The sequence below is a fragment of the Merops nubicus genome, unplaced genomic scaffold, assembly GCF_000691845.1.
Source record: "Merops nubicus isolate BGI_N331 unplaced genomic scaffold, ASM69184v1 scaffold1642, whole genome shotgun sequence".
NCBI classification, from domain to species: Eukaryota; Metazoa; Chordata; class Aves; order Coraciiformes; family Meropidae; genus Merops; species Merops nubicus.
The window spans coordinates 1-52,654 of record NW_008591335.1 but is presented as its reverse complement, the minus strand read 5'-3'; the positions used below and the strand labels follow the sequence as shown (position 1 = coordinate 52,654).

The following is a 52,654-nucleotide window of genomic DNA, read 5'->3' as shown; positions in this document are numbered from 1 at the left end:
ACCTCTAGAGGTCCCTTCCATCCTAAACCAGTCTATGACCCTATGCCCCGATGGCCACGGTTACCTGCAGTGGAGGGAGGCTCCGAGCGCTCCCTACTCCTGCCGCCTCTCCCGGCCCGCAGGCCGGCCGACTGGTCCTTGCTCCGCTCTCTCAGGCCGGGGCTGGAGCCGGACCGGTGGCCTGCAGAGTTTGCTCGGTACGAGGAGCCCTCGGTGGGGCTCTGAAGGGCGTGGCTGCTCTGGGACAACCACTCCACAGAGAAAGGGGCCTTAGTCATCCTGCCTTGTTTCGGAGATGCCAGGGAAGGAGGGTGTCGGAGACCACGGCTCCTACTTTATACAGCAGGTCCCGGAGGAAAACGTTGTTTGTGTAAATGCACATCAAAGGACCAGATAAGTATCATCTAATTGCCATCAGTCCTGCCCCCCAACAAAAGATACCGTTCACACATTGCCACAGCTCGCGGAGGCTCGGCTCCGCCGTGTCTGCCCCTAGAGGGGTTCACTCCGCCGCCAGTGATTTACAGCTCTTGTTACATCCTATCCCGATGCAAATGGCATTTATAGAGCTGAGCGGTCTCAAACGGCGCTGGGGAATGCACCCCCGGGGGAGCGCACAGGGACCAGCATCCCCGGGCGCGGGCACGAGAGAGGGCGCTGCTGCTCCCGATCCCTCTTCCCCTAGAGTTATCTTTTTCATTCCTTTTCAAACAGAAGATCCACTGTCTAAAGGGAACTTCTCAAACCTGCTCCTCTCTGGGCTGAGCACTGCGTTCCCGAGACAGCCAAGTGGATAAACTCACGCTTTGCATTCTCTTGGGACCGCAGCATCAGGTTGTAAACTGATGCACCCAGGCACAGGGTGATGGGGTTGGAGAAGAAGTCTGTGAAACAGGAAAAGGCAAAGGTTAAGGCTTTTCGATTGATACCATTCGACTGGCTTCTGGATGCTTATATAAAGTATGTTTTCTAGACTAAAGAAGCAGAAAAAGGCAATTATTGCCTTAGAATTACCATTCTGCTGAAGTTACAGAATTCATGTCTTTATCTTCCCTTTCAGATCTCTTGCAGCTGTGCAGGTCATACAGGTTTCTTTCTTATCTTACTTTCCCTGTCTTGTCTCTTATTACCTTATGCATGTCTTTCACAAGTGTTCCCATCGATCTTTGGGTTTTGTGTGCACCAGGAACACTTAGCTGCTGCAGTAATGCCTCCGTAGAATATCGATAAAAGGTTCCTGGGGCTTTATGGGCAGTTTTTCACTGCAGGGTAACCCTGCACTCCCTCCCCTTATCATCCTCTCCTCCTGTGTAAGAACAGAGCACGACTAATGTGCCATTGATAACTCCTATCACACCCCTGCTTGGTATCAGTCTGCCTCCAGAAATCACGACTGCATGTCTGATTTTTCTGTCCTTGTTCCTGCTTTTTGCTGGAACACACCTCTGACACCTGTACACAAACTCAGTGCTCTGCTGTTCATTTTTGCTACGACTTACTCTGTTATTCTGCCACTCTTGCTGGAGTTCTTAACCTTTACTTTCTCTGTGATGACAGTTAATGTAACCATGTTTTTGTCTTTCTTAGACTGTCATTGAGGCAGAAGCTTGAAGACTGAACCCCTCCTACTTAGTTTATATCTAAATCTTCCAACGTATTCAATTTTAATCTTATAAAGATATTTTTCTTCATATAAATGCAGTAAAAAGTTTTATTCAAATCTTCTTCATCTGTTTTCCTAAATCAACATTTATTTTCCTGTCCACTCAAAATATGGTTACTATATCCATCCATCATGAAATCCCACCATTTTCTGCTTATGAGAAAATTGTTTCATTGAGCTATGTTCAATTTTGACTTGTGAGCCCCTTCTAAGCTCTATTTCTCCTTGCTTGTTCATTCTTATGGCATAGTCTTTGAGTCCTCTGCTTTATCCGTGATGCCGCTTTTCAAGAGTTTAATTGTTTCTAACCGACCAAAATACAACCACTATTGTAATCCCTACTTAACGGTAGCTAATAACCAATACAGAACCACAACGGGGCATGATGGGAGCTCTCCTGTAGCCCTTTGTTTCTGGCCTGTGTAGGTAGGGATCGACATTTCAGTCTGCGGTGCAGCAGCAGCCTGAGCTCACTACACAAGCGTCCTGGAGGAAACTAAGATAACTGATGTAAAAATGTTTCAACAAACGTTCAAGCGTTAATGCCTCCTATACATCTGTCACCTACCTACAGAAGTCCATAACCATCTCTAGTATAGACAAAGCCTTGCAGGACATAAATATTTGAGTTTTGTTTTGTTTTCCTTTACTGTGTGAAAGCTTTTGATAACTGATTACTAAATCCATTTATTCTTCCCAAGCATTTTCTGATTAACAGTGGGAAGTTTAGAAAGTTTACTTGACCAAAATGTACAAGATTGGTTTTCAATTTCTTCTATTTTGTACAGAAATCCTACCCCCCTTTCCATGCCCCACTTTGAATATTCTAAGCACCGGTTCTTAACTATTCTTTTTGTTAGGTAAATGTGAAGACTACCCCCATTCACAAACATGAGGAATTATTTTAATATACCAGAACTTATGAGCATTAGCCAATTCTGGTAGCAATATATTTAATAGAGCACACCAAGCAAGCAGGAGATGGAAAGGAGACATACTCTGTTAACTGAGTTACTAAATGACAAGTCCCTTGAGTTAATGGTGTTTAACATGTGGCCTTGTAGCAGACTCTCCATTCAGAGCTGGGAATACTAGCACCATTGCCTGTTCAGAGAATCCTGCCAAGCCTCCTTTGCAGTCAGGCAAAATTACTTTCTTAAGGATTAAATTCTCATCAACATCAGAAAAAAAGGAAGTGTAACTTTCCTGCAAGCATCCTTATCAGTTTAAATCTCTCTCATTAATTTAACAGCATTCTGCACTGCAGATGTCCCTTGTGCCCAGAATAATTTCCATTCCTCATCCCTACATAATATTATATATAAATAATATACTTACATGCTACTTACATACTTTACATAACATATATACTTATATATCTATATACAAATATCTTTAAAAGTATAAAACAGATTATCCATATGACATTATTTTTTTTTCCAGCTTTGTTTCATGTCAGTGAATAAAAACTCTTGGCAAGCTGTTGAATAGGACAAAAAAAAAAAAACCAACAACAAAAAACTCATGACATATGATGATGGTCTAAAAAGTAGAAAATCTCGTGTTTTAGCATTCACTGATACATCTGCCACATAGTTGTTTTACAGATTTTTTAAAGCTATTTTCACCGAGTTGCAAATGACATCTTTATACACTGCTGTTTAATTAATTGCATTTTATTGAAGCAATCATGACAGCCAAAAGATGTCAAATGTTGAGCTCTCAGAGACACAAACTCATTGTGCTGTGACAAGGTTAAACCAAATCTCATTTCTATTATACATAAAAAGCATAAGTATCCTGGATAGATGGCAGATGACTTCTGAATGTAATGACTGCTACAATATTTAACAGCTGCTAGTTTAATTTTATCTAAAATTCTTAAGCTTCCTTCTTTCTGTTTCTATGTATTATTCATTAGGTGTTTTTTGAAAACCTCCTGTTAAACTGTGATTCAGAAATATCATGTTCAAAATCAAGTGATGTTGCTAAACAGATGAAAACTTGTTCTTGCTCAAGTCCTAAGGAATTTGTCAGTGTGAAACAGGAATAGATAGGTCCTTTCACTATGCTGCTACAAGAGGCTAAAAACAAAGAGCTCAGTCATACCAACACCACTGCCACTAGCAGAAGTCTTAAGATCCATTTACTTAAGATAACAACAATACTTGAAGAAGATGTTTGTGCAATACATAGTTGCTCTCTTTGGGGAGTCAGCACCTTTCCCATGAAAATAAGGGCCATAAGCTTCCTGAAGACCAAATGAGACAGAGGATCATAATGCCCAATGCCACTCCAGGCCAGGCCATTCTGTGGGAGGTAACGCAGAAGGGAACATTTCAGCATCCAAGGGAATTAAAGCAAGTTGAGATTTGTCACTTGACACAGATCTCCATGTTTCTTGTGAGAAGGAGCTGCATTCAAAGAGGCCAGGCAGTTACTGTATAGATGTCTGGCTGTGACAGGTAGGATAGGATCAAGATAATGGTGCTTATATGCAAGGCAGCTCTGCAGAAGCATATACATGCAACATTGGTCTCAGGCTGAGGAGGTTCTGCAGAACTAGCTAAACCAGTTTGGATGTCTACCAGGCGGTTGCTAACAGCTCAGCCTTTGAGAACTGATTTCTGCTCCACATCTTCCAACCCAAAGGCCAGCTCTGCCCTAGTCAGGCAGCTCAGAGCCCTGCAGAGAGACAGGATTGTGCTCCAATATATCCCCTTCCCACTGAAGCTTTGAAGGAAGGGAAGAGAAACTTAAGGACTGCCAGGTACCCCACAGATACTGCAGAAAACTGCCAGGACTTGGCCTTGGTGCAGTAGAGGCACATAGGAGGAAAGGAGGAGACTGTCATTTTGTAACAGCAGGTAACCCTTTCTCATAACAGTGGAGGATCCTGTAAGACTAGAGTGACCTTGTAGTCCTTAGGAGTAGTTAGGTGATAATGCAATTGAGAGAGAGAGAGAAAGGCAGCTTAGGACACACAGGAGGGTTTGTGTGCATCTGGGGACATACAGATTTCCTATGAAGTCTGCCCAGTGAAACAAGAGCTACTGGCATCTGCTATATAATTTATATGGTCTCTGCTCTGGCATGTTTATCCAACCATTGTAATTTCTGAGAAATTTCTCTTTGGGACTTCAAAGCATTCTAAATGGCCTCTAAACAACCTCTTTATTATCAATTACTATAATCTTTTCTCTTTGACAAAATAAGAGCTACTTTTCCATGAGGAATGAAAAGACCATATGTGGAGAAACACCAGGAGGGCCTGGGATAAAGAGAGTGAAAATGCATAGATGAAAATTAAATGTCTCATCATGTTTGGAATTGATCTAAATCAACACAGCACTCAAAATGCCAAGAGGTCCCATGGCTCCTTACCATAAAGCTGTTACCAGCAGCTAAGCAGAATCAGTGAAATGTTTTTAAAAGATATATATTCTGCAGAGAGATTCTGTAAATGTTAAGAAAGGAAACACTTTTGTTTTATGTTTTTAGCAGTTCCTTACCCAAATGTAAGCTTATTAAAAAATAAGTCAAAGCTGATATAAATCAAAATCACATTTAAAACATGTACCACTGTTTTTACAGAAGTAAGATTCACCAACAGATTCTTTATGTTTTTTTTGTCATTTGTTTGTTTTTAAATTGATGACCTATTATAGTTAGAAAACTACTCAAGTTTCAGGCATATAAATCCTTCAGGAGCCATTGCTGTCATGCTGTCATTGAGAGAGATCTCTGTGGGCACTGCTCAAAAAAGAAACCTGTTCAAAAGTCTGTATTTAGTTTAATTCTGTCTAGACTAGTAATTGGACTTTTAAAACTCTTAGTTGAAAGGAAGTAGTATGAAAAGGGGCTTTAGAAATTGTTTATTTTCCAAAGTAGATAGGGATTAATTGTTAGGTGCATAAGTATGCTTTAGGATCTTGGTCATGTTAAAAATATGAATTACCTGGTGATACGAGATGCACCTACAGAGAATAATATGCATATGCAACTTCACATAAATCCCACTGTTTTTAGCAATTGTTCAGATCATGTGGACTAGCAATCTGATCAGGACCACAAAATGTCACACTTAGACATCCTGAAATCTTTTCAAAACATAACAGAGAGGATTATTTCACATTTCAGATGAAGACCTTTTTCTGTCAGTTTTTGCTGAAAGATATTTTTTTTCATGATGGCTACTTCTAAAGCTATCTTTAAAAGTGTACTACACAAAACTAAGAAGGCATTAAATAAGAAACGTTCCATTGTTTTTACTTTTTGTGTCCCACAAATAGTTTCTACAGAAATTCAGCTATACTATGATTAAAACATCTATCATTCCTGAAAGCAACTTTTCACTTTCAGCTATTCAAGAATGAATTTTTTTCCCCTCTCTTGATTTTAGAGTTAGCATTTGAGCATGATGAGTCAGCAGGAGAATAAGCTATCACAGCTGGCAGCCCTGGGTCTATGCCATACTATGCTGCTTTGAAATGCATTGGTCACAGCAGTGAAAATATTTTACTGACTCTTCCTTAACCCAAACCTAACAGAAATCAGACCTTTGTTCTGCTTTAAAATCACCATGTTCAAATTAAATGGAAATAAATGTTACCTTTTCTTTCTCCCTTGACTCCAACTCTCTTCTCCTTTTCATGTTTCTACTTATTTCTCCTCCTCTTCTGTAATTCTTTGCTACATACTGTTTCTTCCCATTTTCTTTCTTCCAGGCACTTCTATCAAGCACCCTGCAAATGTTACCATTAGCTGAGGAAGAGAATAAAATTGGCAGGATATAGAGGTGCAGCAACAGAGAGCACAAATGACTGCATCTGTCTTCGCTGCACCCCAAAACAGGGAGTAGAGGTATATCCTGACTTCCCCTCTCATTTCACTGATAAGGGAAAAGCTGGGCTGACAGGTGAGGACAGGAACGTAGTTAGGTACGATACTTAACATGGTCCTTGCAACGTGCTATTCAGTATCTGTTTCCTCTAAGCAATGCAGCCTACTTCCTTTAGCAAGGAATACGTTACATGTCGAGAGAAGGTAACTGAGATTTAACATTACGAAGTTGTGTGTTCATGCATTTCTCTAAAAGGTTAAAGAGAGCAACAGAACGTAAACACATGCTCGTTTTAAAAATGGTTTCCTGTTTGCCTGTTTCTAATGGGCAGATTTTAGCCCCATCTTTTTTAACGATACCTTCGCTCATAGCGCATCATGTACACCTGAAAGGCTGCAAGGGTCTCTTGTGCCATCTCCTGGTTATACTAGGACTTCACAACCAGGAAAGTGCTACACAAACGAAGGGAAAAAGTTGCTTAAGTTTAGTGGAGGCGGCATTAGAATCATAGAATCATTTAGGTTCGAAAAGACCTTTAAGACCACCGAGTCCAACTGCGAACTCAGCACTGTCAAGTCATCCACTAAACCATGTCCTTATGCACCAAGTCTACACGTGCATAGGGACAGCTAAGATGACTACCAAGATTTGCTTTCCACCCTCCTCCAACACAGAGATGTGCATGGTGGGCTTCTACCCCTCTGCTGCTTTTAGAACAAAGTCACTTTTCCACTGCATTAGCATATGCATATAAGGAAAATTCAGTATCCCTCTATAATCTCTCTTAGGTAAGCTCTAACAGTACACCCTGGCAACACCTACTCTTTTGCTATGTGTCAGTGGAAAGATGTGAATAAAACCTTGAAAATTAAAGTGACTAGAATACAATGAAATTAATAACCAAATTAATAGCATTCCCTGATTGCAGGCAAGTATTTGAATTCGTGTTCAGTCTACTTTACTGAGAACACAGAGGAACTGAAGATCACTGCTGATCGCCACTGCTCAGGGACAGGACCAAGTGGGCCTGGGCACTTACAACAGCTTTATCTGATTTGTTCTTAGAATTTACAGGAAAGGGGATCCTACAGGTGTGTTACAGGTGAGTAACCTATTCCAGTGCTCCATATGAAGCTTTCCAAAGTAAAAAAAAAAAAAATAACACTGCCTAAGCTTCAGAGAGCATGGAGAAAATTCACTCTGTAGCTACTATAACTTTTTACAGCAACATTTCACACACACAGAGTCCTGCTCAATCTAGTCTTGTCTATGTAAGTCCAATGCTTTCAGTATTTCCCTGTTTATGTTTTCCAAATGTATTTTTATTTTTGCCCTCTATTCTTTTATTTTGCCCGTATGTATCTTAAGCGCAGTGGCTAAATGGTAAAATATTTCTGCTGATGCCGCACTAATGCCAACCAGAGCAAAATAGTTACCTTCTGTCATACACAGCTCTTCTACAGTACATTTCAGGTCTTCCTCTTTTTTCTTTTGAAAACTGAACACATGGATTCATACTTGATTTGTGATCCATTATGGTCCCCAGAGATCTTTTCTGAAGTTCTGCAGTTATTTTTCATTTCATATTTATCCTTCAAAAAATGTAAGAGAGCTTAAATTTAAACCATTATCATGATTATTGTGAGTTCTAATCTTGTATGTCGTGTACGTGTGCCTTCCATCCCGCTGTATTTCATTAGTAAAAACCCCAGGCAAGTGGATCCAGGCCTTACCTGTAATAATATGGTGTAGGGCACGAGAAGACTTTGTTATGGTAATCCAGGAGAGTTCACCTCTCTTGTTGGAATATTTAGAGTCCCAAGCATGTCTTATCTTGTAATCTGGAATAGTTTGCTTCTTCCCATCCAAGTATGTAGAGTCTCAAGCACATCTTACCTTGTTGTTCTGTGTCCTGGTTTGGGGCAAATAGAGCTGGTTCTGCTCAATGATTTTAGCTTTTTAGCTAAAGCTCTTCTAATTAACTGCTCTGTCTGAAGTTAGCAGCTTTTTCATAAACTATCTGGCTGTAGCAGTGATAAGACGTCATGTGTAGAGTTACTGCCAGGGGTTGGTGTGCAGACCAAGGCCGCTGCTAAGCTTGCATCCCACACAGAGGGGGGCAGAGATCCCCCCGCACCGGTGGGGAGGAGCGGACAGAATAACTGACCCCAAGAGTCACCAGTGGGGTGTTCCATCCCATATCTGTCATATCCAGTAGAAGCTGGAGGATCAGGAGGGACAAGCCCTTCCGTCACCCCTTCCGTTCTTCTCTTCTGTCTGCTGCTGCTGGGCTGCTGGCTGCTGCTGCTGCAGTGGACGGCATCTGAGGAGGACTTCATCCATCCTGCCTTTGAGTTCAGCTCCTGTGTTCCTGAACTGAGTTCCAGAACCCAGCTCCTGTACCCAGTCACCACCTGTGGCTGAGTCCAGCCTGGGACCCCCTCCCCGGGGGCTGCTCCCCAGCCGGGGGTGACGTTGACGTGTGGCCATCAGGAGGGAGTTGGGTTTGGTACTAACTTTGTATATATTTGTACATAGTCTATTTTATTATCATTATTACTAGTGGTAGTATTAAAGCTCTTTCCTAATGAACAAGTCTCTTTCTCTTATTCCCTTTCTCTTTCCCTTTTAGGGGTGGGGGGAGAGGGTTAACAGAGAACATTTGTTATGGTTCTGGGGGTTGCCCTGACCCCAAACTGCGGCATTCTGGTAAGCCAGGAGAGTTCACTTTCCCCCCTCCAACTGCATGGGCACCAAGATGAAGGCCAGCTGCAGACCTCAGAATTCAGACAACAGCACCTGCATTACATCAGTTCACAAGTGAGAAAACCGGGACATTGTGTATGTATGATATCTTAATCAGTACAGGGTCTATTACTCACCCTGTGGTGCTTTCCCTTGAGCTCCACTCCCAAGCAGAGCTTCACTGCATTAGGTCTTCACTTGATTAGTACTGGTGCCCCAGGATTCCCACCCTGATGAGGCTACACTTTTGAAAAAGCCAAGGCTTTCATTTACTGAGTATTGTACCTTGTCCCTGAGGGATCTGCACCTGCTTTTTGCTCCTAACATGCAGGTAGTCCTACCCCTACTACATCCCCCTCAATGTATCTTCACAATTTAACAAACACCGCTAATTACCCTTTCAGACGATGTATTAACTAGTTGTATATTCACCTTATGGATCACCTGGATCTTAGCAACCTAATATGTAATTAGGTCAGGTGGATCTGTTGTTAAGGGGTTTATTGACTTTATCATACAACATACGGTTTTGTTTCTACCTATTAGGACAGTTACTCTGTCAAAGGAGACCATTAGGTTAATTAAAAATTACTTTATAGACATATGCATGTTAGCCTTTTAAATTAGTCTCTGTGATTTCAGATTGCTTTTTCAGTAACTCTTCTGGTATCAAAGTTCACCTGGCTGATTCCCCAAGTAATTTTCTTTACCTCACCTTTCCCCTCATTCCTGTGCTCTTGCTCACTTTTGACAAGTAATATTATTTTCTGGTTCTCTGGGAACTCACTCATTCTTCCTCAGTCAAAAATAAACAATTTCAAGATCATTTCAGTTTTGCTTACTGTTACAGAACAAATTTAACCAGAATTTAATGTTCTAATACATTTAGGTAGCTTGATAGTCTCCCGTTATGATCTGCATTCCTGTTTCCTGGTTAACTTTAATCCTGATATACATTGTTTAGAGGGTAGGGCATGAAATAGCAGGCACTTCAGGCTTTTGCACCATCTGATATTTATTCATGTCCCCTGGTAAGCAGAGAACTGTTATAATATAATAGAGGATTATTTAAGAATACATTTTTATTGCTTTGCTTTTCCCTTGCTGGCAATAGCATTTTGTCAAGTTTTGTTCCTAACCTGCTGTGTAGTTCTTCTGTATTTGTTCTTGTCAATGCAACCCTCTTGTTCCTACTTTTTTTCAGTATTTTTTTTTCCAGGTTACTGATGAGCCAGTAATACAGCCACACTGTTCTATCAGTTTTTCTTTTGCATGAAGACAGACTGTTATAAAAATAGGGCCTGTTTTAGAAATCTCTTTTCAGAAACTCTCAGCTCTCAGAATTCCTTCCCCAGGACCTCATGTACCAATTCCTTGTGTTTATTGAAGTTCACTTTTTCAAAGCCCAGTTATTCTGCTTCTTTCATCCTTTTCTCTTCTTTGAATCATGAACTCTGTTGTCTCATGGTAACTGTCATTGCTGATTTCTTTCCACCTTTAGTTTTTCAACTAGTTTATCTCTATTACACAGTAAAATCTTACATAGTAGCCTGCCTGTACAAATCAAGTCTCCATACTCTTTCTGGCTGATGATCAGTTCCAGACCCCATCCCATGGCACCTAGCTCTTTTAATTTAAACACGGAAAAAACTATGTAGGCCTGCCTTTAGATTCTAAACCAATATTTTTATATCCATTTTTGACATAAATTTTAGTATTCTTTACTCTTGTCTTTCCTTCTTTCTATGTGCTTGTTCCCCCTGATACTTTGAAAAAACACTTTGTGTACTACAGGTCTAGCTTTTCCCCCGTTATTCCCCATGCTGCCAGCACTAGCTCAGACATCCAAAGATACACTTAAACTGCCTGCCAGGCTCAGACCAAAGCACATCCTGGCTACCATCAGAGAGATGAGCAGGTGGTACGGGTAGGGATGTGAAGCACAGTGTACTGCAATACATCCCATGCTCTGGACAAACAAGAAATGAGAGAGTATTTGTGACATTTCGAAAATCCCCTCCTTGCAATTTTAGATATTCAGTAATTGGTCAGTTATATCACCTTATGTGATTGGTGACCTATTGCAGTTCCCCGTATCTTTCAGGAATTATTTTTAGATTACTGGTCAATTATCTTTTATTTATATAAACCAATTTGGGGGATTTTGTATTTGTAACAACGGTCTTTAACAGATTTATCCAATCTTTAACCTGCAGTTTACCTTCATGGAGAAGAATTACTTCGACATCATAACAAGACCAACCTTAGCATTAGAATGAAGAATCTTACAGCTAAGACATGGGGCAGATTTAAAGACAGTAATTAAACTCCTGCCTTTTAGGCAAGTTACAAAAGCATAATTTATATTAGACCAAAAATGAATAAAGAGAATGATGCAGGTGTCCTGCCATACTTTTAGGTTGCTCACAAAGAACTTTCACCTAATAGCTAAAAGCCTTCTTCATACATTGCAATAGAAGAAACTAAAGGGAGAGAAGATTCTGAAAATCAAAGTTTTTAGTCTACAGGAGTTATCACTCACTGATAGTTTAAAAACAGGAACATAAAATGGTCCTTCCAACTTTTTGCTGCAGGAATTTTTAAGTAGAGATTGCAAAGGTGGAACTGCTCATTCTCACAAGTATTTTAGAAAGTCAGAGTATGAATCACAGAATAGTTTGGGCTGGAAGGGACCTTTAAACGCCATCTAGTTCAACTCCCCTGTAATGAGCAGGGACATATTCAACTAGATCAGGTTGCTCAGAGCTATGGTCAACCTGACTTTGAATATTTCCAGGACTAGGGCATCTACCACCTCTGGGTGACCTGGTCCTGCATTTCACCACCCTCACTGTAAAAAATCTTTTCCTTCTATCTTGTCTTAATCTATCCTCTTCTAGTTTAAAACCATAATCCCTTGTCCTGTCACAACAGGCCCTGCTAAATAGATTATCCCCATCTTTCTTATAAGCCCCTTTTAAGTATTGAAAGGATGCAGTAAGTTCTCTCCAGAGACATCTCTTCTCCAGGCTGAACAATGCCAACTCTCTGAGCCTGTCCTCACAGGAGAGGTGTTCTAGCCCTCTGATAATTTTTGTGGATATTCAGGTGTAACTCCACCTGCTAAGAGCTTGCATTGGAAAGCACTGTGCTGTGCTTCAAAGCCCTTAGGGCCAGAAGTTAGTGTCAGAGCACCCCTGGTGATGCCAGAAAAGCCTCTGCTTTCCTTAAGCAGTCTGACATGCTTAAAGGGAATATTATTATTTTGTCAGTCAAATACTGGGGCTCCAGCGAGAAGTATTTTCCATCTGCAAGGGGAAAAAAAGTCTGGATTCCAGCCAGCCTGCTCTGGTGGAGGGGAGTGATGTGAGGTGTCAGCTTTCCACATATGCAGACTTCCCCCTGCAATACCTGGAAGCAACATTAATAATCCGAGGTGCTGGACCTGCCCTTTGCCATGTGTGTGCTGAGCAAGTGAGGATGCTATGGCCAGGGCATGGAGGGGATGTGAAACAACTCTTCTGTTTTATTCACCCTTTCCTATGGAGTGCATTGGTTTTGACTCTGATGGGGCAGTAAATCTGTCCCTCTTTCTTATGCACTCCAACACTGCACACACAGAGGCTATATAGCTTACTGGAACTGTCTTGCCCAAATGTTTTTCATTAACATTTTAACATGAAAAAATATGCATATCAGCCACACAAGCAGGTGGTCTCACAATCCATTAAAACACTGATCACAAGAATTAACGTAACAACCCCTAGTGGTACCTTCCACCACAAGTAATTTATTAGTACTTAAATAATTACAAAATCTCTTGGGAAAGAACTTTTATAATGCAAATTGTAGTGGGGGCAGTTAAAGACTATATGAAAATATCTTACATTTATAATAACTAAATGAATACAAAAAAATATAGGTGAAGAATACCTGTTAGTAAGGCAAATTATAAGATAACCACTCTATTAAGCTTGATTTATGGGCTTTGAGTTCTCAAATACTGCTCTGACCTGCATTTTCAATGCTTTGAGACTCTTCCTAAAGCTCAACATGTATTTTAAAAGATTTATAAAACATACTGAGAAAGACGATTTTCTGGGAAAAAAAAAGAAAAATTCTAAAGAGAACACAACATGTAATTTAAATGAGGATATGCCTTGGATTGTATTTAAGCAAGTATGAGGGAGCAAAACAATTGATCTGTATTCTTTCCCTCCCTGTAATATCAAGGATTGTAACAATCAACCATGTATTTATCATTACATAAAGGAAGAATGTAGAAAGCCATAAAAGCAAAGTTCATAAGTGGTTGAAAAATTTTCAAGGAAAGACATTTGTTGGAATGATGAATCAGTGTTAATTCATGAAAGATTTTCCAGCTTCTTGGTTTGGACTTCTATGGATTAATTCATAGGATCCAACTGAATTAATCCCTGTTTGCTGGAGGCTTCTGGAGATGTTGATGCTGGAAATCTGTTTTCAAATGCAACCAGTGTAACTAGGACACAGTTCCAGCTCTCTAGCAGGAGAGCTGAATACCCCAGGGATCCTGGGGACAGCCACCTGCAAAGGGACACAGGCAAAGCACCAATGCACAGAGCAACTGGAAAGGCTACCCAGGAGCAGACTTAATTTCAGAAGCTCCATGGGTCACTGCTTGAAAAATAAACAACACAAAAACAAAATGAGGGAAGTTTGGGAAAAAATGAAGATGAACTAGGACAGCTGCTGGCAATTCTGGCTTAAAGAACAAACTCCATTTTTTTTCCCCCCAAACACTCTAATTCAATATAGGAATGAAAACATGGGGCCAGACTGCACAGTCATTTAGTTATGCAATACCATTACTGATGCCAATAATTTTTTCTGCCAACTAGATACAACTGAACTTGCATCTTTGACATGTTTTGTCATGTGTTTTCTTTTAAAAGGACATTCCTCACAAAGTGAGAAAACTTTAACACAACCCTTTCTGCTCATTCAAATCATAAACAAACAGAACAACTATATGCTAGATATAAGGTTATTCTGAGATCTGTGTCACACAAGATGTGAATACACCAGTGTTCATGGAAAAAAAGCAAACCAGTTTCCTTGTAAAAGTGCTTTTTTTTAATAGCTCTTTACATCTGCTGCTGTTGTGATGGGGTGGTGTTTGAATACAAAATCTTAAATATCTGATTGATGAAAACACCCCTATGCATTTTTAGCAATATAAGGTCCAACAAACTGAAGCATTTTATGGAAGACATGATTTTTAATTTCTTGTATAGCACCAGTTATTGTCATAGAGTAAAGAAAATATTTTCTAGATGTAGAAGTTGCTTTATATCCTGATAAAACTGTAGGAAATATATGAATTAATTATCGTAAGTGCAAAATATAAATGATAAGTAAATCCACAAAAGCAATTTCAACATTATAGCTGGCAGCTATGTAAAATGAATTTATTAAGATTATGTGATCAGCAAGTTTTGTGGTGTTCTTTACATAAGTAAAGCTTATGCTACTTTAAATTTTACTGTCTTTCAAAGGCAAGGCGTGGCATGAAGTGAATGGTAATTTTTAACTGAGAAAACCACATAACTACTAATAAAAGCAATTATTTAAAATAAATGCATATAGATCAAAGATGTGAAATGTATGTCTGGAGATAAGGTTTTGTTAACATTCTTAGATCACTGTATTATATAAAGATAGGAGGTAAAGATTAAATGTTTCCATATTTGGCAATTTTTAGAGAAACAGCAATGCCGTTTACTTCCTTAAGGGTAAGTCAGAATATTATAATTAATGACATGTTAAACCTACACATGATAAATAATAAATAAATCATCTTAAAAGTAGAAGAAATGCAAGAAAACACTGTTGGAGACAGTTCTCCAGTTTTTAAATCAATAAAAGCACGGAAGTCTGGTATTAATACATCAGTATGAAAAAAGTAGTTGAGGTATTTAATAGGAAGTATGGATATACCTTGTGTTTGAGGAAAATGAGAAGCCTGCAATGTATATATTGCCATTATTGAAAAGAGAAAAGAAGAAGCTTTCCTTTTAAATGCTGGAAAAAGCTACAATTTAACATGTGCACATGCATTTCAGTCAAATACAATAGCACAATTTGCAAAATACTAGACATGTGCACATTCCCATTTCCTCCATCACTAAAACATGCCAAGACAGTTAGTTCATATCTGCTCTTCATCTCTCTCAAAACTTTTTTTTTTTTTTTTAAAACAGAGTTCTAGGAAATCACTTTCAGGACAGAGCTCATTTTAGCTGTTTCTTGCCTTTCCCCACTTCTCTTCCAATACTACCATTATTCCCCTTGGTAGAATTACTTGTAACTTATTTGTAGCCTTAATATTTTAGCCTTGCATAAACTTGGGTAGCTCAACAAACTTTCTAGCAATAGCATCACATTTCATTGCCATTTAGAAGGTCTTGTAAAGAGAAGCTGTAGAAATAAGTCAGCACCAGAGTCTAACAAGCTGCCGATCCAAATTTCACACAGTTATTTTATATTTAATGCTGTTGGAGCACTGCAGTCCACAAAAGCAACCTCAGGAGCAAAAGCCATAATCAAATGTGCACACATACATACACACACAAATTGGCAAAGTGATTTTTGTGCCAAATACAGAAAAAGAAAAGCCATTTCATATTTACTGTTTCCATAGTGCCATGAGCAGAGCAACAAAGTGGTAATATTTAGATTTGGATCTTACTTTCATTTGAAAAGAGGTTAATTCAACGACACTAAGACCAAACCAAAAAAACAGCTGCAGCACGGCACTTCTCTCCTTCCTTACTCTTCTTGAAGAAAAAGATGGCCAATTACTTAAGTCAATTATAGCTTTCACAATATACAACGTAAAATCAAGACACACCAACAGTCAAAGGATACCAGAGGATCCGTGTCCCTGAATTATATGCACACTGTGACAGGATATAAGAGTATTATGTTTATATAAAAATATATTCAACATTTAATGAACTATACTTTGAACTTTCCTAGGCCAGCTCTGCAACAGAAGGCATAATTTTAACTTAATTTCACAGTATTTTTTAGATTTTTGTTTACAGACTAATTTTTTTTTATGCTAAAGTGACAAAATTAATAATCCTCTTCATCTATACTCTCTCTTAATACTTTTGTCTTTATTTTTACTCTTTTGATCTGTCATCCAGTTGCCAGGGATTCAAATCTCATTAGCCAGCATTTTATAATTCCATATTAAGTAATATAATATTTTCAACTTAAGACAGCATTTTAAGTCACTTTGCTTAAGTATTTGCTTGGGAATTGGTCCAGGAGATTAAGTCAGTATAGTTTTACAATCTACACTTGGAATAGAACAGATGAGATGTAAATAATTACTGAAATGTTGCCTTCACTCTGCGCAGTGCATTCTGAATTTTTCGAGAATGTTTTTCTGCTGGTATCTGATGGAAGTTGGCACAGTTGTCAGCTGCCAAGGCAGAAATGTCTGCATCTTTAAAATGAGTTATTCTTTGCCTGAGGTAAGACTGCAGCTTGAAATCTGCTGTATAGGTATAAGGATTCTCTTGGAATGCATGGACTTGGCTCACAACTTTTGCAATATTTCTAGAAAGAGAATATTGTAAGAAAAGATTAGTTTGTTTTGCTGGTGATTAAAAAAAATGCCACAACAAAACAAAAAACCCCAAAACTTTAAAGGACATTCAAAGGCATCAAGCATTCTCTTCTATAGTGTATATCCCTTCAGTTACATGTGAAAGTGACCAAGACTGTCTAAACTGCTAACTGTGAAATATTTCATTAGCTCTCATTACCACACTAGACAATATCCTATTTTTAAAAGTTAGGTGACATGCACACACAATTACAATAATTACCGAAGTTTAGCCCACTTGTGAGCTCCATTTGTCATCGTGAAGCCTCCCGTTTCAAGTTGTTGGACGTGCATAGCTAAAACGTGGGCTGATGGAATTGTTGGAAGTGTTTTGAACCTTTCTCCTTCCATTAAGCACAAGCTGTCACTTTTTAAAAACACCTAGTTTAAAAATGCACACAGATAAATCTAACGTTAAGTATCGTGGCAGCTTTTACAAGAAGTTCTCCACTTTATGCACTTAGCACCACACATTTCTTTGTTATGAACTTTAACTTTTGGCATTGAAGTTCAAGACAATTCTATGAATTAATGTGGTAGCAAACATTTTGAAGTACAGAAATAAAGTAACTTTAATCAAAATATCTTTCATACATATCTTTCATTTTAATTGTTCTAAATCAGAGCCGAAATTACATTTTAGAACTTCACTCTATGATTAAAAATTGGCTAGATCAGTAAGAGAATGCCTGTGATAAAACAAATACTTAAGATTTTTCAAAACAGATTACAGCCACAAAGCTCCTGCAGAAATAATGACTAGAAGTGTACCTAATGTCCTAGCTTACTTTGAAATTTCTTGATTTCTTTGAATTTTCTTGATTTTCAGTCACACGGGATACATTTCTCAGAAATACTAAGATGAAAATTAATGTAAACTCCCAGATTAGGAATCAAAGTTTTAAATTGAATTAAAATCTCTTTCATAATGCAACAGAATTATGGTGGCTTTCATCATGCAGAGGTACACATTTAAGCAGATCTTGCATCTTATCCAAACCCAAAAAAGTATTTTTACGTTACAGACTTTATACTATACCTCAACAGCCTTGAGATCCTCCATTATTTCAGCTACTTTTGCAGGTAGAATTTTCCAGGCCTTACAACGAAACAAAACATATTTTTGTTTTTCACATTAATGTCCGTCTTGGAACAAGATTATGTCAAGCAAAACAGTTACAGAATAGAGTCCCAAACTTACTGGTAACTGTCGTACAATAAGATTTTCCAAGCCTGCTAGGATTTGCATTGCAGTAGCAAAATTTCTTTGCTCATAGCAGCATTTTGCTATCAGAAGAAATTTTGATAACAAGCGCACCTGCAACTGAAAAAAAAAAAAAATCAGTATGTACTATGTATATATGAAACCCCCTAAGATACACTAAATTGATATAGTAAATCTACATAAATGTACATAAAAAAATAAAATCAGAAGGAAGGAAATTTCTTTCTGAATTTGTTATCAAAATTTTTGACTGTAATAAGATTTTTCTCCAACACAAAGTTTCCTCTTTTATGTCACTTAGGTGTCCTTCTTAAAGTCTGACATCTATTCTCCTCAGGCAACCTATTTCTTACATTCTGTTAGGTTTTGACACCTGCTACTACAAAACATCCAAGACTCCTTGTGACAGCAAACCAAATTGTTAACTGCCCACTCACAGATGTATTTCAGAATATTTCTTGCAGCTTTGCTACCTAAAAACTCATATACAATAGCAAATAATTTCATAATCAGAAATACAATAAAACAATGACAAACCTTAGACGTGTGACATGTTACAATTTCAGCAGCAACCCAGGTGCTGACACTGTCTGCATTTCTTAGTAATTGTAGAAGGTACTGGTCTTGTGTGCACTTTGACAGAAACAGATTACAGACTTTAAGTGAAACTGTCTCAGAAGAAACAGCTCTATGGAGAGGAAAAAAAAGGCAAAAATAATTCATGCTGACTTTGGATTTTCAAAAAAAATATTGATTGTGAAGATAACTTCTGAGTATTTAAAATTATTTTGCAGAGCTTGCAGGCTTGATTGTATAATCTTTTACAAAGTATGGAGTGAGCTATGTTACTTTTTCATAAGAAATTTAGAAGATAATTTATGTGATTACGAGATAGCCTTATGAAGTATACACGCAGTAATTCTGTACATAAAGACACCTTCACCACTTTTTACTGAATAAAACTGTCCAATCTGACACAAAATAACAGCCAGAAATCCAAATTCATTAAAAACTGCAGCCACATGATACCTAGTGGCACCAGTTGGCTTTCCATGCCTGAACCCAAATCACTATAAAAACCAGCTTATTTAGCCTCTATCATTTAACAATCTGTAAAAGGTAATCTGATTTAGGTGTTCATTCCCTGCCCTTAGACAGAATATTCTACTACATGTAATACAATTAATTAGAAGCTAGCTAAATCCACTGAGTACATATGAAGTAGACCATAATCAAATATAATTAGGTCCATGTGGCTGGATGAAAACATAAATTACCACCAAGCAAGTAATTTAAATAGGTTGATAGCCACTCTAATAACTATAGAAAAATTCTCTACATCTCTGTGAATACCGATACTTCATCTACTTAACCGTACGAAACCAGCACTGCACAGAGAGGCTGTGGAGACTCCACCCACATTCAGAACCCAGCTGCACATGATCTGGGCAACTTGCTCTAGCTGACCCTGTTCAAGGCAGGCAGATTGGACCACAAAATCTTGAGAGGACTTTTCCAAACTCATCTGTTCTTTAATTCTGTAATGATCTTTGAGATATTATATACTTTCATACAGGCATACTCAAATAACCTGTTTCAAAAACTAACATTTTTTTTCCTGACAGAAATAAAACCTCTAAAGCAACCCCTCTAACACAAGTCTTCAGAAATACTTTGGCCTGATCCACTTTAGATTTCAAAGAAAGCACCTTGAAAATGTGACCTACCACATACACATATGTGGATAGACACACATACACATGTATAACATCTCCTGGAATTAAAAAATGTATGTAAACAGACTCTCTGCCTCTTGAAAAGATATCAAGTATTTACAAGGTTTCTCTTTTCTTTGATGTATTGAAGGTGTAACACAGTAAGTTATTGTGCATAAACAGAATAGAACTTAAAGCACTTAAAGTAAGCAACTTACTTTTGGACCGCAACACATTTGTCTTTAACACCAAGTGCTCTTGAATTCAGAAAGTGTACTGGATGACATTTATGAAATACTTCCTAAACAAAAAGAGCAAGATACATCTGTTGTTAGATGTAGCAGCCACTCTAAAATGCTTAGGTGTAAAAATGAGAGATTACACCTCCCCTCCTTCAGCAAATTCAGAGGGATCACTGCCTAAGAATAGAGTTAGCTATTCTAAATTTTACTATAGATATTTCAAGAGCAAAATAGATTATTTGAATTCAAAGTCTTATGAAATGGTACAAAATAAGCTTGAAACAGGGTTGGTAAATGGTAGAGAAAGGAGGCTAAGTAAGAAGATAGGTATTATTTATACTTCGAAGTAAACCCAGTTCCTTTGTACCTGTTGCAGTAATGTCAGCTGACAACAAAGCTGTTGTGCACTGTATTCTGTCAGGAGATATAGTCCCACTTCATCTGATTTTGCAAAGGAGACTGGGAATTCTGTAAAACTGTTGTAGCAAGGCTTTGGCAAAATTGACAAACTGGTGTACAGTCGCTCTCTCTGATATTGTGCAATTGGTCCCATACCTTTGGAAAGTTTCCAGTTAAAACCCCAACATGTAAACCTACAGTTTCTCCAAAGCAAACATTGTGTCTCTCCTTGATTTAACTTTCTGGAATGGTTTGTTGCAGAAGCACCTTTGTGGATGCAGAACTCTTTAGCTAATCTTCAGGTTTAGCCCATACACTAACTGTTTATTTGACATTGCTGTTTTAAGCTAATGTAATACACACAACTGATGAGCCTGAGCAGGAGGTTAACAGATCTCAATCAACAATCAAAACTTCTGTGTATTCAACCTTGCTGCCAAACAATAGTTCGTATTATTAAGTTTTGTATTTTATGTTTTACTTCTTACTATCCTTTATTATTTCTTGTACACTTTTTGCTTAGGATCAAACAGTCCTTTCTAAAGAAATATTTGTTGTTCCATTCTTTTCCTTTCTTCTACCTTCCAGTATCATTACGATAAACTGACAATAAAATAGGTCCATGTTTCTCTGTTCTGCTTGCCCCTTATTGGCTGCATTCCCATTATACCCCATGGAATTCTGCACCTTTAACAACAGGCTGATTTTAAATTCAACTTGTACATTATTGATACATTTGACTTCCACATGTCATTTTGGTCACTCTGTAGAGAGGTCTTTCTTCAGGAAAAGCCTACATTATGATCCAGCTTCTGGGGTTCCTTTTCACTAGCACATTATATGAACTGGTAAATAGAGACAAATGTTCAGACAAACATTTGCTACAAGTTTTTTCTAGCAGGAAACACCTCACCCCACACTGTTTTCCTATATTTATAGACTTACAGAGATACATGCCTAATAAGAAGTATTAATATTTGACAAGAAGGAAAATGTTTCCTAGTAACTATGAGTCACATGCTAGCATCAAGGATGAAGAGTTCAACTCCTGTCAAAATTTTGATTATCTGACTATTATTACTGAAACAGCTGAGAAGGTGCAATTAAAGCTTAAAACAACTTCCACACTGTTTACACCTTAGATACTTTCAAAAGGAAATTTATAATGCAGGTATAAAAATTTTAGTGAATCAGGGTGTAAATCCTAAGCTGCATACAGTAGTTTTTGTTAGAAAATATCTGCTAGTGCACTCCATATACTGGACTCTGAAGAAACGACGTGCCTTTCTGGAAACATCTTCTGAGAGCTTTTTACATATAGAATGTAATGTTTTTCTGTCCTCCTTGCTGCCCTCTTGACATTTGTCCATGCTGGAACCCTGATGAGCACTCCCTCTTCCCCGGGCAGAAGCATCCTCAAGCAATGACAACAAACGCTCACCGTAGCCATTTAACGGAGCAACCTGTAAACGTGAAACATTAACAGAATATTGAACTCCATCTCCCAGAAATTATAAGCAATACACAATCTAGTTCTAAGACTCATGTCTGTCCAAGCCCAGGCATATTGGACACAGCTGTCAAAGACAGCATTATTTTTGTTCTACTTTAATCATAACTGGGACAGTATTTTTGTAATAACTATCTTATATATACTGTAACTGACTTAAATTGACTTTTGTTTTCTTAAACCTTCTACTGAAATATTGACTTACCTTGGAGGAAATAAATTCTTTTAGGGTACACAGAAGATCAGTATTTGTTGCAAAGTCTACACTGTAGCAGTCTTCAATCCAAGCCTGCAGGATGTAGAAACTGCGGTTACATATTTTGGTAAGTGATGTGGAAGGATCCAGGCTTGCACTGGTGAGAAGAAAAAGGCATTTATTTCACCAAAATTGATATTAAATTCCAATTTAAAAATAACTGTTGAATAAACACAAGTATTGTTTGGTATTGACTTCACTATCTTAAATTCTTAAGTTTAATTTCTGCAGAATCCATGGCTCTATTATGGTGATTGGAGTAAAATCTAGTCAGCAGCCAGTCACAAGTGGAGTTTCCCCAGGGTTTAGTATCAGGACTGGTTCACTTTAATATCTTTATTGATCATCTGGATGAGGGGATTGAGAGCATCGTCAGTAAGTTTGCAGATGACACCAAGCTCAACAGCAGTGTTGATCCTGCAGAGAGATCTGGACAGGTTGAATTGATGGTTCAAGGTCAGTTGTATGAGGTTCAACAAGGACAAGTACGAGGTCCTGCACTTGGGTCACACCAATCCCATGCAGTGCTACAGGCCTGGGGAGGAGTGGCTGGAAAGCTACCTGGCAGAAAAGGACCTGAGGATGTTGGTCAACAGCTGATTGAGCATGAGCCAGCAGTGTGGCCAGGTGGTTAAGGTGACCAACAGCATCCTGGCTTGAAATAGTGTGGCCAGCAGGACTGGGGAAGTGATTGTACCTCTGTACTCAGAACAGGTGAGGACATTCAAATACTGTGTTCAGTTTTGGGCCCCTCACTACAAGAAGAGCATTTTGGTGCTGAGGCGCATCCAAAGAAGGGCAAAGCTCTTGAGGGGTTTACAGCACAAGTCTCATCAGGAGCAGCTGAGGAAGCTTGGGTTGTTTAGCCTGGAGAAAAGAAGGCTCAGAGGAGACCTTATTGTTCCTTAAACTTACATGAAAGGAGGCTGTAGTAAGGTTTGGGTTACTCTCTTCTCCCAAGTTACAAGTGATAGGACAAGAGGAAATGGCCTCAAGCTGTGCCAGGGGAGATTTAGGTTGGATATTAGGAAAAATTTCTTCACCAAAAGGGTTATCAAGACCTGAAACAGGCTGTCCAGGGAAGTGGTGGAGTCACCATCCCTGGAGGGCTTTAAAAGATGTACAGATACAGTGCTGAGGGACATGGTTTAGTGGTGACCTGGCAGTGCTGGGTTAATGTTGGAGCTGATGATCTTAAAGGTACCTTCCAACCAAGGCAATTCTATGATTCTACTCTATGAAACAAAGCTGTGGTTGTACTTGAAACCCATCACTGAAAAACTGGCAAAAGTAAGACAGATTCAGAATTAAAAAAGAAGCAGACTGTCAGCTATAGACCTTGCTCTAGTTTCACTCTCACTTGTCAAGAGAGTTTTAGAAAAAACAAACATCAAAATTCAATTTAAGTAAGTAGTTCTTTTGAGAAACAGCTATTTGCCAGTAGGGGGAAGTCAGTTGTGCTTTGAAAATACTTTTCACATGAAATTACTGTACCTGGATAAAGTGCTGCTGATTCTATCAAGAAGAAACTGCAAAAATTCTTCTTGTGTGCAGAAATAGCGAAATGTGTAGAGAAACTGCTGTACATAACCTTCTAAAAATGCATTTCTGTGAAGTACAAGAAAAACTTCAAACAAGAACAACTTCTTCTTGTATTAGAATACAGCAACAGAAAAAAAGTCCTCAAAATATGAAGGGATTTTAGATTTTCATGCTGTATGCAAAACCTTGATTCCTTTTTATTTTATTTTAATACAAGAAATATTTTGATTGCTAACAAAGAAAGCATAATTTGGTTGAAAAAGTTTTTCTACTACCAATTTTGTGAACTACTTTGACATTTCTATTATTATCAAAACTTCTAAATAGTACGGATGAGCATACATGTCTTTTTTTCTATCCACTTGATATAATTTTAAAGTATTTTCATTAAAATAACAGCATAAAAAGTAGATACTTTAAGCAAGAAAATACTTCCTGTAGCTCTAATTAGAGTAGTTGCTTTAATAACAGAATATACTAATTAAACATACATTAAAAATGAGTGCATTTTATTTTTTTGTGACCACACACTTAAGGTCTTAACACAGGTTAATCAATGTGTTTCCCTGATGGCTTACACCTAACCATGAAAGTCTGGGCTTGATGAATATGGAAGCTCCAATTCGAAAACGGTTTGTTCACTTTGTGCAAAATATTAACTGCCAGGAAAAGCAGCATTCAGGATAAATAGCTGGGTCTCAAGAGTTTGGACGAGCTAGGAGAAGTAGCTGGGAGGCAGTTGCTCTGTCTAGAGTGGCACAAGTCTGATGGAGTCTCTTAGACAGTTTCCATCCTTCATGCTGTTACGGCTCAGGTACCTGAAAACAACACTACCCTCACCTAGTTGAGGGTTAAAGGACATCTTTGTCCTCATTTAAGCCCTGAGGTAAGCCGGCATCTCAATCAGTCCCAACTACTGAGGCATTAATCTGCAAAACAGAATCTACACATTTTCACATCCAGACCCTATTAGTAAGAATTACCAAATTCTATGTTCTGAAGAATATAGAAATACTGTTGGTAGTAACGTAAAGCCTTGGCAACTATCAGAACAAAACCTCAAATAAGTAAAGGATAAAAAAGTTTAAAAAATGCTCCAAGCTTTAATCAAATCCAAAGCTAGCAGCTTGGCTTATTTCTTATCAGACTGTCTTTTGCTTTTTTCACGTTCATTCCGTAAATAAGTGTTCACAGAAATAACATTAAATTTGATACAAGAAAGGACAATATATGCAATGTTGAGTAACTAGGATTTATCACTGAGACCTTTTTTTTTCCTGAATTAGCAACTATGCCTCAACCCACTCCCAGTTAAGGATGTGCAAAATATACTATACCTAGAATATAAATAAGCCATTAAACCAAGTGGTGTACCAGCCTGCAGAACTCTTACTCCACTTTGATTATTGCTTTGGTGTTTCTCCGTGTTATAGTAAAGAAGCAATGACAACTCATCCCTAGGTGCCACATCCATGGTGTCAGTTCTCTCGTTGTGAATGACTGTAGGCAGGACGCAGGATTCCACACCCCACTGCTCTGCATACATGATCTGCTCAGAGATGCAAAGCCATGAAAAAATAAGATGTAGGAAAATAAAGAGGAAAATCCACACCAAATGCAGTCAACTCAAAGCCAAATCACATTTCATTCAATTACTTTTTTTCTTTTTTAAACAATACTAGTAGCATCTACATTTTAATAATTCTTTTAGATCCTACTTAATCTGTCACTTTGACACAAAACATTTCACAGTTCATATACTGACTTGAGCAGCCAACCACACTGATGCAGTCATGAAATAACAAATAAAACAAGCAATAAGGTCTGACTTGCCTGCACATATTTCTTCACCAGTTCAAGAAACTGCACTTTTGATTTCATCTCCTGTAGCTGTCCTCTCAATTTGGGCAGCATAGATTTAGTTTCAGGACCTTTAGATTTAAATCACACAGCATAAGAATATCAATGATTCTTATTTACAGAGAAAAAAGAATCCTTAAAAGTGCTATGCACCCATTTCACTACTGGCAAGTTGCTATTGTCTCACCTTTGCTTCTTTCTTTCTGCCATAGTTTCTGGTAAAACTTTATGGTCTTTCTGTAACTTTTTGTCTCCATCATTAGCAATTGTTCTAGTTCCTATTTAAAGGGGAAAAATGATTCTGATCAGAATGGCAAATACAAGTTTCTAATAAGAAAGGGAAGTTTTATTTTGTATGAAAAAAATAGAACATCTAAACATACAAGAATATGACATGAACCAGGAAAAATGACCTTTCACACCTGTGCTTACAGAAGAATTACAGCAGGCACCACCTGTCCCCAGAAAAGCATTAGTTATGCTACAGTTCTACAGCTGAAGAACTGGAACTAGTTTGTGTATGAGGAGACCACATTCAAGTTTGTCTGAATCTGTTTATATAAATACATCTTCAGTATAGTTGCATTTATCTGGTTGTTTTCAGAAGCATTTTTAAAGTTATACTTAGAAGTCATCCAGATTTAAAAGTGATGGTTTCTGAAATCAGTGCCAATTCCAGAAACATTCTGTTAAGGGACTGACCTATATTTGCAGCAAGAACTGAATGTTTGATTGAAAGCAATGGTTTCTAAACAAGTAGAATTACATTATATTACACAACCAAGTCAGAAGGCAGACAGAAGAGCAGCTCTATAAATAAAGGACAAATGAATTTTGAAGTTCAGCTTGCACATTTTATATTTATGCATTTGAAATTATTGAAAAAATATATATTTCTATAGAAATTTAGTGTAACTTAAGCAAGGGATAGAAATGAAAGAATATTGGACTTTTCACAATAACTTAAAATTAAATGTGAACATTTATAATTGCTTGCATATCAAAAGTGTAATTATTTTACCACCCATTGAAAACAGGTCATCCACTTTGGGTTCAGCTTCTGATTTATTATGAAACAAGAAAAATGATGCCAGTTGTGCTTTATAGAAGTGGTGGCTTTTGCACCTGGGTCCTAAGCTAACTACCAGTGACCCAGTTACATGAAACTGTATTTTTAGACAGAATAAGTTCACTGAATGAAGCAGACAGAACTCCCACAAGCAGAGTGATCAGAAAACACATAGCTCAGAGCTAACATATCAAACAACAGATTGTTAAATAGGTTAGCTTTAATGGGATGGACTTACTAGTAATTAATTTGGTTTTGAGAAAAACCTGTCGTTTTTTCAGAAAAGCTCAAAAGGTTTAACAACACAGTTCATTAGCAGCATAAGTCACAAAAGCCCTGTGGATTTTTAAAAGTCTTACTGCTATTTAGACATCACAGAGAGAATAGCGAAGGCACATAAATACTACTATCCAGATTCTGAATAGAAAACTGCTTGCTTTTACTCAAAGGTTTGTGTTTGTTTCATCAATTAAAGTGAAACCAATTTGATTAAGAGACTATGAACACAGAAAAGGAATCAGAAACAGTGACCACGTTCTGACATTTGGAATCCGATGGACAGCAGTAGTTTGTCCTCTAAATAACTTTGGGTGAGTAGCAGAGTAGTTAGCACCAAATTCCCAGTCTATTCCACAACATCTTCCATTTTAAGTAGGTCTTGAATATAAATATTTCTGATTAAACTGTGCATCTAATTGGTTTGCTACCTCTGAAGTGCATTTCATGTTGGGGTGCTTTTCTACTGAACATTTCTTAGTCTAGGGAACAAAGTAATGACAGACTGACTTTGCTTACTTGAGAAAAGTGCAAATTCCCATCGTCCCTGAAGCATAATTTTTTTACTGCTGAATGGTGTCTCCACCAAAGGATGCAGCATATTGGCAGAAGGGAAAGGAAAAGAGAAAACGAATGGGAAAGGGAAAACTGCGTCCAGAATACACAAAACCTTTTCTAAAGACATCCTAGGCACAGCTTGGGTGCACCAAAGTTTGGCAGAGACTCCTACAAGTAGCTTACGAGATCTGGGGGATAACTGAACCTACTGTGGGCGAACAGGAGAAGGGCAAAGGTTAAGGGTGAAGGTTTGGGACTGCATGAGAACGGAAGTCATCTTATCAGACTGCAGAAAGAAAAGCTCTTCTCATTGTAAGAGCAGACTTGGACATCACCTTGGAGAAAAGGCAGCCTTAGCAGCTGCCTTATTTCCTTGCTCTGCTAGAAGGACTTTGTTTGATTTGCCTGGATGCACTGTTTATGAGGACACAAAATCAAAAGCTCTTGGATTAGAGGTGATGTGAGGCAGGGGACATATACTTGCTTGCCTGCGGACAAACTTTTCTAAATGTAGATTAACCTTTGCTGACCTTAAGCAAAAAAGGAAAAGGGTAGATTTAGGTTAGACTTTAGGAAAAAGTTTTTCAATATGAGGGTGATAGACCACTGGAATAGGTTGCCCAGATACAGGTGGTGGAGGCCCCATCCCTGAAGATATTCCAGATCATGCTAGATGAAGCTCTGAGTAGCTTGATCTAGTTGGAGATGTCCCTGCTTATGGTGGGGGGTTAGACTAGATGACCTTTGGAGGTCCCTTCCAGCCCAAACATTCTATGATTAAGAACTGCAGTGAACTATCTGATAAGCACCTAAACAGTAAAGCAATCCATAGATATTTTTTATGCTTGCTATTTCACATTCCTTTCAAACGTTAGAGTACATATTCCCTTTTTTTTTGAATCATAACAGCTTGATTAATCCTATTTTTAATATTATTCATCATATAACAACAGTTTTACTTCTTTGCATTTTATTAAAGGACAACCTAAGGTGCAGACAATATTCAACAAGTTCCAATAGAAGAATACAAAAGCTTATTATTTTATGGCAGAATATTTAATTCTGTCATAAATATATATTCGGGCACTCACGAGTTTCTCACAACCTGCATGTCTCAACTATACTTACAGGTATACAAAATGTAAATAATTTTTATTTAAACAAATATAATTGCATTTTAAAAATAAATTGTATTTAATTTTAGAAGGTGAATAAAGAAGCATTTTAAACATATGAGTATTTTCATTGGAGAGATAAGTATATTAATGAGATGTATGTGTCTCCAAAACTGCAATTTGTTGTGTGGTTAGAGTCTCATTCAGCACTAGGTTCCGGCTGCAGACTAGACTTGAACTGACCAAGCAGATCTATCTCTATGAGAGGGAAGTGCCACTAAGTCAGGACTGATATAGTCAAGCTCATGTGTCTAACTACCTTTAAACATTCACTTTTTGAAATAGAAACTCTTATACACTAAGTGTGCTTTACCACAAAGCTGTAGAATCAGCACAAGTTTATGGCTGACTTAAAAAAACAGAATCTGTCAGAGCCCTGGGACAAAAAGTAAATCAATGTAAACCGTGCCAGACAAGGAAAACTAAACTACAGTTAATCAAGGAACTGGTTTCTGAAATAAAACTGTTTAGCAATTTAAACAAGAAAGCATAGGGAAGGGACAAACTGCTCTACCTGGCAAGACAGACAGAACTTTTCTCCAACAACCCAAACCACCTTCCTGCTTGACACACCCACTTAAAAGTCTTCCTTCAGATTTTGTAGTGCTGGACTGGATATGGCACACACATTCTCTCCACTAGATTTTACAGGGAGAAGTTGGCAACTAGAATCAATAACTTTCTTGAGCCTCTACTTTGGCACAAAACTCACGGACACATACACAAAAAAAATCCAAGTGTCCCTGTACCTAAAGGTCTTCCAGTATTAAAAACTGATTTAAATTTTTCCTTTTCCTTCCCATGAACCAGCTCCAACTACACAGTTCTACAGTTCCACATAGTATCTTTGCTCTGTGGCTTTGGACTTGAAATATTTAAAAAAAAATATTTACAAACTGCAGCTGTTACAGACAGATGCACAACTGTAAAAATTAAGTAAATGGGATCAATATGACCTTTAAGGGAATAGAAGACCTTGCTAATCTAAAACTAGCCACCTCCCTGCCCATGCTCCCCTGTGCCTCCCCAGCAGCTTGGAAGGCACAAGGCTGCATTCACCATGATGATCAGCCATCTCCAAGAGAAGATGTGAGCAGTAACTGCCATTCTGCCAGCAGATGGTGAGAAGCTGTCAGGGAATTCACTGTGACCAAGGAAAAGGTCTCAGAGCATACAACAGGGAGGACCTGTTGAGAGCCTGTGATACATACAAGTCATAGTCATTCTTATCTCTTTTCTACATTACCACCATGGAGTTGGTGTATGTGGCAGATGGTACTTTTCCAGTGAACTTCAGGAAAAGAAGATGGGTTGTGGGTCAGTAATTATGAATTTTATGTCAGCACTGTATTTTGGAATACTACACTTAGGCTGGTTATTGATAAGGCATCACAAATCATGAGGATTTTAGAACACCTGACAGTCAGAATTTAAAAGAAGAAAGGGGGTTCCAACTCACTATAACACAACAAATATTGCCATACTTTTAACCAGCAAGTAAAGAGTTATCTTAATGATTTTAAATAAATGTACTCACCACTTTTTTAGCATCTATATTTTGTGACTCACTTGATTTCTGCTTTCCAAGGTTTTTCATGTAACTACGAACTTCTGAATCAAAACATTCAGCTCCATAAAAGGCACTGCTCCAACCAGGACTACAACCATGGAAGTCAGGTAGATTGTGAGACACAAGGTAGCTGTCTCCAGCTATGTTTATCGCAGTCTTTTCCTCTGGCTCTGTATTTTCTTCTGCAAAGCCTGGCCCGAGACAATAGCTGTTGCTCTGTAAACTTTGTCCCTCCTTCTCTACAGAGACAGTACCCTGCAGCCTTAAATCTTTTTTGAAATTATCCAAAGGTGTCTCATTAAAATCCATTGTAGCTGATGATGTATTTATCATAGGCTCAGCTTTAACAAAGGTTTCTTCCCCTTCTCCTAAAGAGTGTACAGGCAGAAAGAAGTAATGGTCATGTGCTGTGAAGCACGCTTTATTGAACTTAAACACTATACACACAAAACAGTTATGACTTATGTGCTCTAACATTGCTATTAGATACTTATTTTGGCTCTGCACTTTTTCTCAACTACACATTATAAAATGATAAATATTAAGCAATAGTTAAGCAATATATTTCTGAAAATTACAAAATATTTTCTCTGCATATACAACAAACTTTTAAACAAAGTACAGAAGCTGCAGAACCAAAGTTAAATGTAAGACCTGTGCATGTGCTAGTAAAAAAGGCTGAAGTTTTTTCCATCCATAAGTCTTGAAGTTTTTATTCCATACATAGAGGGCAAGAATACTTGAGACAGTCAAAGGGGACATACATGTTAAACTTTATGCTCCTAGAGGACTCACCCCCTTGAGTTATGATGGGATGTCTTTGCAGTTGTAGCAGCTACTACCAACCTTAAGGGACTGAGGCAACAGTCAAAGGCTGTTATGACACTGACAGGAGCTTTTATACCTGCCAGAAGTCTCCCTTTTCACTTGAGCAATGCTCCAGGGCTTAGACATGCCACCCTGGAGTCAAACAGATCTAAAGTACTTGCACACAGAAATCACACACTCCATAGGGAAGTCTGCCTCTACTTTTGCAATCATATAATGACAGCAGCGAAGAGCAAACTTAAAAATTTATGTTTTTGCCATAAAAGTTAACAATATAGGGGCATAAGCCATTTTGTAAACAAACATACAGTTTCACTTCACTCAAAATAGAGAAGTAACCAAGTTTAAATGCTGCATCTTGGCTGAAATATCTTGGGGGGAAAAAAAAGGAATATTGATACAACAGCAACCAAATACAAGTTGTCTACAAATAGACCAAGCCTAGAAAGGGTAACGATGTTGTTATAATGGGATTTACTAGTCCCAGCTCAATTTTGAGTTCGATTACTGAAAGGGAATATTTTGTAACCTTTCTGTCACAAAGTATGCCAGGATAAATGCAAAACTCACAGTGAAGAAGTACAAACAAACAATCACTAATATAATCTCGATGACTGCCCTGAAATGGTGTCCTGTAACCAAGTTTGTGATCCAAAGGGAAAACTATCTTGATAAACAAACCATTTGACCCAACATTCATTTTGCTATTTATCTTTAAAAAGGCACTTCAATGGACAGAATAAGGAAGTGGAGGAATTCCTAGGAGAGAAGTAAAGACTATTTTTCGTTACCTGTTTGTAAAAATTTAATACATTTTATTTTACAGTCTAGTTTTGTTTTAATTCTGATAAGTGAACAAAGAAGGATCACATCTATTGCACAAACATTCTTCAGTCTTCAGCTTCTTCAGTAACACCTAAGGAGCCACAAGCGTTTTCTAAAGCTCCCACCTCTGCCTAGCTAAGTTTTCTATATTATATGGAGGTGACTTAGTATGACTGTCCCCCTTCCCCCTCCCTACTTTAAGCATGCCATAAGAACATATACTGTATGAACACAGAAAACCCACATGTAGCAGTTAGGATTTGGGGAGTTTTTCAAGAGACACATTGTGCAAATAAAACAGGCATCCCACTCTGACAGTTAGCTGTATCTAAGCTTCACATAAAAAAAGGTCCCCCAAGGCATTGATAGTGTTCAGATTCACTGATAATGTTCATAAGTGCTAAAGTGAGTGTTTTCTTGAGGAGACGCTCAGAATGCTAATCTCTCAAAGCTTTTGTCATTGATAGATCTGTAGCATACACAAAGATCTACAAACATGAAATCCCTTCTCACCCTCTGTCTGATCACTGCTTGCCAAAAAGCTATCAGATTTCTTCAGATCTTGGAACTGATTGCCACACTTTGAATCATCTGCCTCAGTTACGCTGAAAATACAAGAAGATTAATAAAAATTGATGTTTTGTATAGTTTTATATTTACAGCTGTAAAATAAGATCTTAAAAATGACTCTACCATCTATGTGAAGGACTTCATAGCATTTATCTAGGTCCTGAAGTTTGCATGCTCAGCTTCAATTGTTATTTTACAAGAAAAAAAAATTCAAACAGACATTAAAAGCACACTGAGTAATATACAGATATTTTCCTTCACAGCTTTAGGCAAAATTCCAACAGAATTATCAGAACACAAACAAACAGAAGGCATAAATCCAAGCATAACTCTGTAAGTTACTGTAATGGATTTTCCACTCAGGATTCAATCTCTGGATAACAGTCAGATTCTAAGTCTTTCCAAGAAAGAATAATCATAATTTTAAGTCAAAGAAGGTAACAATTTAAAATTTTGTCTACAGAACATTAAGTAGTCTCAGAGGTATTTTGAGGCAGTTCTTGCATGTGATCTAAAAGGTAGACCTGTATTTTTATACTGGATAATAAATTTCCTTTTCTCTCTCACTTTCAAAAACTTTAGTTTGTAACTAAAGTTCATACAGAGGGTGACCTCTTCATATATGTCAGTAATTCAGCTGCAACTGCTCATATTTCTCCTACTCCAACATTCAGCTCTGGCAAATTAAGAGCCTAACGTCCAACAATTTTTCAATTGCTCCTTAGAATCTCAACCGAAATGTGAAATAGGCCAGCATGTGAAGGTCTGATATCTGGAGACTGTAGTCTATTCTCTCTGAAACTTGCTGTAGGGATCATACATCTTTTAACACTTAAGTTTTTCTAGACTGTATCTACCAAGCTTGTCAAAACTTCCAATTTGTAGATCCAGACCACAACTGACAAAAAAACCCATGTAACTTCCACATATACATTGATTACAATAGCTTTCACTGAGTAGCTTTTGTAAGTATGCCACATTTGGAAGCTGCAATTAAACAAGAATGTTTATTATTTTTAAATAATCATCATTAATGATGAAATAGTAAAACTGAGAAATTAAGCTGGTGTTTTCTTACTTAACAGGATACTTGTAAGAGACTACCAGGAGAAGCACTGAGTCAGACTAAATCAGTTAAGTAAAACCTTTCCAGCAAAGCTAAATTAATTTCCATGTTAATGGTGTCAGTAGAAGAAAAGGATGTATAAAGAACTAAACTCAAAAAGAATAAGCAAACTGAACAGTAAGAACAATATATTTGAATTGGTACTAAACAGCCTTTTGATAACAAGACTATGAAGCTCTCTGTTAATGGTTGGAACCTATGTCGATCAGAATGAGGTTTCCTTTGTTCAGCTATCCTAAGATGGAGTTGCACATAAGCTTGATAGAAAACACTTTCTGCTAAGTCATTAAGCACTATCTGCTATGAGATAAGCCATGAAGTAGCTAATAGACTGAGAAATTACCAGTTGGCAGGAAACAATTAAGGATTCCTTTCCTGCTCCTAGGAAGTAGGGAGAAAAATGTTAAATTGAACTGTAACAAGGAAAAAGTTGAAAAACACCTACCACAAATGTGGAGGTCTTTTTCCATTTACTACTTGATACAGATTCTCCAGTAACTTTTCATCCCAGTAGAGGTCACAAAACTTCTCACAAATTGTGTCAGAGAACATACCAAATTTAATTTCCTTTAAGTTTAAAATGAAGTTACCTTGTTTAAAAAAGGAAGAACGAAAGAAACAAAAGAGAAAAAATACATTACAAACAAGAACAAGACTCTTACACATCAATGATAATAATATAAGAACAACACGTACATACCCATATCAAAAACTTCAACTCCATTCTCTAGATAGCCATCAAATGCAAACTCCTCTTGTATAAGATAAATCACTTCCTGAAGTAACACATCACTTGTTCTGTTCTGCTGAGGCAGGTCTTCAACATCAAAGAGAGAATTGTCTTGATTCACTGAGGTACATAGCATGTGTTCCTGTTCAGTGAAAATACCGTCTACACTGGTAGCACACTCAATTTCTTGGCAGCTGGTCTGAATAGGTGGACTACTTTCATCAAACTTATTTTGTGTATTAGCAATCTCACAGTTTTGCACTTTGCAAAGGGAGGCATTTTCTGTTTGCATGCTCATTTTAGAGCTTGCAGTAGCACTTGAAAGTAACACTGGCAAACTATGATAGCAATCATAAGCAATTTTTGAGCGAAGAGGTTTATTTGGTATTTGCTCTGATACAGCTAAATGTACTGGTACAAATGTCAAAACTCTTTTCTCTGAGTCCTGCTTGAGAATTATGTTATTTATGTGAAGAAAATTAGGAGATGTAGGACAAGCTAAGGATCTGGAAGCAACTTCAGACAAACTGCTACTTCCCTGCAGAGTATGCGAGAAATCAGATGGTGATGGTAACGTAACTACAGAATTAAATGTATTGCCTGACTTTAGCTCTTCTGAAGATATTTGGGATGAGTGACCTGGAACTTCTAAATCACACTTAGGTATTTCAGGTGCAGTTTCAATATCTGTGTCCTCAGTATCATTGCTTTTAGAGTCTTCTATACATCCTGAGCTATTACGGTCCACATATTTTTCTCTTCTTGTTTCTGTCTTGAACTGTTCAGAAAATGGTGTGTGAACCTCTCTGAAAAGGAAAAAATAATTTATTTTTTTAGGACAATTCCAGTAGATTTAACAATTAAGTCTCAAGTTTATTCTGCTTAAGGATGTACTAACTTTGTTATATTTGCATTTTGTTGCAGAATAATAGGCTTAAAGTGAGTTGCAGGAGAGGTGAATGCAACAGGTAACGCAGCTTTCTCACACTTTAGGGAAACCTGGCATGGCACTGGTCCTTTAACTGCTACAAGTTTACTTTCACTGGTAATAGGCACAAATCCTAAAAGCAAAAACAGTTAGAAAGATGAACAATATGTAAAACACAAAGGTAAATAACTACCCAATTAGAAAAAAAAAAAAAAGAAATGTGTACCTGATCAAGAAAAATCTTACATGAAGAACTGATCTCAAGAATACTAAAACAAAGTAAACGTGTCAGTCTGACCGCTTACCTAGACTTGATTCTGAAGGGTCCATTTCACATCTTTCGTTTTTAAAGTCAAAAGCAACATGATCTTGGGATGAGATTACCTCTTTCTCAATAGCCTAACAATGGAAATTGAAGTCCAAAGTGAATTTATTAAAAATTTTTTAAAATTCTGCTCAACACTACTTCAAAAAGAACCCAACCCCCATATAAACCTAGAATATTGCAAAGCGAGAACCTAGTCATGCCAAGATGGAGAATTATGACCAAAGACATACAAAACTCTAAGGACTGGTACAACTGTTTGGAAATCTTGATAACCCTGTTTCAAACCAGAACTTCTAGGTAATCAAAGTTTTGAACAAAGTCAGTTCCATATATTGCCTGAATGCTGTGTGCATTATATACATATTTAAAACACAAATAGAACATAGTAATTACATATTAATCTCTTCCATTTAGATAAGAGGAGTGGTAGATGAAAGAGATTATGAATTTAAGTCACTGGTTCTTCACTCATACAGATTGTGGAGTCAGGGAACCAAAATCTGTGGAGTGACCACTGCAACAGCAAGAACTAGAAAAAAAAGCAACACTTAAAGACTATTTGCAAATTAACTAAAAAAAAAGAAAACAAATTAACTATAGTCAAAAGGGACAAAATCGTGCTGGAAAACAATTTACTGAATTGATTGAAAAAACGCAGATAATTAAAAATGGTAGTACTCTTACCTTAAAGACAGATTTATTCAACAACGCCAAAATATTTTTGCCGTTTATACCTTGTTCAAGTAAATAACGATTGCATGTCTTTAAAAAAAAAAATAAATTCAGTAAGTAAGTTTGCAATCAAGTAAGTTATCCTTGGACAAGGATAGAGTCAAGATGAATAGTCAACTAAATGTAGTCTAAGTTTAAGAATCTATGCCAAGTACCTTATTGACAATTTCAAAATAAATTAAAAACACACCCTCCTGTGTCTCTAGGCAGGTAACCTTAGCAACAAACCCCAAAGTGACCAGTTATGATTTAATTATTAGTCTAATACAAAAAATAAATTAAAATTTTGACATTCAAATCACTAAAATGAGACTTTACACACAAGTAGATTTCACATAAAATTGCTTATAATCTAATAACCTTAATTGCATCAGCTAGAGAAGGTCTCTCTTCAGGGTTTTTTCTTGCCATATCCAAAAGAAGTTTTTTTAAATTTCTTGGCAATACTAGTTTGTGGTTCGGTGGAACACTGTATTTTGCAGCCATCCACAGAACTGCAGCAACACCATAAATGCAAACCTATTGGTATAGTGTGAGAGACAGAAAAGATGTTAACAGACTGAAAAAGGCTTCCACTTCAAAACCAATTTCAGCAAATTATCAAAAAATTCCCCACAAGAAAAAAAAGAAAGATTAGAGCTTCCAAATTACAAATCACATTTGGCTTTTGAAGATGTTGATGAAAATCTCAGCCTATTTCAAAAAACCTAGCTGTTATGTATGCATGGCCCGTAATAGTTAAATTTCCACTGTTGGAGGAACAGACATAGTTTGTCTTATCCTTTGTCTAGGAAAATTATTCAGGAAAAAAGTGGGGTTAGAACCATTTTGAAGAATTTCTCTCTCGTGTAAAAACTCAGATTGCTGCAACCCTTAGAGTTCTAGCCATAAAACCTGTCCAGTTGCAATTTACTTAAAAAGGGCCATGATAATTCAGCAAGTAAATGGCACACAGTAATTACAAGCTAGCCAGTACGAATCATATTTTACAGGAAGATTATACCTATCACAACAACGAGGTATTGTATATTTATTTCAGTAATGATTGTGCTACCTGCAGCTAGACCGGTTGAAATTGCCAGTTGATGAGGGAGCTTGAAAAGTACTTGATCTTCACAAGCTTTCTTGTTTTATTTGAGAATTATGATTTTCAGACTGAGTCAGATTTAGTCTACTTAATGCTTAGTTTACATGTTAGAATGTACTACAAATGTAATTTTCATAAAGTTAAAGCACCAGCTTCGTCACATTGTCTCTGAAAGATGTTAAAAAGACCGAAGGGACAGAAACCTGAGCACAATAGGAAATAATGTGGTCCTATAAAACAATGCTTCCTAGCAGTCTTTTGAGAAAAGTGAACAGCAATGAAGACAACTTACAAGGAAGTTCTCTATAAAGAAAACGTGAAATATTTGAACTGTTGAACAAAAGCTACAAATAGGCACAAGAATATCTGAAATAGAAGAAAGCACCTCTACCAAAACAAAAAAAAATTCTTCCCCTTAGGTTCAGAATTCCAAGAGGCCAACGGGATCACAATTTTAACTTATATTTATTTATTTAGAAATACTTGTCACCCAATCCAGCATATACTTAATTTTATTCCTTTTACTGATGTAGTGCAGCTATTGTGACTGGTACTATACAGTCTTGATTCCTGTACCATAATTCTAAATGTCGATAACAACCAAAAGTTATACCAATATCAGGAAAAATAAAAACAAACAAAAAATGGGTCTGCTTATTCTACATAGTGTCATAGAAAACCAAGCAGATCACTTCAGATTTTCTAAAGAACAAGAATAAAGCATAAAGACATTAGGATTGTTTATTTCTACTGTCTGGTGAAACAGTTGTATTATATTTCAGTAGTTTAAGCTTCTGAAGCCTTTGAAAAACCTGCACATTGGATCATTTTCTAGGTGCAGATAACTTTACAGAAAGTCAAAATGGTTTTAGTTGATTTTTAATGCAGATTTTTTGTTTTCTGATTCATGACTATTATGTCTAATTTCAGACAACTCATGTGGCACAAGGTACATATTAGCTAATATTTTTTCTGTTACATAATAGAAAGGTACAGTAAATTCTGTTTTTCTAACTCAAGATCACTGGTACATTGTGCAATTCAGATGCAGCTGCAGTGGAGTTGAATACTCACCTGCTGTTTGTTAACATTTTTATGATCTTTGGTCTGAGAGCTCCTTATGGCTTATAACAATAGCAAAAAATTCTAGCAAAACTGCATAGGTAAGAGATATAATTAATAATGTTCTCATGGTAAAAATATACTGACATTGACATTTTTACCCAGTCTTACAAATAAAATTAAAGATGGGGCTTTATCCTAGACAGTCTAAAATACTGATCTTAGTGTGACTTCCAAAACACAAAAACGTCATTTCAAAGTCTGTCTTACTGCTAACAAACTAAAATAATTAAGCATTATGCCAAACTATTGAATAACAGATGTTTGGCAGTTACTACAATAATTTTGGAAGGCAAAAATATTTTTCAGAAGCAAATAGTTTTATATACTAGATAAATATATATAAACCCACAGCTAACCTAGAAATACTGGGAGAAATTAGAAATATTATCAGGATCTTAGAAGATTAGCTTTCTTCTTCAAGCAGCAGAGGGATACAATTGTCATTTGATAAAATACTTGGCAACCTACACAACCTACCACATTACCTTCTCAGTATCCACATCATCTTCTTGAATTTCAGGAGCTAAATAAAATATATCACAAGAATCTAAGTGAGAAAAGAAACCAGAAACAAAAGGTAAGGTATTTGCTTTATTCTTCACTCCTTTCCAAAAGAAATAAAGGCAGAGCACACAGTGTATTAGTTTACCTTCAGTTTTTGGAGCAGCAAAGATGATACTTCCATGGCAGTCCATCAGCACAGAGTCCAAACATAAGACCACTGCAAAACAAGCCACAAAATGGCAAGCCATGAAAAATACTTTGTAACTATTTGAAACTTACAATAAATATTTTAAAAAAGTTTGCTATGTCAATAATTACCCTACTATAAATTCTTTAAATAACAATAATGTTAGACCCACCCAATAAAGGGACAGTAGTTACGTAATCACCCAAAGCAATTCCTGCAGAACAAGGACAAGAAAGTAAAACAAAACAGGATCACAATTAAAAGGCTTAGAATACTAGAAGCTTATTCTCTTTATAGCCAGCACTGAAAAGGAAGGTCAAAAAAGGCACAAAGCAAAAAGAGAAATACAACAGCTAGAAGTACTCTCATCTTTTCATATGATACCAATAAAATAAAATTTATCTTAAGTATTTAATCTCTCATCTCTTCCAACCTTCATTCCCACCAAAACACAGGGTCATTATTTGGAGATAGCTGAGACACACGCCCAGATCCAGAACTCATCTCTAGGTGGGATAGGATATGGGCCCCAGTTTTGCATACATACTCTCCCACTGAGGAATTGTTGCATAGATTGGTATTTGCAAGGTCCTGAATTTCCATAGTTAGGAAAGAAATAATTGACTTCTGCAACTATTTTAAATGATTTGAGGTCTTCAGGAACTGAAAATTAAGGTCATGTGATCATGTTATATAAATTCAATGATTAAAAGCTTGTAGTAAGATTGTGTCTGACACCTTCAAAGCATGCTGTAATTTAACATGTTTCAATATAATAAGCCTATTGGCTAGCAATGTAGTCCTGCCTTTGTGGACTACCATCAAACATGTCATTTTCTTATTAAAAATGGAGTATTAGGAGATTAGAATCTTACATTAAATGAAATAAGAAGTTAAAACATTAGATTTATTAATTATTAAATTAAATATTAAAGAGGGCTAAGAGCAATAAATAAATAAATAAATAAATTGAAGCAGCCTAAGACAGAAAAAGAAATAAGAAAAAAAGGAAATCATCCTTTTGCTGTTACTTGTACAAAACACATCTAAAGCCATTAAATTCACCATGCTTGCAAATAAAGGCTTGCCTACTACCTTCAATAGTATTGAAGCTGGACCTGGACTAAATGCCTTGAAAAGCAAAGCTGTCCCAAGTGGGAATCTCTGCTAGTTACTTCTGCAGAGGCAGCTCTCCCCTGAGATCTCTTCACACTCCCTATCTTTGCTTCTCCAGAGTTAAGGCCTCCAGCCCTGAATCTTCAACACAGCTGAAAAAAGTCAGCTCTCACTGAGTTCAGTACAACAGAGAATTCTCACCTGGGTTCTCTAGAGGCAAGATGTAAGCAACATCCTCTGATAAGAGGAGAGGAAATAAATGTCAGTGGATGTTTCAAATAACTTCTGTAGCAGGACTGATTTAAAAAAATACATATAGAGGTTAATTTTTGAGGATGTTTTCCTACCCTGATAATTCCTGCTTCTTAGGATAATGAGAAAAGTGTAAACATTGAAGGATTTGTAGGAAAAAGCTAAGTGAATAGTAAATAATCCAGCTTATTCCATGTATTTAACTATGATGCATCAGCTACCAATCTTACTCTACCAGCATTAAGACAAAGGATATTTTAACAAACACTTTATATGGTATCAGCTTCGTCTTTAATAAGTTAATATTCAGAAGGAATGCAGAGAGAACTTTATGTGTGTGTGTGGGCACTGCAGTAGTAATATTACTGTAAGGTATTTCGTAATGCACAATTACTCTCAGAACAGGCAGAGAATCCTCTGGCAGGAACATTCTGAATCTGAAAATAATATTTAACTTCCAGGTACCTTTATTTGTCAAACACAGAATTTTAAGTAAGGTGCCTTCCATTTAGTGGTTTGTAGCGTGATCTTCACTTTTACAGGCTACTAAAGGTTCAGATCACAACTCAGTTTTCAGTATTTTGAAGAATTATGCATTCTGGGTGCATGTTAGCATGGTAACACAGAGGCTGGCTAGGCACATTAAATTAGAATCTGAGCCATTATGTACAGTTATTTGAAAACTTCACAAACATTAGGAACACGATACGAGGCTGAAATAATCCTTCCGTTGTAAGTTAAATCAAATACTTAGTTTTCAGGGTAACATTGCTTAAAGTATTCAGCAATCTCCATTTATTGCCAAATTTCCTTTTTAACATTTTTGCATCATAAAAGATAAAACAGCCAAAGCTGAAAGCTAAAGAGATGCAGTAAGTTTTCTGTACCTTACTATCCAATTGTTTATATTCAGTTACTTCAAACTCATCTTATGTCCAAACCCTCAAAAGCAGGCTTTTTAAATTGAGAAAAACGAAAGGTAGGGTGGTCGTGGTGGGAGCCTCTGCTTGGTTTATCAGAACAGCTACTAATTTATTATTAGCATAAGCTAATCCAATATTCAGGATGGTCTTGTCCTAAGTCACATACAAAATATTGCAATTCTGTCAAAGGACAGTTCTCCATTCCTCTCTTAGAAGCTGACTTCTGAAAATTCTTCTACAAACTGAAGCATACAGAACATGAAAGCAGTAATGTCATGACAAGATCCTTTGTGCTTTAAACTGACAAAGCCCTGTACTGTAAAAAATACAACAGGAATCATTTATCACAAAGAAATCCAGGTGAGTCCCAAGTGCTCTTCTTAAAAGACACAGCAGTTTCTCCATCCCCAAAGTGTCTAAAGACAAATATCTGTTTCACTGCTTGAAGTCATGAAGATTTGTTTCCCCTGCAAAGCCATCAAAACTCAGAACAAAGAGGAGAAAAAAAAAGGCATACTTCTATATATGGAAGAAAACTCCAAATTGAGTAAAAATTCTAATATATAGAAAAAAAGCTATATATATATAAGATAGATATTCTAATATAATCTACATAATTTAAGAGACTGAAATATTGCCTATGATTTTTTTTCTGTATGGAAAACAAAAGTTGAGGTATATTGCATCAACAGAGTAAAGAAAACATTAATACAGTGAATTGTATAACTAAGCTGATAATTTAAGATAATTAGGACTATACCTGGATAATCTATGCAAGCCTGCAGAGTACATAAACACTCATGACACAGCGCCCAGAGTTCATAGTCTTGCAGAGGTTTACCATACCAGGACAACAGGAGTTTTAGAGAGATCCACTGAAAAAGAGTGAGGATGGAGAAAGTTATTAGAAGTTACCACAAACTCAAAAGGTCTACTAATGCAATGAAAAATTAAATCCTAACATACAATGCACTCACCTAAAAGTGTTAAAAAGGTATTTATGGCACTTTTCAGTAATGAACTAATAACATTTCTTACTGAAAAACCACTGTACAGTTAGCTAGCTGTAAAGATGAACCAGTAGTTTCTTAATTGCATAACTAAAGTGTAAATCAAGTGAGATTTCATCAGGAATAGAAGTGTTTCAGGGAAAGTGAGCCATTTGGAAGCTCTTCCTTATTACACTATGGAACAACTCTTAGAATGATGAAAGATGACACAATTATAGGGACACCACCCAGACTTCAAAACATAAAAATCCATTCCACCAACAACAAAAAAAATCCCACACTCAAATCCTAATTTACCCTGCCAGTTGCATCACAAGTCTTACCTTCAAGATTTCACGAACATTTCTTGTTCTTCTGTGAAAGACGTTAACAACATTGACACAATTAATGACAGGTTTATTTGAAATCCAGGCATGTTGTTCTGTTTTTAATCACTGCCTGCTCAATCTGTAGTAACAGCATTTAGTTTTCTGGCTACTAATTTGACTTCTTGTACTTTGCATAATACCTTAATGTGAGAATGATATTGCTCCCTAGAAACTTACTGTTCTTCAGAGAATCCATGTCTTAAATTTTATGATTTTTTTTCTTTGTGAGTATAAGAGCTTGGCACTGATAGCACTGTGGACACCTTCCCAATCAAGCTGTGCTAATAGAAGAGCTTATCATGACTAGTGGCTCTTGACATCAGCTGGACTTAATGTCTCCACTCATCTACCAAAGGAACAGTAAAAAATTCACTGAAACCTCTGGGTTCAAGCAGACCCATCCAACTATTTTAAAAGAAATAGCACAAGACATTTTCTGTTGTATATGTGGCCCTAAGACAGTAAACTATCTCTAAATGTCAACTTCAGGCCATGTTGGGGAAAAGAACCACTAGAAGCAATGCAGGATTAACTCTGGGGGAAAAAAAACTAAACAAAACAAAAAACCCCTCACAAAACACCAAAGCAAAACTGGAGCACAGGAGAAAGAAACAGAAAAACAAAGAGAAAGTTTTGAAGCCGGGTAATAAAGTTAAGCTTCATTCTTAAATTTTGCTTTCACCAGCACTCTGTAATGCTGAAATCTTTCAGCAATGTGTTCCTTCATTATATTCAGTAAAATAAGCTCTTGAACTGTCTAACAAAAACAAGTATACAGAAGAACTTAGAAGGACATATAGTCAAGAAAATGAACTAGTCTAGAGAATATTTAAGATCGAGCTTCATACTCGTGATTGATTACTATCCCTGATCAGTTGCTGCATTCCTTCCTGCCCCCCACACCTCAAATGTCTTCGTTCACAGACACTTTACAATGAAAGAAGCAACAAATCTTCAAATCCACCCTGCACAGGTGATAGTAGGGGAAAGAAAAGAGAAAATCCATAGAGCAGAACAATAAAGTTTTGGGATTTGAGAATATTTTTGTAATAAGGACATGCAACTCCCACGTTTCAAACTCTCGTCTTGAAGTTTACGTCCCTAGAGGCTCTGTAAGTTGCAGCAGAGAAAAATGGACTTCCTGTATTGCATATACAAATAACTTCTAAGTTCAGGAGAAGGGGATGAATGGACAACAAGGGGAAGAAGAATTTCCCACTAAATTAGAGACAGAAGTTAGCTGTACAGCAGAAAGCTGAAAGGTATCTGAAAGGTACTTCTCATGACTTCAGGGCTATCCAAGTTCTCTAGAGAGGAAGAAATTTAAGCACAACAGGAAAGTAGGGATAAACCTTAAGACCAGCAGCAAATCTTATGATAAGAAAGAAGAAAGTGTCAGTGATGGATAACAAGATAGATGAAAAGTGACCAGAAACAAATTCTGGTTTCAGAAGAATAAAGGATGGAGAAAAAACAAATCCTACTAGGAGTGAGAATCACTGCAATCCACAGGATGGCCAAATTAATCCAAGTCAGGACAAAAAAAAAATGATGCAGTCTGGTTACAGGTTGGTGAACTTTAAACGTACACCCTCATTGTTTCTCCCTGGCAACCATCCTAAAGAAAGATTAAACTTCAACTACTGAGAGCTAGTATCCATGTGCTAGCTGCTCTCCTGGGATACTAGTAACTGCATTGCTCTTACCTCTTACTATAGTTCAAGTTTCTCTCCACCTTGACCATATCAAAAGATTATTTCTATTCCTGAAAGAAATACCTGAGAAGGTCTTCTAGTGTCCCAATTATGGCAAAAGCCCACCTTCCTACACCAGAAAGAGAATTCTGTAAGACTGCATCTGAAGACTGAGAGTTCAGACCTGCTTACTTGTCCTTCTAACAGCTTGTAATAGTTACCCAATATCATCAAGGTACATGATAAAATGTTTCATCACACATTTACATCTGTGATGAAAACCACAGAACAGTTAAAAAAACCCCAAAAAAAACAAACCAAACCCCACTTCTCAACCTAAGGTTATGAGGCAATTTTTATTTATTTAAGCCTCAAACCTTAAATATATTTAAGGCAATGAATCTCATCTTGAAGGTATATAACACAATGCACATTCAAATTTCACTTAATCTGTTTATGTTTTTGTAAACATTTAAGTGTAAAACTCTTATTTAGGCACCAGGTTGGGCTGTTTTGTTCTGTTTGGTGGGCTTTATTTATAACATGCATGGTTCCAATTCATGGCTATGACTATTTCCTACAACTTCCAAAAACCCCACTCAATAACAAAAGGAAAACTCTGAAGTGCAGGAAAACATGATTAATTTTATGACTAATTTTTTTTAGTCAAACTGCCTGTAGCATGCATTGTTTATCCATTCAGACATTTTAGCAAAACAAGCTCAAGACAACTGTTCAGCATCCATAAGGCCTCAAGCCCACTTCATTTATGTCAATAATGTTAATATTTTAAAAAGTTATTAATATATTTAATATGTTTGCAACTGCAAAGAGCAAACTAAATTATAATCTAGGAACTGTTTTCCACAGCACAGAAATTTTGACAGAAAATATGAAAAAGCCTGATTATTGCCTATAGCTACATAGTGGTGACATTTTGTTTTATGCCAGAAAGGCTGCATTATAAACTTCAGTTGTTGAAAAAGTGATGTTTTTCTCTTCAGTACTACAAAGATCTTTTATTTCATTGTTGGTATCAGAATTGTAAAACTAGACTTTTAGTATACCATTCAGACTACACCAGTGTACTATATTTTATAAACATAATGCCAGCACATTTTAAACAGCCAAAGCAAGCAAGATTTTCACTATCCTTCTCTTAATAAGTACTGTTCTGGGAATTGACAATGTTTCTTTCCCTCATGTGTTATTTCCCAAGTGTTCAAGTGTCATTCTCTAGCTACATGGCTTTTCACTTCTCTCGCTTGACTGGGTATGAATGACCAACAGAAAACATATGCCAGGTTGCCATTAACCCTTTCCATGTAAAGGCCATAGCATTTGAATGAGAGAAACATTTAAAAGCATTAGAAATGAAACGCTTGACTGCAATGAAATTGGTTAGAGAAATAAAAGATCCCCACTCGAACTTGAAGTGAAAAATATTTATTTACAGCATGCAAAACTATAAAAATTGCTAGGAAAACCCTCACAACATACATTGCAATAGCCAGACAAAAGCAAGCAAGTATTTTAGTAATGCTTACTAGCAGTAAAGCACACAACATTAAGAAGCAGTGTTGGAGTATTAGAAAAATATTGTCCACTGGAGAAGTGTTGACAGGCAAGATAAACTGTCTTTTCTCCAGAGCAGACAAGGTTGATCTTCAGCCAGATGGGACTGGTATTGCATTTTCTCTAAAGAACAAGAAATGCTTTAGGAAATGCCAGAGATGCTATTCTAAAAGCTCTATTTGCTGCAATCATGCTTATCTGTTATAGAAAACTATTGAAAGAGCCACACTGTAAATCTTCTGAGGTGTTCTCTATTTAGTGCAGAGGACAAGCTGGGGCTTCACACGTTCTGTCTTTGCAGTAAATGAACACTCAGACTCAAGTTTTACCTTTTCTTAAGAAACAAACAAACAAGACAAAACCCCACCCAAGCATTTTTAGGTATTTGTAAAATTCCTGCACAGAGAAATGAAAGAGAACTCGAAAGAGACACATCAGTTGTACCTTTTTCGCATAAGGGATAGCACAGTACAGCTTTATATTTGCAGTTGTCAAGAGGCAAGTTAGAGGGAGAAACTGATGTTTCAAAAGCCTAAGGAATGAAACCCATTTTACAAAAGAAAAAAGCTGAAAATGTTAAAAAAGCAACACTTTTCAAACAAAGCTTCCAACAGTGTCTGCCATATAGTTCAATGACTACTGAAAAAGAATGACCCTCCTTCACAGAAAACAAAGATTAGGAAGCTGGAAGCTCAGCAATTCAGGGGACAGCCATTTCAGAAACATGTGTCGCTGATGATGCTGATAAATTTAAATGCATTTTTCCTCCCTACAGCAGTTAAGTAATCAAAGAAAGGTTTTTTTGTTGTTGTTTTTTTCTTGAAGACCAACTCTGGATTTTGCTAAAGAGCATAATATTTGCATGTGTCAGAACCTGAACATTTGCTGGCACTGATGACTAAAAACAGAATGTAGGGCATGAGTCTATGGAACCTTTCTTGTACTGAAAACACAGCTATAAAACTCTAGGTTCATAGCTAACTACCCTGCTGTCTTCATTTCAGATCATACGTATTACGACACTGATTATTAGGGTAACTGGAATAATAGTTGCATTTTCTAATTTACTGTGATTGTCCTGTGAATTCAGTGGGAGAAGAACAACCTTACTTCTGCTAAGGGCCCACACTTTTGGAAGAACAAAATTTTGTTCAGGCTGAAAGAACACTAAGCTGATGATGAAATATTTGAAGAAAAAGAAGAATGGCAGAATAACGTGAAAACATATCTTGGGTTATTTTCCTGTGTGCCAATCTGAAGTGCTGCTGCATGAAATGCAAACAGGACATTTGTTACAGCTTTTACACTGTGCAATTTTGGGAAACTATAATTCTGAGTGACAGAATAGAAAGGAATGTGCCTTCACAATAAGGGATGATAAGGGGACAATTTGTAGAGTGGAGAGGGGCCCCAAGGTGACAGGTTGGTCACTTTACATATAAAAGAACCAAACAAGAAGGTAGGAAGAACCTGAGAACTTATGAATGAGAACTAAACAAAACCAGATACCTACCTCAAGAAGTTTGGATAGCCTAAAGTTTTGAACTTTAGGAACAAGTACACATGCTTAATAGACATATATAGTAACTTCATTTTATGCCTACCCTGGGAGGAGAAGTTAATAAGACATACAACACCTAATGTTAAGGGGGGGTCCATTTTAAGGGGGATATATAGTAGGCGGACCAGGAGGTCTGTACACCCCGCCAATGTACCTCAGCCAATGGGGAAAGGAGGAGGGAAATCTGAGGCCAGGAAACTCGGATAAAAAAAGGGGCTGCATCCCCCAGCAAAACTGAGAGACTTCACTGGGATATACCTGTGGAGTTTCCCTGTATTCAGGTAAAGTACATATTTTTTTTTATAGGACTCCTCTGTCTCCTTTGTGAACATCAACCTCTGACAACAGCATTTTCCACACATGAGGAAGATTATTTTCTTGGAAGTATACTCATGTACCCTGGCTTAAAACTGTTGCTCTCATAATTCAAGTAAGGACAGAATATAGTTCTTATTTCAACAGATTTTTTCCTCCTTAAAGAAGTATGCTATCACTACATCTGAATTTTGTTCTTAAGTGATGGCATTTTGTTCACCACACCTCTCTAGTTCACACAGAGGCTTAAATAAGCCTACTTCCACCTCAAGGCAAGTAACTTAAGTGTGGTACTTCTATCACTCAGATGAAAAAACCCACAAAACTACCACCAGCACTAAAAAAAAACCCAAAACCGAAAACCAAACCCAAAACAAAATCAAAAAACCACTGCAGCTAGTTTGTTGGGTCTTATAGCGGTGTGATAGCCTTATCTTAGCCATCCATCCTCTCCAAGAAAAATAAACATGCAAAATAATTTCTAGGCTTATACACACAGCATAAAGAAAACAACTTCCATTCATAAAAAAAGAAGTTTGCACATAAGATGAAAGACAGTTGTTTCTGTTGCTTGAATACTAAGAAATATGTAGGTTTCTGTAAACTACAAGCTTTCTTATAAGTAGTCAGCAACTGAAATGATTATGATTCTTAGTTAGAAACACAAGCACATCTGCCACATGAGGCAGGTTCCTATAAATCCAGAAAAACAAATGACATAGCAAAAGCAGAAGCCTCTGGAATGATTATAAAACTGATTAGTACTTTGCACTCTTTTGAACATGTAAAGTTGCATAGTCCAGAGCAGGACGGGGCGTGGGGAAGGGGAGGGTGTGTCCACAACAAATATGTCTTCTCAGAGTCTGAAGAATTCACCTGCAAGATTTAAAAACTAAATAAAGGACTCAGTGTGAATATAATAGCTTCCTCAGAGAGCAAAACCATGCACATGGTACTTCTCAGTATTTCCTACCTACCTGCACTATGAGTTTAATAAGCACGCATGCATTTGAAGTGAGAAGAGACAGGAAAAGGAAAAAAGTAGTCAGAACAGAATCTTTAATGGTGCATTAATTTTTTTAGCTATGATGAATCAAAGGCTCTTCACACACTTGACAGTCCCAGGTTACTACTCCAGTGGAAATGTTTGGGCAAGGTGAAAAGAGGGATGGATGCATACTGAAAATTGCCCTAGGTACTACTGCATGGGATGCCTGAAAGACTGGCTATTAGGCAAGAAGAACAAGGCTGAGTTGTCAGTAGACAAGCAAGAGAAAAGCCCACATCATCTTCACTTAATTTCTGGAACTGAAATGTGTGAAGTTTGTGATGCTCATTTTTATCAAGTCACAGCAAGGCTGGAAGAAGCATCAACGATCCTGCATCTTTACTTTAGCTGCTGGCTAAAATAGACAGCAGCAGTCTTATCACATGGATTGTTTACACCTCTGAGTGTGGCACAAGAGAAAGCCATCTAGTCAGAGACCAAACTTGTCCACCCTGTGAATATGTAATTTGAGCACAGAAGAGACAGCACTACAACTACCTATCAATATATTCTAGCAGAATAATTTTGAGCTCTCTCTTTTCTTATCTGGCTATTTATAAAGATGAAATGCTTGAGACAACACAATCCATCATATTGTGCACATATTTGATTTCTACAGTGAAATACACAAACAGAACAAAGGTAGTTACTTAAGAACACAACAGATACAATGTATGTACAGTTTTCAAGAACTTATATGTACATTTAGATTAAAAATAAAATGGAGTCTTTTCACCTCATGAAGCAGATGAGATATTGCAATAGATTTCAGTGAGGTTAGGAACTCTGCAATTTTCATAAGCACCCGGAAGGCCCACTTCAAGGTAATGAATTTTATGCATTAACATAGAGTTAAAAATCTACATATGCTTTGGTAACATTCTCTTACAAATGTAATCAACTATTAAATATGCTGCTCTAACACACTAGTGAGTCTGTTGCAAAAAAAAAAGTTGATTTTGCAATAGCATAAATTTCACTGTAGCACTTTGAAGAGGAAAAAAAGGATCACCATGTTTCCAATATTGACTCTTAAAGCATGCAGACTAGCAAAACTTATTTTTCCAGGGAGGGGGGGAAAAAAAAAATAATCATGGTATTCAAGTCATTTCATTTCCACATAAGTGACTACAGCAACTATATAATGAAGACTTTAGTTTTACTACCTGCTCATTACTTTTGATTTCTGACCCTCTGCCTCCACAAAGATTATCTTCATTATTGTTTGCACTCCTCACACCGTTGCTTAATTCTGGAGACCTAATTAGGTTTGATTTACATCTGTTCCCACTGGGTTTTGTCGTTAACACTGAAGCCATCTTGTTAAAATGTGGCAGAGACTTTTCATTTGATCCTTGAAAAGTTTCAGAAGAGTCTTCAAACGCCATACAATTGTCTAGCATTTTTGCTCCAGTAATTGATTGATTAGGGCCTTTTAGCATAGCAGCTGTATTTGGCATTTCAGAGGTAGCATCAGAACAGTCGTCTTTGTGATCAGATGAAGAAAAATCTATCTTTTTACCATTAATAAGTGACATATGTTCTTCTAGATTCATGCCAGACACTTGTGTGCATACACACAGAGCTTCTAAGTGAAGATCATCAACCTGGTGATTCTTTGGTTCTATTCTAGGTGGACTACTAATAGCAAATGAATTAAGATTTTCCTTTGGCAAAATAACCTCATTATTATTGTCTATAGGTAGTGACTCTTGTGTAAGCAAGTGATTTTTCCTAGCCAGTGGTCCACTGTTGGTTATAGAAGTAAATAAGTTATTTGTATCTGCAGGTTCAAGTGGTAGCTTTGGAAAGGTTTTTATTTTTCTCAAAGAACCTTTCTTAAAAATGCCGTCTCTCTCCAGATCAACACCACATGGTTTTATATCCAAAGCAACACTAGCAAAAATGTCAGTATACACTGCGTGTTTGTCCTCATCTCTGCTCTTTTTAGCTTGAGTTGCAAGTGGAGAATGTTGAGTTTTCTCATTATCCAGATCAATTTGCATTTCCTTTAAACCACTTTCTCTGCCAGTCACCATAGTAACTACAGAGAAGTCCAGATGACAGGCAGATGTCACATCTTTCACTGCAGACGCATCACCTACTATGTTGTTTTTCTCAGTTGAACATAATTTAGATCCCAGACTTCTCTGACACATTCTTCCCTTCCACATGGTATCCACATCTAGATGCAAAAACAGATGCTTATATTAAACATGTATTTAAACCTTCTGATCTTTCCCAGTAAATCTTTATATTGATTTTTCTGACACTGCTGTGTAACATCCTCAGTATGTTACACAAATTAATTACTTCTAGACAATTCACTTTTAATCATAAGGAACACTAAACATATTAAGAGTTTTATGTCCCTTGCTACCCACCCCCACAAATATCTAATAACTTTTTGATATTAATGATCTTTATTGGATCTTTTGATATTGATGATCTTAAAATGTCTCTTTCAACCAAAACAATTCTATGACATCTCTAACAGGAAAGTACACAAACACAGTATTTTAAAAATCATTATATATTCAGGCAACCTAAAGCTCTAGGCTAAATACGTTTTAAGGTTACCTTGAGAAGCACCAAATGATTCAATTGAAAGAACCCTTCTTCCAACAGCAGACAGGCTTCGACAAATACTACTTGATGAAGCAATCTTCAGTTTTTCTTCACATAATGACAAAATGCTCTAGAGAAAATTAGTGTTAAATACTTAAGTAATGAATAGATTTGTGAGTTCTAACTAAAGTGAATCATGTTAATTCATGCAGTACATTTGAATTTCTGTGATAATACATTGGAGGTCTTTCCCACACTTCATTTTATTGTATGTTTCTATTATGTGGTTGAATTAATTTCTCATTTTTACTATGGGCTATCATGAAATGATTTAACAGTTCAAGTTCTAGCCTACAGTTAGAACGTTAAGAACAACAGATAAAAAGTAATAATCTTAAAAGTAATAATTTATGAATAATAAGCTGAAAATGTAAAAAGATTATTTTTAAAAAGCCAGTGATTCACTTGAATTGAGTGATACAGGCAGGACGATGAGTGGGCTTTTTTTACTGAAATGACATTAAAATTAAATCCTGAATCTTTTAAAAACTACAAAATACAAATATCTAGAAAGCACTATTCCAAATTAGAGAAAGCAATCAATATCAGACCACAAGAAGAAACAGTATTGCTTCTCTCTTGTCAGTAGCCTGAGCAACTAATGCCACTGATGGCATTAGCAATGGTCTCACACAATTACAGACATTCACACATTCAAAAACCTGTCACTTTGGGCAGGAAGTAGAAGAAATGTGCCTTTCCAAATGCATTCCACTGTTACCTCAGTAAGTCTTCATAGATAAACACAGATAGAACCTCATACAGCTCTTAGGAGCTGCTTTTACTTCCCCATTTACCTGCTCAAGTGCTCTTCTGCTGTTGTGAATGGAAGGAAGAAATGGGCTCTGTTGGTTCATTTATCAACCTGATGAAGTTTAACAAGGGC

At 37.0% G+C, this 52,654-nt stretch overlaps 1 protein-coding gene across 1 annotated transcript; it reads right to left on the bottom strand.

The window, feature by feature from the left end:
- Positions 1-16,439: 16,439 nt before the first annotated feature.
- Positions 16,440-51,838, bottom strand: KNDC1 (kinase non-catalytic C-lobe domain (KIND) containing 1; the record flags this gene model as incomplete). Its single annotated transcript, XM_008950210.1, has 26 exons — positions 16,440-16,862; positions 17,135-17,292; positions 17,951-18,010; positions 18,113-18,235; positions 18,674-18,824; positions 20,070-20,152; positions 20,461-20,674; positions 21,777-21,955; positions 22,208-22,355; positions 23,753-23,866; positions 25,138-25,349; positions 25,634-25,731; positions 25,848-25,938; positions 30,276-30,676; positions 32,475-32,566; positions 34,103-34,247; positions 34,358-35,193; positions 35,286-35,448; positions 35,621-35,714; positions 36,328-36,405; positions 36,736-36,894; positions 39,073-39,134; positions 39,237-39,308; positions 42,330-42,444; positions 50,307-51,325; positions 51,721-51,838. Coding segments are annotated over 26 exons (5,217 nt in total), but the record flags the coding sequence as incomplete, so codon positions are not given.
- Positions 51,839-52,654: the final 816 nt, after the last annotated feature.